The 59,642-nt window shown below is 39.4% G+C and overlaps 3 protein-coding genes and 1 pseudogene across 3 annotated transcripts; 2 read left to right on the forward strand and 2 right to left on the reverse strand.

The window, feature by feature from the left end:
* Positions 1-8,138: 8,138 nt before the first annotated feature.
* On the forward strand, positions 8,139-9,086 carry LOC144228505 (olfactory receptor 8B3-like; annotated as a pseudogene).
* Positions 9,087-23,030: 13,944 nt separating this feature from the next.
* Positions 23,031-24,035, reverse strand: OR10S1 (olfactory receptor family 10 subfamily S member 1). The gene has a single exon (XM_077760335.1). It carries the CDS (start codon positions 24,012-24,014, stop codon positions 23,031-23,033), a length of 984 nt encoding a protein of 327 aa, XP_077616461.1. The 5' UTR covers positions 24,015-24,035.
* Positions 24,036-32,590: 8,555 nt separating this feature from the next.
* OR10G6 (olfactory receptor family 10 subfamily G member 6) lies at positions 32,591-33,580 on the reverse strand. Its single transcript, XM_077760534.1, has one exon. The coding sequence runs from the start codon at positions 33,524-33,526 to the stop codon at positions 32,591-32,593; it is 936 nt and encodes a 311-aa protein (XP_077616660.1). The 5' UTR covers positions 33,527-33,580.
* Positions 33,581-46,621: 13,041 nt separating this feature from the next.
* On the forward strand, positions 46,622-47,542 carry LOC144228633 (olfactory receptor 10G9). The gene has a single exon (XM_077760544.1). The coding sequence runs from the start codon at positions 46,622-46,624 to the stop codon at positions 47,540-47,542; it is 921 nt and encodes a 306-aa protein (XP_077616670.1).
* Positions 47,543-59,642: the final 12,100 nt, after the last annotated feature.

Here is a 59,642-nt window from a genome sequence, read left to right on the forward strand (position 1 = left end):
TCTCTGACCCTCCCCTGCTCACGCTGTCTCTCTCTCTCCTAGAAATAAATAAAACATTTAAAAAAAATTAAATATATATATATATATATTCACAGCACTCATAAGAAAACAAATCATATTTTCAAAATCTACTGGATATTGAATTACATACTACTTATGACACAGCTTGTTGCATGAACCTGAATATATTACTTAAATTCTCTGAGCTTCAGTTTCCTCATCGGCAAAACGTGTTTCACAGGGCTTTTAAGAGAATGGGTTGTACATAGTTTGCACTAAGATAGTCAATAAAGATTAGAAAAAAATCATTTAAGAGGCGCCTGAGTGGCATCAGTTAAGCGTCCGACTCTTGATTTTGGCTCAGGTCATGATCTCATGAATTGTGGGATGGAGCCCCACCTATGGGGGGGGGAGAAGAATCCTGCTTGGGATTCTCTCTCTCTCTCTCTCTCCCCCTCCTCCCGCACATTCTCTCTGTCTCAAAATAAGCAAATAAACTTAAACTTAAAAAAAGAAAAAGTATTTAAATGTTGTCTTTATCGAGCAGAATAAGAATTCTCTTCTCACACACATGAATTCTATAAGCTCAGAGTATCCATTGTTCTCTGCTTGCTCCACGTCCCATCCCCTGAATAAATATTGAACTTACAGTCCTAGAAAGCAAAACTGTGAACTGTTAGGAGTCTGCACCTTTTTAGATGTCACTCTGCTGAAAAATTTTGCACATGCTGGAGCATGAAGTGAATCGTGAATGCTATTGGCTTAGCACAGATATAATAAAATCAAAAGACCAATTTAAAAAGTTCCATGATGATTGTCCAAACGTGGTTAGAATTAGGAAATATAGTCATGTCAGACTGTGTTTTGGTGATTTTTATTTGTAGCTAATTATGTCTTTTTTCCCCTCTCTCCTTGAAAATGAGAAGGTATTCTGTGGTACTCTTAGAGGCTTGTAGGCTAAATAAATTATGGTTTAAAATATACAATAGATAAAAGATAATTTTGCACTGATTAGAATTCTCGGTCTAGAGAAAAGTTACTGTGGGTGAGTTCTGCACACTTTGATTCTCACCTCTCCAGTGGGTCAGATCTGCAGAGCATGAGGAGTCAATCCTGGAGTTCCAGTCTAGACTCCATTTTCTAAGTGCAGCCGGTGATTTTCTAAGCACTTAACTCCCTATAATCCTCTTTGCTTAAAATTCTTAGAAGAGTTTGTTTCTTTCAGTGAAATCTAACTAATATAAATTCAATTAGAAGGAGACTTCTATAAAGTGTGCCAGATAATCACCTTACCCAGAGGATGTTTTGGTGCTATCCTTGACCCCAAAGCTTTCTCTCATAGGAACGGGCCAAGAAACAAAAAAATGAGTCCAAATGGGTTGTTCAATGATGCACCTGGTGATATCTACATTCATTCTTCCATCCAAGTACTAATCAGGCCTGACCCTGCTTGACCTCCGAGATCAGACAAGATTGGGTGCATTCAGTGTGGTATGGCCATAGACAATTCTGAGAAAATTTCATCTTAGACTAAAGCTGGAATATCAATATGAGGGAAGATTGGTATTATTGCTATCTTTTCCAAAACATTTCTTTCCCCCCTTCTCTTTTCTTTTCTTTTTCTTTCCTTATGCCTGTTTACTTTGGTTAATCAATGAAAATGATTAGGGAAAATTGAACTGTCTACTGGGTGAGGCAGCTCAGAAAATACTCTATAACGACATTAAATTATCATATGGGATATTGTCCAAGTTGAGAATATGTGTTGAAGTATGTGAAGGTTGTTTTCGATGCCTTCTAGACCCTTTTTTGGAATCTGAACATCTTCCTAAACAAGATCATTTATCAGCTATTTGAATACTCATAGGGAGTCCTTATTCTTTGTCCCTTGCCATCCAAATTTACCCTCACTTGCTATCTGAGTAGGGTATATACAAGAAAGAGGTGGATTATGGACAGTCCCATAACACTCCCAAAGGTACTAGCATAAAAAAATTTCAGAGTTTAGCCTAAAAGTGTATCAGATTGGTAAAACTTCAGGCAGGCCTCGCCAAAAATGAATTAAAAAAATATCTTACAGTGTGGGGACATCTGTGTGGTGTTAAGGTTCTGCCTCAACACCAATGACTCAGATAACATGTATTTTATCTGAAGTTATTAGCAAAACTTCAATCTGATTCTAAGTGGAAACTGGGAGAGACTGAATTTGAATTGAGAGACTGAAACCGGGAGAGACATGGTAGAATATGTCATCTAGAGATGAATTATTGAATTGTGCTTTTACATTTTGAGGAAAACATGAAAGTGGTGCATAGAATAATAATTTAGTAACAGCAATAATATTGGGAACATTGGTATTATTATCAATATGATAGTAATAACATTATTATTATACTGGTGCATATTTGACTAAGTTTCAGTAAATATGTTAAATCATTTACATTGATTAACATACCCAAATCTCACAACTGCTCAGTATGGCCATAATGACACTTGATAATGAGTACTTTCTTTATATACCAAGTACTTTGCCAGCAGAATCTTATTTAACCCTCAACAGTGCTATGAGGCAGGAACTATTTTGTCCCTATTCTATAGATTAGGAAATTGAGTTTTAGAGAAAGCAGCTTGCCTAAGGTCAGAAACTAATAAGATGACATAAAATTTGTATACAGTCATTTTAAAGATACACACACACACACACACACACACAAACTGAAATATTACTCATCCATCAACAAGAATGAAATCTTGCCATTTTCAACGATATGGATGCAGCTACAGTGGATTATGCTAAGCAAAATAAATCAGTCAGAAAAAAGACAACCACTATATGATTTCACTCATATGTGGAATTTAGGAAACAAAAGAGATGAATATATGGGAGGGGGGAAAGAGAGGGGGAAACAAACCATAAGAGACTCTTAACAACAGAGAACTAACTGAAGGTTGATGGAAAGAGGTGGGTGGGGGGATGGGCTAGGTGGGTGATGGGTATTAAGGAGGGTATTAGGTGCTATGATGAGCACTGAGTATTGTATGTAAGTGATGAAGCACTGAATTCTACTCCTGAGACCGATATTGCATGATATGATAACTAATTAGACTTTAAATAAAATACTGAAAAAAAATGGTCATTTGCCCTAGGAGCCAGGCTCTTACACACTTTATTACACTGTTTTCTTCACGTGTGTGATTATTTCAGAAATATCAGACAAATATAATCTGATGGCAGCACCTATCATTGACATTTATTGAACACCTGGTCCATGCCAGACCTTGTTTCCTAGAATTTCAGAAATATTTATTTTTTCCTCTCACATTTCCATGAGGAAGGACTTCCTTTCTTCTCCACATTCAGGAAATCTTGTATTTTTCCACCTTTTACCTGATTTCATAAGAGAAGAGAAATTAGCTGGTATGAAGGGTCTACAATTCTTTGGGCCATACCTTTACCACTAGGTGGAGCTATTGTGCTTCAAAAGCAAGAGGACAGCTTTTGGACCTTTTCTTTGGGCCAGTTCATTGATTAATAGAAAAATAACACTTTTTGGTGCTATCTCACCATGCTTACCCCTGCAACGTAATTGGTACATGGAATTCCTTTTATGTCTATAGGACATGTCTACAGTTTCTTTTTGTTTACAGTGGATCAGACAAGAAGGAATAAGCAAGAGGCCTCATTTGGCTTTAAGATTAAGGTGTACTTTTCCAATCAATATTTATTAGAGAGTTTTGTCTTCTGCAGCTAATGGTCCACTTGCCCATTGCTTCAGCTGATTCATTTATCTTATTTGACGACAGGCCTTTGTGTGTATTCTTTACTGATTAGAATTTAGAGAAGAATTCATCTTAAGATGAGCCAACTTAAAAAAATGCTTATGAATTATTCAGTCTTTAAAAAAGAAAGAAATTATGTATCCACCCATCAGTTGATGAACATTAGGGCTCTTTCCATAATTTGGCTGCTATAAACATTGGGGTGCATGTGCACCTTCAAATCAGCATTTTTGTATTCTTTGAATAAATACCTGAGTGCAATTGGTGGGTTGTAAGGTAGTTCTAATTTTAACTTTTTGAAAACCTCCATACTCTTTTCCCGAGTGGCTGCGTTTGGAACAATATAGATGGACCTGGGGGACATTATGCTCACCGAAGTAAGGCAGACATGAAAAGACAAATATTGCGGGGCACCTGGGTGGCTCAGTCGGTTAAGCATCCGACTTCAGCTCAGGTCGTGATCTCACAACCTGTGGGTTCAAGCCCCGCGTCAGGCTCTGTGCTGACAGCTCAGAGCCTGGAACCTGCTTCAGATTCTGTGTCTCCCTCTCTCTCTGCCTCTCCCCAGTTCGCTTTCTGACTCTGTCTCTCAAAATAACGACATAAAAAAAAAATAGAAAAGACAAATATTGCATGATTTCTCTTACATATGTAATCTAAACATGTCAAACTCATGAAAGCAGAGAATAGAATGATGGTTGTCAGGGACTGGCGAGTGGCCAAAAGGGGGCGCTACTCTCCAAAGGGGACAAAGTTTCAGTTATGCAAGATGCGTATGTTATGGAGATCTAATGTACAACCGTGCAACTAGAGTTAATAATACTGTATTATCTACTTGAAATTTGCTAACAGAGTTGACTTTAAGTGTTCTCACTACAGAAAATTTGTAATTACGTTAGGTAATGAATATGTTACATGGCTTGGTTGTGATTAGCATTTTACAATGTATACATATATATCAAAACATCATGAGATACATTGTTTAATTTTCTGCATCTTTAGAAGATATGGCATCACATAAAAGTTGAGTTAACTCTGACTTTGACAGTTAAAACATGTCAGGCTTAAGTTACTTCAAGAGGAGTCAAGTGTGAGCAAATGGTGCTGTGATATACCTCAGAGAAAAGATGACCATTGAACATTGTTATAACTGAATTAGGCTAAGGTGACCACTATGCAGGTAGAAGAAAGGAGGAAACGAGAGTTTTGCAACATAAGGCTAAGCCCAGAATCTCCCTATAGTCATTCCACAGTTGCCCATATTTACGTGATGTGTATTAAAGATGAAAGAATGCCCATCAGCTCTAGTTTAGAACGTTAGCCTCAGATTTTTCATGCAATGTGATTTGATATAAGTTTGGAGGGAGCATTTCCGGTTATTGTATCAGTTAAATAAGAGTTTGTCACTTTCCATAGAAGACGCGTTTTGCCAGGGCGCCTGGGTGATTCAGTCAATTAAGGGTCTGACTCTTGGTTTCAGCTCAGGTCATAATCTCTTGGTTCGTGATTTTGAGCCCTGGCAGCACGGGGCCTGCTCGACATTCTCTCTCTCTCTCTTCCACACCCTCCCTTCCCTTCCCCTTCCTTTCGCCTTAAAAAAAGAAAGAAAGAAAAAAATTGCCAAGGTTCTCATCACTGCTGAAACCAAAGGAATGCCTGTCCAGTGGGACACTCTTCAAGTTTGGCTGGAGGAATATTTAGTCCCCTACTAATTTTGAGGGGTCTGAGAATAATAGCTGGAATCCATTTCAGTCATTGTTTGGTGTAGAGTTACCCCAAGCCTGAAACTCACAATTGGAGGATTTCTCAAATTTTCTTCTTGTCCTTCTAGTCTTTTTCTCTTTATTTTCTCTCACTGAGTTTACCTAATCCCATGGTTTAGGCTCCAAGGAAACCATGCCCAAATCTTCTTTTCATGTACTAACCTTCCTCCTTACATTTATTTGGCCTTGTTTGGGAATTTTGGCAACCTGCACTTATGCTTGGATGTCCTGTTAGCAGGTGGCACTCATCACGTTCAACACTGAATGTATGAGTTTTAGAAATATCTTCGATATTTTTTAGTTATTCCTGTTTGTGGTAATAGCTTAGTTTATCCAAACAGCTCCACTGGTATCTCTTGGATACATATCTATATCTATCTATTTTTTTTTTATTTCTACCTTCTTTGTAAGAAGTCCTAGTGAATCTTCCTTTGCAACATCTCCAGAGTATGTTTGTTTCTTGGCACTACTCACATGGCATGATTAATTCAGGGCATTTAAAAATCATTCACCGACTATTGTGATGGCCTCTCAAAGCTGACCCTGACTTTTCTCTTCCTTACACCAGTCCATCTGGCTGGTGCACACTGTGTTAATCTTCCTGAGTCTGCATTTTCATTATTTCAGTCCTGTGCCAAAAAAGAAATAAAAATCCTAAAGCCCTCCCATCATGAGCTGACCTGGATTTTGGCATTTTAGAGCTTCCTAAACTGATCCAAATCTGTTTTTTGATCTGAGTCTATGTTGCAGTCCCTGGGGAGAGACATTGGGAACTCTCTGAGAGCTTCTGGAAGTCCTCTATGTGACATCAGGAGAGGAGGAAAATGATATTCTGTCTCTGAGTTCAATACCTTTGAAGTGCTCCTACATGGCCACCAGAGTTGGCAGTGACCTTCACTTACCATACTGCTGTTTTTCCTGTTCTACACTCAGGTGTGCAAAGAAAAGCAGTGACACCACATAAGCCCTTGCCTACGGGGCAAGAATTCTGTTGTAGTTATGGCAATGAGAAAGAATGAAATCTGGCCATTTGTAGCAACATGGATGGAACTTGAGGGTGTTATGCTGAGTAAAATAAGTCAGGCAGAGAAGGACAGATACCATATGTTTGCACGTATAGATGGATTAGGAGGAACTTAACAGAGGACCATGGGGGAGGAGAAGGGGAAAAATAGTTGTGGAGAGGGAGAGAGGCAAACCATGAGAGACTCTTGAATGCTGAGAACAAACTGAGGGCTGATGGGGGTGGGTGTGAGGAGAAGTGGGGTGATGGACATGGAGGAGGGAACTTGTTGGGATGAGCACTGGGTGTTATACGGAAACCAACTTGACAATAAACTATTTAAGAAATGGAAAAAAAAAAAGAATTCTGTTGTAGTTAGTATCCAGTATAGGTCCCACGAAGGATGGAAACAAGGGAGTCTCATTCATTCATTTAATTAAACAAATATTTATTCAGTACCTACTATATATGCTTGGTGTTACTCTAAGGTGCTTCAGAAAGAACACTAAAGAAAACAGACAGAATCATTCCCCTTTGAAACTTAAATTAAAATGTATGTGAGTGTATGAGTGAGTGTGTGTGTGTGTATGTGTGTGTGTGTGTGTTGCAGAAAAACACAACAAACAAACTAACAATGTATAGTATTTCATGTAATAATAGGTGCTCTGGATGCAGGGAAGATTATCTGCTTTGCTCCTTGGGGTTGTGTGCTATTTGGCAACCACCAAAATGTATGTAAAAGAGTATATTCCAATAAACATACAGCAGTGTTACTATAATGAACTAGGCTACAAATGCAAAGTAGGAATTTTGCTACAAAGCCTAATTTCTGAGGAAAACCCTGGGGGAACATGTCTTCCAATTTTTAATCAGGTCCCTAGGATTTCCTAACTTTCGAAAACCCTTGGGGTCATATTAGCAGGGGGCTCTTTTGGCACCAGCAGATGCTATTTACTACCCTCTAGGCTAGAGAAAAATACTCTGGCAAAGCCACCATTAGATATCATGATCTGTAACTCATGGCTTCTCAGAAGTCTGTGCTCTGGTTCCCTTCATCCACAGTTTGCTCAAACAAAAACAGTGACAAAGAAGAATCTTTGTTTTGGGCCACTCACCTGGAAAATTCATCAGAGCTGCTTGTGCCTCCTTGAATATAAGGGAGAAAGGTTAGCAAGGACCAACACCGAAATCCTGAATCAGAAGAGTGAGTGATGAATTTTATCCATCCTGTTATTCTTCCAAACCTCAGCTATGGAGGTGAAGATCTGAACTGCCATGATCTCCTGTCTGCTAAGACAGCCATTGATCATTAGGTGGGGCTGGGGGACTGTGAAAGCCGAAGTAGAACAGAGTTAATGTAGTCCTGATTGGTCACAGGGGTATGCAACCTTATCCTCACAGCACTCACCTGCTGGTGTTTTTGATAGTCTTTAAACAGTCTCTTCAGCCTTTATCCAAAGGAGACAAAGGCACACAGGAGGGTGGGTGTGAGTTGATTCTCTCATTCTGAGACTCTGTCTCATCACGGAGAGATTGGGGGAAGGGAGCTGGGTACTCATTTTAATGTCACCCTCTGTCCTGTTCTCACAGATATGCCCTAGGGAAGAATGGCAGCAGTAAATGATTCTTTAGTGACCGAGTTCATCCTGCTGGGTTTAACACAGGAGCCAGAACTCCAGCTGCCTCTCTTCTTCATTTTCTTAGGGATCTATGTAGTCACCATGATGGGGAACATGGGCTTGATTATTCTGATCGGTCTGAAGCCTCACCTGCACACTCCCATGTACTACTTTCTCTTCAACCTTTCCTTCATTGATCTCTGCTACTCATCTGTCATAACCCCTAGAATGCTGATAGGTTTTGTTAAACAGAACATCATCTCTTATGCAGAATGCATGACTCAGCTCTGTTTCTTCTCATTCTTTGTCATAGATGAGTGCTATATTTTGACATCAATGGCCTATGACCGGTACGTGGCCATCTGTAAGCCCCTGCTTTACAAGGCCATCATGTCCCACCAGGTCTGCCTCATACTGATGGTGGGAACGTATGCAATGGGGCTTGTGGGTGCCATGGCCCACACCGGGTGCATGCTGGGGCTCACGTTCTGTGATGGCAACATCATCAATCATTACATGTGTGACATACCTCCTCTCCTCCAGCTTTCCTGCACAAGCACCTATGTCAATGAGCTGGTGGTTTTCATTGTGGTGGGCATCAACGTAATAGTGCCTAGTCTCACCATCGCCATTTCTTACACCTTGATCGTCTCCAACATCCTCCGTATCCGTTCTACAGAGGGCAGGTCCAAAGCCTTCAGTACCTGCAGCTCCCACATAGTTACTGTTTCCCTCTTCTTTGGAGCATCAGCATTCATGTATCTAAGGCCTTCTTCTGCTGGATCTCTGGATCAAGATAAATTATCCACAGTGTTTTATACCATTGTGGGGCCAATGATGAATCCTTTTATCTATAGTCTGAGGAACAAAGATGTCAAAACTGCACTGAGTAAGACTTTTAAGAAAAGAGTGTTCTTTTGAGTAGAAACGGTGTTAGTTACAGATGCCAACTCCTAGTAAGGGTACATGGTGTATGAAGCTATGGAGAGAAGAGGTAAGAAATCAAAATAGAAATGCAAATGATTCAAATATAGGATAAATTAAGTATTTATAACTTATTTCACAAAGACAATATAAGGAAGAGGAGGATCAGTCCTTTATCTTTTCATAGGAAGTAAAAAAGAGTTCATTTGCCATTCTCCAGCTTATTTTTAGAAGTTATAAAGGTTTGGAGCACCTGGGCGGCTCAGCCGGTTGTGCATCCGACTTCAGCTCAGGTCATGATCTCACAGTTCGTGGGTTCGAGCCCCACGTGGGGCTCTGTGCTGACTGCCAGCTCAGAGCCTGGAGCCTGTTTCAGATCCTGTGTCTCCCTCTCTCTCTGCCCCTCCCCTGCTCATGCTGTCTCTCTCTCTCTCAGAAATAAATAAAACATTAAAAAAAAGAAGTTATAAAGTTTTAAGTACAAAAGGTTGAATGGTGGTAAATCCAAAAATGTTAACTTTTGAGATTTTTGACTGAGGCATGCCTGGAATTCCTGTGCAGCTTTGTCTTGTATATGTGGGCTTTGGTGGAATTTAGATTTGGCCACGTATTCATTCATTCATTCATTCATTCAATAAACCTGTATGGAAAGATTATGGTGGACATGAGAGTGATCTATTTGAGTGCTATAGGGCATTTTGTTCGGGGAAATTCCTTCATTTCCCAAATGAAGATAAAAATAGGAGGGTACTCTTCTGCCTCTGGTCCTTGGTCTCAAGGGACTGTGGTAAAGGGAGATTTCCTCCTGATACTGGATCCTAAGGACAAGAAACTGAGACAACCTTATAGAGCCATAGGAATAAAGGGGACATATACCGGGTTTTACCTCTTGGGACTTCAGGGTAGGAAACACAGGTAATAGGAGAGGCTATATTAATTTTACTAGAAATATTTACCAATTATTAGTAGAAGAATGTTTGTCCTTTTCTCAAGTAGACCTAATAATCTCTAATTCCATTAGCAATCAGCATTTTCCCTTTATTATTGTCACTCTGCCTTTTGGCTCAGAGGTTTAATGGCACAAACGATGTAGTTATTTAATGAATAAACAGAGGCTGAGCACATATCCTGTACCAGGCTCTGTTTTTTAAACATCACAGACATAGTAGTGAAAGACACACAATGTCTGTGCTCTCATAGGCCACATAGGGTTGTTTTCATAGTCTTGAGTTTTGGGATTTTTTTTGTCTTCTGAATGCAATTTGTATCAGACGTATGATTTATAAATATTTCCTACTAATTCATCTTCTCTTTTCAGTCTCTTAATAGTGTTTCTCAAGGAGCATAACATCTTAATTTTAATGAATTCCAATGTCTCAATTTTTTATAATGGATTGAGCTTTTGGTATCATATTTGCTTATGCCAAAGTCCCAAGGCTTTTTGCTTATGTTTTCTTCTATTGTGTTATGATGTTTAAATCCATGATCGTTTTTTTTTTAATGTTTTATTTATTTCTAGGAGAGAGAGAGAGAGAGAGAGACAGCATGAACAGGGGAAGGTCAGAGAGAGAGGGAGTCACAGACTGAAACAGGCTCCAGGCTCTGAGCTGGCAGTCAGCACAGAGCCCGACGCGGGGCTCGAACCCACGAACCGTGAGATCACGACCTAAGCGAAAGTCGGACGCTTAACCGACTAAGCCACCCAGGTGCCCCAAATCCATCATCGTTTTGAATTACTTTTTCTGTATGGTGTGTGGGCTGTCCATCTGAGCAAATGTTTTTGCATATGGATATCTAATCATTCCAGCACCCTTTGTTGAAAAGTAGTTCAGACTCAAGATAAGTCAGCAAAGATTGGATCTAGAGGTAGTGGTGGAGGAGGAGGGAGATGTGTGGGTCAGTGCTGGTCACTGATGAATGCCCTTGTGCTTCTGAGGAGTGTGAGGAGGAGAATTGCTGGGCGAAAGGGGAAATCTGTGGTTAACTTTTTAGGAAACTGACCTTCTGCTTTCAAAAGAGGCTCTACTGGGGCATCTGGGTAGATCGGTTGGTTAAGCGTCCGACTTCAGCTCAGGCCATGATCTCACGGTTCGTGAGTTCGAGTCCTGCTTTGGACTCTGTGCTGACAGCTCCGAGCCTGGAGCCTGCTTCAGATTCTGTGTCTCCCTCTTTCTCTGCTCCCCCCTTGCTCGCACTGTGTTTGTCTCTCTCTCTTGAAAATAAATAAACATTTAAAAAATTAAAAATAAAAACAAAAACAAAAGAGGCTTTACTATTATTATATTCCCACCAACAATACATGACATTTTTTTTTCCTCATGTTTTTGCCAACACTTTTAGTAATGTCTGTCTTAATCATAGCCATTCTGATGGGTGTACAGTGGTATCTCATTTTGATTTTAATTTGTACATAATGATACTGAACATTTTTTCATATGCTTATTAGCCAATTGTATATCTTCTTTGAAATATCTGTTTAAATAGTGTGCCTATTTTCTTTTTTCTAATTGAAGTATAGGGGACATACATTGTTATAATAGTCTTAGGTGTACATCATAGTGAATTGACAGTTCTATGCTTGATGCAATGATCATCATGGTAAATATAATTACCATCTGCAACCATATAATGTTACAATATTATTGACCGTATTTCTTATGCTATACTTTTCATGTCATGACTTTTTCTAATTTGGTTATTTCTCTACTCAATATTAAATTGTAAGATGCAATTAAGAAAATGAAAAATCATATACAAAGAAAAGATATATCTGATAATGGACTTATGTTAAGAAAATAGAAAAAACCCTTACAACTTCTTATGTTTGTATGGCTTATTATTTTCCATTCTTTTATTTCAAGCTGCCTATATTATTATATTTAAAGCAAGTTTCTTATAGGTGGCTTGTGGTTGGGTCATTTTTAAATGCTTTTGCTTCAAACATCAAAAAATAGTTTTAAAAAATCTTGAAGATAGTCTGTTATGTTTATCTCTTTTTTTATACAGCCATTAGGTCTTCTTTCCCAGAGTTCAAGCTTCCTCCTGTGATTATTTCTTTTCTGTTTGGTATACTTTTTTTTTTAATGCATATTTTTAGTTTTGAGAGAGACAGAGACAGAGTGCTAGCAGGGGAGGAGCAGAGAGAGATGGAAACACAGAATCTGAAGCAGGCTCCAGGCTCTGAACCATAAGCATAAAGCCTGATGTGGGGTTTGAGCTCATGAACCGTGAGATCATGTCCTGAGCCGAAGTCAGACGCTTAACTGACTAAGCCACCCAGGTGCCCCTGTTTGGTACACTTTTTAAAGCCATTCTGTAAGGGTCAGTATGTTGAGGACAAATAGTCTTAGGTTTCCTTCATCTGGGAATGTATTTATTTCCCCTTTAGTCTTGAACGGTATTGCCAGCGGATATAGAATTCAAAATTGGCAGTTCTTTTCTTTCAAGGAAAGCCCCTTTTCTTCATTATCTCATAGGGGGAATCCACTGTTCTGTCTGTTTTTTTTTAATGTTTTATTTATTTCTGAGAGAGAAAGAGAGAAAGAGAGAGAGAGAGCAGGGGAGGGTCAGAGAGAGAGGAAACACAGAATCTGAAACAGGCTCCATGCTCTAAGCTGGCAGTCAGCACAGAGCCCGACAAAGGGCTGGAACCCAGGAACCGCGAGATCATAACCTGAGACAAAGTCGGAGGCTTAACCTACTGACCCACCCAGGCGCCCCCGCTGTCCTCTTAATCATTATATCTCTGTGGGTTATTTGTCACTTCTCTCTACCTTCATGGAAGATTTTGTTTGGTTTTTGGTTTTCAGAGGTTTGACTATGATCAGCCACAACTTGGATTTCTTTGGATTTATACAGCTCTTGAATCTGTCTTCTCCTGATTTTGAGAATAGTTTAGCCACTGTGTCTTTGAATGTCGTTTTCAGGATTACTTTCCTTACCTTTGCCTTCTGTGACTCCAAAGATATAAATATTGTGTTTTGTACTGTTCCATACATCTCTGAGGCCCTGTTTACTTTTGTCTGGACTATTTCTATCTCTTATCACATTATGTAATTTTTCTTGATTTATCTCTGAGTCCACTGTTTCTTTCCTCTGTTGTCTTTAATCTACTCTGAAGTCCATTCTGTGAGGTATTCTTTTAAAATTTCATTTGTTGTAAATTTTAGTTATAAAATTTCTCTTTGGTTCTTTTTTTAAAAAATTAAAATGTAATTTGTTTTTAATTTTTAATTAAGTTTATTTACATATTTTGAGAGAGAGAGAATCCTAACCCAAGTAGGTTCCATACCGTCAGTACACAGCCAGATGTAGGCTTGAACTCATGAGCCATGACACCATGAATTGAGCCCAAGTCAAGAGCCGGACACTGAAATGACTGAGCCAACCCCACCCCCAAGGGCCCCTAATTTGTTTTTAAAGAAAAACTTAGATAGGTCAAGTTCAAAAGATAAGTGACACTAGCTGAAGTTTATTAGGTTAACATATTTAATCAACTGTTTTAAATATGATATTGGTACATTGCTGGAGTTATGTTGTCCTCTTATCTTTTTTTTTTCTCTTCTTATTCTCTTAGTCTTTTTTGATTAAGCTTTTTATTTTGACATAATTATAGATACATATGCAACTATAAGATGTAATAAAGAGTGGTTCTGTGTACCATCTACCCAATTTCCTCCCCATCGTAACTTCTTGCAAAACAGTAGTATCAACAACCAGGATCTTAACATTACCCTTTTATAGCCATACTCACTTCTCTCTCAATCCCACCTCCTCCTTGACACCTAGCAATCACTAGGTGTTTGTTCATTATTTCTACAATAATTTCCAGAATGTTCCATAAATGGAATCATATAGTATGTGACCTTTTGACATTTTTTCACTCTGCTTAATTTTCTGAATATTTATCCAGATTGTTGCGTGTATTAACAGTTGGCTTTTTATTACTGGGTGGTATTCCACAGTATGGAAGCATGATCATTTGACCACTCACACTTGGAAAGAAATCCCGGTTATTTCCAGTTTTTGGCTACTATGCATAAAGCTGCTAACATATTTATGCATAGGTTTTTGTGTAAACATTTCTAGGGTAAACTGCTGGGTTGAGAGGCAGTTGCATGTTTACATGTTTTGAGAAAGAAGAAAATTCTGCTATTTTGACAATATGGATGGACCTTCAGGGCATTATGTTAAGTGAAATAAAGCAGAAAGAGAAAGACAAATGCCATATGACATGATGTATATGTAGAATCTAAAAAAAACCCCTAATCTTCTAAAAACAGTAAAATGGTCGTTACCAGGGGCAGGGTGATGGAGGAACTGGGGAGACAGTGTTTAGGGTACAATCTTGCAGCTAGTAGATAAATCTTGGAGATCCAATGCACAGCACAGTGATTATAGTCAGCAGCACTGTCTATTATAAGCTTCAAATCTGTTGGGGCACCTGGGTGGCTTAGTCGGTTAAGCGTCTGAGTTTCGCTTAGGTCATGATCTCCCGTTTGTGAGTTCGAGCCCCGCGTCGGGCTCTGTGCTGACTGCTAGCTCGGAGCCTGGAGCCTGTTTCAGTCTGTGACTCCCTCTCTCTCTGACCCTCCCCTGCTCACTCTGTCTCTCTCTCTCTCCTAGAAATAAATAAAACATTTAAAAAAATACATTATAAAAAAATCTGCTAAGAGATTAGCTTTTCATTGTTTTGACCACAAAAAAGAATTATGTGCTGTGATAGAGGTATTATCTAATGCTATGGTGGTAATCATATTGCAGTATATAAATGTATCGAATTAAACCAGTATACAACTTACATTTTCACAATATTATATGTCAATGATATCTCATTTACTTTCTCAGAGAAAGAAAATGAATTCAGATTCTTTTTTTTTAGGGAAAAAAAAAAAAGACAGACAGAGAGAAAAAGAAACTGCCAAAATCATTCCAGAGTCGCTATGGTACAATTTTCCATCCCCTCCAGTTTCTCCACATCTATGCCATCAGTTAGTATGGTCATTATATTTCATTCTGGTCATTCTGATGGATGTGAAATGATATGTCATTGTGGTTTTACTCTTTATTACCCTATGGGGCACCTGGATGGCTCAGTTGGTTAAGCATCCGACTTCGGCTCAGGTCATGATCTCATGGTTCATGGGTTCAAGCCCCATGTCGGACTCTGTGCTGATAGCTAGCTCAGAGCCTGGAGCTTGCTTCAGATTCTGTGTCTCCCTCTCTCTCTGCCCCTCCCTTGCTCATGCTGTCTCTCTCTCAGAAATAAATAAAAAACATTAAAAAATTAAAAATTAAAAAAATTTTATTACCCTAAATCTCTGATGATATTGAACATATTTTCATGTGCTTATTTGGCAGGTATATGGCCTCTTCAGTGACTGGTCTCTTCATATCTTTTGCCCATTAAAAAAATGTTTTTTAATGTTTATTTATTTTTGAAAGAGAGACAGAGAATGAGAGGGATAGGGGCAGAGAGAGATAGACATGCACACAAAATCTGAAGCAGGCTCCAGGTTCTGAGCTGTCAGCACAGAGCCCAATGCAGGGTTCGAACCCACAAGCTGTGAGATCATGACCTGAGCTAAAGTTGGATGACTGACCAGTTGACCCACCCAGGTGCCCCTACCCATTTTCTAATAGACTGTTTTGTTGTTGTTGTTCTTGTTGTTTCTATTGAGTTTTGAGAGATTTTCATTTTTCTTTTTAAATTTATTCTAGATTCATTCCAGGAAGTCCTTTGTTGGATATGTGGATTACAAATATTGTCTATAGCTTATATTTTTTTGCTATTATCATTATTATATCATTTCTTCTATGTTCCTTAGGCTTCTGCAGTGGGAATTTGTCTGTGGTCCATATTTAATTAATTAACTAATTCATTCATTCATTCACTCGATCAACCATTCATTTATATTACAAAAGACTGATAGACATTTATTTTATTTTTAAATTTTAATTATTTTTTTGGTTCATTTATTTATTTTCAGAGAGAATGAGCACAAGTTGGGGAGGGGCAGAGACAGAAGGAGGGAAAGAGAGAATCCCAAGCAGTCTGTCAACACAAAGCCCAGTGTAGATCTTGAACTCAGGAACCCCAAGATCATGACCTGAGCCAAATCAAGAGTCAGAGGCTAAACCAACTGAGCTGCCCAGGAGCCCCTATTTTACATTTAAATTATAACCCATCACTGCTTTATTTATTCTGTTGTTCACATTATTCAAATTTTGGCCATTGAGAACCCTTTCAATTGGTTCTTGTGTCTCTTTGACATTCCCTATCTGTGTGTGTGTGTGTGTGTGTTTGTGTGTGTGTGTGTGTGTGTGTGTGTGTGTGTGTATAGTTTAGTACTACTTTGCTTTGTGGCACTACAAAATACTCCAGGCTGATCTTTTCTTCCCAAGTTCCTTTCCTGGTTTCTTTTTTTTGGGGGGAACATCATTAGAAACCAATATCTGGGCATTAGATGTACTTGCTGTTACTAGGGTATCGTTGCTTCCAGGCCCTCTAAGCCTACAGAACAAGGACATATACATACATATGTGTACATGACATATATGTACACACATACATATAACATATATGTTATACAAACATATGTATACATGTAGATATGTATACAGGTCTATAAATATGTCCATACGCAATCATGTGTAGCTATATTATGTTAAACATGAGTTTGTACTGATGACTCCAACTCTAATCCATTACCACCTGCTTTCTCTCCTTGCTTGTTTGTAAGCTGCCATACTCACAGTAAGACACTTGTCTCCCACCATCTGCCACTGATTTACCCAAAAGTTTAAGAAACATTGGTATTCTTCTTTATTATTTAAAACTTTTTAAATGTTTATTTATTTTGAGAGAGAAAGAGAGAGAGTCACATAAACAGAGGAAGAGAGAGAATCCCAAGCAGGCTCTTTAATGTCAGCACCCAATGTAGGGCTCTATCCTATGAACTGTGAGATCATGACCTGAGCTGAAACTGAGAGTGGGACATTTAACTGACTAAGCCACCCAAGTGCTCCTCAAGTCTTTAAATGTTTGGCCGAATTAATCTGTGAAGACTTCTGGGATTTTCTTTGTTGGGGGGGGTAAGTATATATTTATTTATTTATTTATTTTTTTTAATGTTTTATTTATTTCTGAGAGAGAGAGAAACAGCGTGAACAGGGGAGAGTCAGAGAGAGAGGGAGACACAGAATCCAAAACAGGCTCCAGGCTGTCAGCACAGAGCCTGACACAGAGCTCGAACCCACGAACCGCGAGGTCATGACCTGAGCCGAAGTTGGACCCTTAACCGACTGAGCCACCCAGGCGCCCCTTGAGTGCTTATTTAAACTGCATATTTGTTATAGATCTATTCAGACTTTCTATTTCTTCAAGATTCAGTCTTTGTAAGTTTTATGTTTCTTGGAATTTATCCGTTTATTCTACGTTGCAAAATTTGCTGGCTGATATTTGTTCATAATTGTCCCTCATGATCCTTTTTAAATTTCTGGCCATCAGTTGTAAAGTCTCTTATTTTATTTCTGATTTTATTTGTCTGAGTTTCTGCTCTTTTTTCCCCTTAGTCTAGCAAGAGTTTTGTCAATTTTGTTTATCTTTTCAAAAAAACCCAACTCTTGGTTTTGTAGATTTTTTTCTATTGCTTCCCTGTTTTCTATTTCATTTATTACTACTCTAATCTTTATTATATGCCTCCTCCTGCTAACTTTGGAATTAGTTTGTTCTATGATTATAAAATGTATGAGGGAACAGAATATAAAGAACAATAGGTAAATTATTTGGAAGGACAATCAATGTTTCCTGAGGGACACTTGGAGATGACAATATATGCATGTTTGTGTATAAACGCTGGTGGCAGTGACCACACACTCTAGAAAATTGTATTCTGTTAATATTTTTGCTGTGTAACAAAACTTAGTATCTTACAACAATAACAATCATTTATTTAGTCACAAATCTGGAATTTGTGCCAGGTTTGGTGCAGAAGGCTCATCTCTTCTTCACTTGGTATTCGCCGGGGTAGCCTGAGGTTGGATGGCTCAGTCACACAGCTGGTAAGGCTGTACTCACTGCTGTCTCTGAGAACTTAGCTGCTGAGGGCCCAGGACCTCAATACTTCTTCATGTGGGCTTCTCTCCATTTGTCTCTTTATGGAGTCCCTGGCTGTCTGTCCTTCCTCAGAGCATGGTGAATAGTTCCAAGAGTAAGTGCCTTAGAGAACCAGGGCGAGGCTGCATTGCCTTTAATGAAATTAGCCTGAGAGTCACATAGCATCTTCCAAATTCAGGATGGGAAGAAATGGACCCCCTACCTCTTGATGCACAAGAAGAACATTTGGGATGGATGATGCCAAGATTTTGCCATCTTTGGAAAATACAATCTGCACCAGTATCTTAGAATTTACTTAGCCTTTGTTGGGAGGTGGGGATGGGGGGAAGAGATTGAGAGACAGAGAAAGAGAGAGAGAGAGAGAGAGAGAAAGAGGGAGAGAGAGAGAATGATCTAAGTTCAAGGATTCTTTTTTAAACTTTGAGGAATCCTTATCTCAAAGTGAACCTCCCTTAATTAAAGAGTGATAAATCTGGGTCCTGAACATCGGACTCCTAAGCTTACGTTTCTACAACATTCTGGGCAAACCTTGTCATAGTCTCTCTAAGTCTGTGCTTCCCCGTTTTTAATGCTTTCAGATATTTACCCTAATTGACACAGCAGAACTGTTAGCAGTCATTAAAATGGCAGGTGTATATAAATTTGCCAGTAAAAACTACGTAACAAAGTATTTTCAGAGAAATGAAATTCTAGCAGTGCCGGTGAGGGGGACCCAACTACTATATGTTTTACAGATTTTCACATTATTGAAATAACAGCCTGAAATACTATATCCCTTGCATATATTTGAATACCATTGCTGCTGTGGAAACCCTTCACTCTCTGGGGACATTTAGTTCACCTAATTATGTGTCTCACCATTTCCTGTGCACACTCCACTTTCAGGAGTACTGGTGAACTTCTCTGGCAAAAACTCCATGCCATAGAGGACCAGTAATAAGAATGCTCAGTCACTCTGGTAGCCTGTCCGTCCCTTCAAATTATCCCTTCTAAGTAATACTTTTGTCTCTCACCCCTTTGCCATATTCATCAAAAAGAAAATATCAGTCTGTGTCCTATTTGCATGGTGGGGAGGCTGGGGAAATGATAGTCCTATGCAGTTCTCCTTTTGTTAAGTACTGTGTTTCTTTTAATTTAAATTAAATAAGTTTATATAATAAAATAAAATAACTAAGTAATTAAATTAAATCAATAAAATAAATTTAAATAAAATTATTTTAATATTTAAAATAGTTTTTTTAATTAATTTAATCTAATTTATTTTATTGATTTAATTTAATTTATTTTAACTTATTTAATTGTTTTTGTTTAAATTTTTATCTACATTATTTCATTTTATCTAATAATAATTTTATCTTGATTCTCTAATATGCCTCCCCTTAAATTTCAAGTGAATTTAAATACATCAAGTCTCTTAAATTTAAAAATCAAACCTGAAGATCAAAATATCTAAAAGGAGAAAGCAATTGGGATGAACAATTTATCTCTTTTCCCTACTGAAATGAAAAACCCAATTTTCTGACTTTATACCTTTCTTATGAAGAAAGGTCAATTTTCAGATCTTGAATATTGAGTTGAACAAATATTTTCAGTGTTAACCTTTGTTTGGGACATAAATGAGGTATAGCGGTCTGTGCTTTTAAAGTTCTTTTTGAATTTTTTTTATTGAAATTTTTTTAAAAATTTTGTTTTAGGTAGAGAGTGAGCAGGGGAGAAGGGCAGAGGGAGAGAGAGAGAGAGAGAGAGAGAGAGAGAGAAACTCAAGCAGACTCTATGCTCAGCACAGAACCCAACACAGGGCTCAATTTCACGATCCTGGGATCATGACCTGAGCTGAAATAAAGAGTCAGACACTCAATTGACTGAGCCACCCAGGTGCCCAAGATTATAACTATAATCTAGTTATGCACATGACACATTCAGTAACTATGTAAGACAGGATAGCTCTAGTGCCATTGTGAAGGCTGTAATAAATCCGTGTGATGAAGAATCCATGCTGCCAAGGTCAGATATGAAGATGGAGGAGCAGAGTTTGAGAGAGTAAAGGATTGTCACCGGGCAGACAGATATAGAAGTGTTAGGGCCAAAGTTGAGGAGAAAGTACTGAACGGCGTAGGCAGTTTTCTTCCAGGATGTATCCTATTATTTCAAGAAAACAGCCATTTGGGGCCCCTGTGTGGCTTAGTCGGTTAAGCTTCCGACTTTCGCTTAGGTCATGATCTCTCGGTTCGTGGGTTCGAGCCCCGCGTCGGGGGGCTCCGCAGTCGTGCTGACTGCCAGCTCAGAACCTGGAGCCTGTTTCAGTCTGTGACTCCCTCTCTCTCTGACTCTCCCCTGCTCATGCTGTCTCTCTCTCTCTCTCTCTCTCTCTCCTAGAAATAAAAAAAAGAAAAAACAAAAAACAAAACATTAAGAAAACAGCCATTTGACAAGATAGAGGGAAGCTTTAGGACAGGGCGGCATTTTGTTTTAGCACTATCTCCAATTCTGTGTTTACTTCTCCCTATACTCTACCTGTGCTTAAAACCTACTCTCTGGGAATAATGAATTTGCCTGGGTCCCGTCTGGTCTTCCTGCAGATATCTCAGTAACTAGGAGATTCTAGAACAAAAGAGATTAGCTCTGACTTTTGGCTGAATGAATGCTGCATCTTCACTCCATTTCCTTCTCTCTCTCTCTCTCGATGTACATTTTCCCTTCCAGAAGTGCCAGGTTCAGACCCAGCCTTTACAGAGGACGAGGCACTATTTAAAGGTCAAGGAATAATGATCTCAAAGAGGATTTCCCTTAGCAAAATGTCTAACAAGACATTGAGGCCTCTAAGGTAATGGGGAGTTTATAAACAGCAAAGGCTAGATTCACTCTTTAAGATATCATGGCATAATCAAAATGTGAGGGCTCTGAAGCCTTAGAGATGTGAGTTGAAATCCTGGCTCCAATTATTACTGGTTGCATGACCTTGGAAAGGTTATATCACCTCCCTCAGTCTCAATTTCCTTATCTGTATAATATGATCAATAACATTGTCTTAAAATAAAGTTCTAAGGAGGAATACCATAAATAGGTAAACACGTATGTGCTCAGAATGGAATGTTCCAGTTCTGAAACTCTTTCAATTTGTTCCCTTTAAAACACCATTATCTTACATAATTCTGTAAAATGCCTCCCCATCTCCAATGTTGTCACCCAAGTCAGACAATGTTTTCTCTCATGTCTAGGATGCTTTAATAGCTTATTAACTGGTCATTCTACCATTTGCCTTTTTTTCCTCTCTCTTCTCATGTATCCCATGCTTTAGCATTTATGAATGTGGCTTCTTCTTCCCAAGGAACAGGAGCAATAAAGAGGCAGATTGTCTGGTGCATAAGCTAAACTCTTTAGTCTGACATTCAAAGCCCTTTTTCAGTCCACAGAGTAGTTCAGGGTCATTCACACCCTTTTTTGAATATGGCAATCTGCTCTAACTAGAGCCTTGAGTTATTATTTGTCACCTCGAAGTTTAGAAATATATATACTTTTGTAGTTGCTTCCTCCATGTTCAATGAAGATATCAAAAACCCTGCCAGTTCTTCAGAGATACTTTGAACCTTAGCTAGTATAATAAGCTCTCTTTGACATCTGTAGCCTGCTTGGTAAGAAATAGCAACATTTATTTTGCACCAGGCACTTAACATAGTTATATGATTTAGTTGTTATAAAAGCCTACAAAGTAGTTATTTTTAACATTACTATTTTTTACATCTTTTTAAACTTTTTAAAATTCATTTTTGAGAGACAGAACACTAACAGGGTAAGGGCAGAGAGAAAGGGTGACACAGAATTCAAAGCAGGCTCCAGGCCCTGAGCTGTCAGCACAGAGCCCGAAGTGGGGCTCAAACCCACAAACCGTGAAATCATGACTTGAGCTGAAGGTGGATGTTTAACTGACTGAGCCACCCAGGAGCCCCAACATTCACTATTATTATAAAGTTTGCACAAGATTCTAACTCTACTATTGGTGGGATCAGGATTAGAATACTAGTAGGTCTAAACGACTTCAAAATCCACGTTATTATCCACTTCATTATATACCAATTTGAGTGTGAAATAAAGATGATGACCCTTTCTAGGTGACCTTGAGCAAGTCATTTTTCTCTTTGTAATTGTATTTTCTTATCTTAAAAATGTAGTTTGATCTCTTAAACTAGGTGATACATTTCATTTATTGTTGATTACATCTTCATTATCAGGATTCTTAAACAATTTTTTTTCAATGTTTATTTATTTTTTAGAGACAGAGACACAGAGCACAAGCAGGAGAGGCAGCGCAGAGAGAGATGGAGACACAGAATCTGAAGCAGGCTCCAGGCTCTGAGCTGTCAGCACAGAGCCTGAGGGGCTGAAACTCACAAACCATGAGATCATGACCTCAGCCAAAGTCAGATGCTTAACAGATTGAGCCACCCAGGCGCCCCAGTTATCAGTATTCTTTAATATATAATTTTAATATTCTTTAAAATTAATTAAATTAATTTTAATTTAATCACACCATTGCATATGAAATAAAAAAGAATCATTTACTAAAACAAATGAGGATATGTACACCATTTCACATACCTCTGAGCCATGGAACCCAGGTCTTGAAGGTCACACAACACCTAAGCAATCTTTCCATTTATAGATGAAGAGTTTGTGAGGAGACATTGATAGATGTTGCTTGGCCGAGGGGAGGGGGCAAAGTTCATGGCTGAGCTGAAACTCAGTTGCACTGTTTTCCACTTGAATGATTTCGCTTCCTCATTTTGCTGTGGGGATAGTCGTTTTCTTGGCAGCCAAATAAGGAGTCACGACACCGGTCGGTCGGGGGGTGGACTCCCTGTTGGAGACTCTCGGCTGCCTCTGCCCAGAAGTCTTTGCAGAGCCTGCTTGACCTCCTTGTTCCGCAGAGTGTAAATGAAAGGGTTGAGCATGGGAGTGACGATTGTGTAGAAGACAGCAGGGGCCCCAGCTCCTGCCCCCGCGGAGCGAGGCTGCAGGTAGATGCATACAGGGGGCATGTAGTAGAGGAGCACCACGGTGAGGTGGGAGGTGCAGGTGGAGAAGGCACGCTGCCTGCCCCGGGCAGTGCGGATCCGCAGCACCGCCGCGACAATAAAGACGTACGATATGACGATGAGGATCAGGCAACCTGCCGCCACAATGCCGATGTTGGCAAGCATGACAAGCTCATTGATGGTGGTGTCTGCGCAGGCCAGCTTCAGCACGGGGGGTATGTCACAGAAGAAGTAGGCAATGTGGTGAGGACCACAGTAGAGCAGGTGAAAGGTGAGGGAGGTGTGGATTGCAGAGTGCACGGCACCTATGGCCCAAGTGATCCCAGCCAGCCCAGCACACATCCGTCTGTTCATGATCACTGGGTAGTGCAGGGGTTGGCAGATAGCTAGGTAGCGGTCGTAGGCCATGACGGTATATAGAAAGCACTCAGTGCTGGCCAGGAAATGGAAGCAGTAAAGCTGTGTTGCACAGCCCTCAAAGGAGATCACCTTCCCATCCGCAGTCAGGAGGCCTGCCATGACCTTGGGCACTGTCACTGTGGACAAACAGGCATCCAGGAAGGAGAGATGCCCCAGGAAGTGGTACATAGGGGAGCGGAGGTGAGGGTCGGAGCCCACAGTTATGAGAATGAGGAGATTCCCAGTCAACGTGATGCTGTAGATGAGGAAGAAGAGGAGAAAGAAGAGGCTAGGATGCTCAGCTGTATACATGAGACCTTCTAGGAAGAAGTGGCTCACCGCAGTCTGGTTGGGGTCCCCTGTCTCCATGACCATCTCCTCACACTCGGAGTGCTTACTTATCCCCTTTGCTACAAAAGTGTCCCCAACAGACATAATGAACAGCCATTCCTCCTTCTTGAAAATGTCATTAGCCATTGGGCTATGTCAGCCTGGTCTTGCCCCATAAATGAGAGATAGACAGGCTCATTTCGTCCTTTGGACCTGTTCTAGTGTCTTCTTGCTGCTGCATATTTCAATATGAGATTCCCAATCTTTTTGAGGCACATAAAGGACTGTAACAATTATTTAGAGAAGTACGTTCCCTAAATAACACCAATGTTAAGTATGGATTCGCAAATCTTACTCTCGCGGACTGTATCTTTTTCGCAAATATTCCAGAACTGAGATGCCCTCACTCTCCTCATTTTCTCCATCACAGCAGAAGTAGATAAGCAGGATCTTGCTGCCATGTGCCATCAGAGAGTTGTATCCCATCTCTGGGAAGACTTGCCCAGAGTTTAGGTGCTGTTACATCAGCCAGGGGCTCAGTGGTTCCATCCATTCCTCACCCAAAGGGAGTTCTTTGAATTATAGCTACCCACAGCAGTTCTCCAGTGTGTGACAAAGAAGCCTTAGAGAATTGGCTGAATAATTATAAAGACAAATTGTTAAGTACATTTCTTGTTATTCCTGTAAGTCATTTCAGCCTTTTGGGAAATGTTTTCCTGAGCCTTTATTGTTGAGTCTGAATTGAAATCTAAGAGTTTTCTTTGAGTCTTTCCATCCTTTAGCCTCCTAAACCAAATTAGATGTTACTTTACATTAAAATTTTCTTTATTTTTCTTTATTTTTTAAAACATTTTGTTTATTTTTCAGAGAGAAAGAGAGAGAACAAGTGGGGGAGGAACAGGGGGGAGGTGCAGAGGATCCAAAGTGGGCTCTGTGCTGACAGCAGTGAGCCCGATGAGGGGCTTGAATTCATGAACCATGAGATCATGGCCTGAGCTGAAGTCAGACACTCAACTGATCAAACCACTCATGCACCCCCGAGGATTTTCTTTAAACTCCTGATTTCTATTGTATCTTCAATTTCCATGGACCTAACCCTGCCTGTGCATATTTTACATCTAGATTTCCACAATTATTTTCTGTCCCATGTTCTCAGGTCTGGAATGTAGCAAATGATCTGTATTCGGCTCCTTGGTCAGTCTTCTTACAGCAACATTGTTTAATTTATCTCTCCTCCTCACTGCCTAAGGCGTAAAATATATCTGTCTGATATTCAAAATTATCTATACATTGTTTCCACTAGTATCACAAAATCTTTATCCCCTGAATCCCCTGAAGAAACCTCTCTTATCTAGGGATGCTGTTTGCCTCGTCTTCTCTGCAATTTGCCCTAATCTCTCCTTAATCTCCTCACTGAATTCCATTTTTGAACATGTATGAAATTCCTTTAATCTCTCACAAATGTACTCTCTGTGGTGACGTTGGAACATTAATTCCTCTACAAGCCTTTTATGAATATTTTATCTGTCACTGATTTATTCATACCTGAAACCTCGAGTGTTCATGATAATTATGAATAAATACCCACACACATGGCGCCTCAGACTCCTTTGGTGTTCCATGAGCATATGTTATGTCATTCTAAGAGCAACACCCCTTCTCTAGTTTCGCATGAACATTTTGGGGATTAAGCAGTGGAAATAGGAAGAAGCCAAGTTTAGTCTGATTTTTATAAACTGAAGTTTAAAACCCTGGTCAGGCAGTTATTAGTTGAAAGAGAGGGATGATGGTAGGTACCTAATTTCTCTCTTATTCCAGTTGTCAAATTAAAAATGGAGATATCATTATTTGTGATAATTATTATTTTACTTAGAATGCAGCAGAACACATAACATACGACCTTATATTTCTTCATACTCACTAGTTTATTCAAGGGAGTAATATTTCCCATTATGCTCCTGACAAAAAAAATATTATATAATTTCTGTTTCAATGAATTCAGTAATGAAGTAATTCCTATTTCACAAGACAGCCCATTCCAATGTTGGGTAGATCAATATATCATAATGTCCTTTATATCAGTGGTAGATAGACATCCCTGATATTTCAACCAACTTAGTTTAGATTTTCTCTCTTCATACTCGCTGAAATAGATATGATTTTTAAGAAAAGATAAACGATAACAAGTGTTACCGAAGGTAGAGAAACTGAAACCTCTATATATTGCTAGTGAAAATGCAAAATGGTATAGCCACATTGGAAAACAGTTTGGCAGTTTCTTAAAAAGTTAAACATGAATTTACCTAATCTAGCATTTCCATTTTTAGGAATCTGCACAAGAGAGAGGAAAACTTATGTCCACACAACCGTGAATGTTTATGGCAGAAATACTCATAATAGCCAAAGCCTGGAAACAATCATGTTTATTGTTCATTGGTGAATGTATTTAAGAAAAAAAGTATAGTCACACAATGAAATATCACTTAGCAATCAAAAGGAACAAAATACTAATGCAGTTCATAAAATTGGATAGAACTCAAAAACAGTGTGCTAAGTGAGAGAAGCCAGACACAAAGGTATTGTCTGCATCCATTCTGATGAAATGTCCCGTAAAGACAAGTCTATGAAGAAAGAAAGAATATCAGTGGTTGCCTAGGACCAGGCTGAGACAGGGAATGACTACAAATAGTTAGACGGATCTTTATGAAGTGATGGAAATGTTCTAATATTGGATTATGGTAATAATTTTGTAAATTTACTAACCATCATCGAATTGAATTGAATCAACCAGGTTAATTTCATGGTTGGCAATGTATACTTTAATGAGCTATTACAAAGAAAGAAATCTGAAGAAAGAAAATGTGCTGAATGACACAAAACATGACTTAAATGGAAAGATACTATTTGGTCAAGAATGAGTACAAAAAATATTTAAATTCTTTCTAAAATTTTATTACAGTTCCTTTTGAAATATCACATTTACAGAAAAGTTAAAAAAAATGAACAAGTCAAGGAAATAAAAGGCATAGCACAGGGAATATAGTCAATGGTATTATAATGGTGTTGTGTGGTGACAGGTAAGTGGTAGCTATACTTGGGAGCATAGCATGATGGATAAACTTGTTGAATCACTATGCTGTACACCTAAAACTAATGTAACTATACTCAAATAAAAAATAGAATAAAGTTAACATATACTTTGAGCCAACTTCCCCTAATGTTAACATTTTATAAGTTGTAGTAAATTATAAAAGTCAGGCAACTGACACTATCATACTATAAACTCAACTACAGACTATATTAAAATGCCACCAGTGTTTCATCAATTTCCTTTTCCCACTCAGCACCTAGCACAGGATCCTAGTCTTCTCCAATCTGTTAGTCCTTATTCTTTTTTTTAAAGTTTATTTCTTTATTTTCAGAGGTGGGGGGGCAGAAAGAGAGGAAGAGAGAGAGGCTCAAGCAGGCTCCATACAGTAAGGGCAGAGCCCCACATGGGGCTCGATCTCATGAACACTGAGATCATGACCTGAGCTGAAATCAAGAATTGGATACTTAACTGCCATCTAGCTGCCCCAGTGGCATTTCATTGTGGTTAATGACCTTTACCCTTTGGGTGAGTACTGGTCAATTATCTCAATTATCTCATACAATGTCTCTCAATTTGAGTAGGTATGATGTTTTCTCCTGAGTAGAGAGAACTTATGCATTTTGACAATAATATCACAGAAACGATGTTATATCCTTTGCAGGGTATCATTTCAGGGTATACATGGTGCCAGTATATCTTATTATTGGTTACGTTAAATGGAGAGTAGATACTTTGATACTCAGCTTAAATTCTATATGTTGTCAAACTTTCACTCACTGATTTTAGCATACATTTGTGTATTTTGCCTGAAAGTATTGTTACTTTGTTGTTTGCCTATGGTGTCTTTTTTTTAGTGTTTATTTTTGAGAGACAGAGAGATAGAGCATAAATGGGGGAGAGGCAGAGAGAGAGGAAGACACAGAATCTGAAGCAGGCTCCAGGCTCTGTGCTGACAGCTCAGCCAAAGTCCTGAGCTGAGTCCTCATGACCTGAGCCAAAGTCCGAAGCTGAACTGACTGAGCCACCCAGGCAACCCGCCTAATGGTGATTTTTTTTAAAAATTCTCCTCTATGTTCTACATTATTTATCGGAATATCTATAAGGAAGAGCTGTTTCTTCTTCTCCCCTTATTTATTTACTCAATTGTTTACATCAATAGGGACTCATGGATAAATTTTTATATATATAAAAAGAGAGATTAAATATAATCCAATATATTCAAATTGTACTAGCTTTGGCCATTTCGAGCTCCTTCAGTTTGTCACCTGTGACTTATTGACATGCTCCATCTATTTCATACACTTCCTTATTTCCCACCACAAGATATCCTAGGCTCCTCTTGTATTAAGAAAGAAAGAAAGAAAGAAAGAAAGAAAGAAAGAAAGAAAGAAAGAAAGAAAGAAAGAAAGGAAGGAAGGAAGGAAGGAAGGAAGGAAGGAAGGAAGGAAGGAAGGAAGGAAGAAGGAAAACAAGCACAGATATTGGCAAGAATGGTAGAGAAATTGGAACAATCTGGTGGGAATGTAAAATGGTGCAGCCATGATGGAAAAGAGTTTGGAATTTCTTTAAATACTTATACAGAGTTACCATATGGCACACTAATTCCACTCCTACTTATATACATGAGAAAATTGAAGGCATGTTCTCATGAAAACTTACATACAAATATTACTGTTCATAATAGCTGAAACATAGGCACAATACAAATGTCCAACTGGTGAATAAACAAACATGATATATGCATATTATGCAATACTTTTCAGCTGTAGAAAAGAATTAAGTACTGAAATGCTATATACGTGAATTGTGACTATGATTAAAATAATGAACTTCCAAAAAGAGCATGACTGTGACTATGAATGAACCTCAAAAGCATGCTAAATGAAAGAAATCAGACACAAAATGAAATGGACAGAGGCAGAAAAGAGATTAGTGAATACCTGAGGCTATGGGTGGGGACAGCGACTCACTGCAAATAGGCATAAAGTGATAGAAATGCTGTAAAATTAGAATGCACACACCTTGTGTAAACTTAAAAAAATGCTTAAAATGGGTGAATTTTCCTTCAATAAATCTGGTTTTAAAAAAGCAAAACACAACTAGAAATCTTCTGAATGAGGTGGTATCTTGTGTAACCAAGGGATTGTAGGCCATGATCTCCAAGGCACTAAGATACAGTGAAATGAGTAAATGAGTATGTGTTCTTTTTTTTTTTAAGTTTATTCATTTATTTTTTGATAGAGAGAGGGAGAGAGCAAGAACAAGTGATGGAGGGGCAGAGAAGGAAGAGAGAGAGAATCTCAAGCAGGCTCCATGCTGTCAACACAGAGCCCAATGCAGGGCTTCAACCCACAAACAATGAGATCATAAGGCAAAGTCAGATGCTTAACCAACTGAGCCACCCGGGTGCCCCAGTATGGGTTCTGGAAAGAGGTAGACTCCTATATAAATCCAGGATCCATGAAAGTGGAGTAACCTGTCATGAAGTCCCCTGAAATTTCTGGGACATAGTTTCTTCATATGTAAATGGATTTAAAAAATACTTAAGCCGTAAGGTTTTAGGAGAATTCTAGGTGTGTTATAGCAACTGCTGAATAAGCTGCTCACTAACTGGTCACTTTTTATAATTCTACATCTCATATTCTATGACTTCACACCCATCTTTGAAATAGCTCTACCATACACCTTTCTATTTTCTCTGTGATGCTATAGTTAATAACCTAAACATTCACACTTCATACAGTTTGATTTCTATGAGTTGGTCACACTAATATCTGTCACACACCTCTCAATTTTTCCATATGGTGCTTTTGCCTTGACTGTTCTTCGTTCTCCACTTAAAAAATAGAGATTCTACCATCTGAAGCACAATTCAAACTTTTCAAAGAAGGTTAGTTTCCTCTCTGTTATCTGAACATTTTCCTTCTGTTTAAACAGCCAATTCCTCTTATTAGTGCTCGATACTTCATTGGGTTATATATGTATCTCCTGAAGGGCCTTGATATGTCTTTTATATTTTAGATACTCAATAATAATAGGTTGGCAAAGACCAACAGATGCTGTCCCTATAGCAGTGATACGAGGAGATTCAGAGGGAAAAAGTGAGCTTTGGAGCCCACAGTCATTAGAACGAGAGATTCTCAAAGTGATTCTGGATGTGGTACTCAGGACGAAGTGATTTAACCTCTCACTTAGCATAGCTGGTTAATTGCCCACCCCACCCCACCTTTTTTCTTTTATCTGAGTCCAATTTTTGCATTTTAATGGTATCTTTTTCTAAGAGGTCATCTCCAAGTGCAATTCGCGTCATAAACATTTAAAGGCATATAATATTACTCTGAAGATCCTCAGAAGTCACTGATTTTGTTATTGCCTACTTTCTTTCTCTGAGTCTTTCAGTAGGGAAATTGCTCACTGCATTAGGCATGTGGGGTATATGTAATGTCCTGTCTGAGTAAACACATTATCTTCAAGAGAGCTGGGAAAATCCTACTGAAGGTTTGCAAAACTTGATTTCTCCCAGACTTTCCCTATCCTGCTTTTTAAAAGGTTTTCAGAGCTGCAGAAGTTGATGGGCGAGGCCTTATTTTGAGGAGGTGTGGAAAAGTTTATTATCCTTGCATAAACTATTGCCTGGAGTCCACATTTTATTACATTGGTAGGAACACAATAGTCCCATCTTCCACACATCCAGAGGCAGCTTTTTGTAGTCCGAGCTCTATTCCAAAGCTTCGGATTGTGTGTTCACTGAATAATCAGAAAGACCAATTCCTGTGGTTTATGGCATGCTTTTCCATGGATTTTGTCTCCTTAAGTTTTTAGGAATTATCTTCCGGCATACACCCTTTCCAGCCTTTTCAAGGGATCAAGCTCAACATCAAAGTTCTGTTTGAATTTTTCTATCTTTTTCATTTCAATCTAACTAGCCTTCAATTCTGAAATGTAGCTCCATTTGTATCTGTATCATTTTATTAATTAAAAAAAATTTTTAACTGAAAGAAAGAGAGAGGGACAGAGTGTGAGCATCGATATTGTGAAATAAGATCAAGTACATGTAAGATTTTAATCTATTTAAAGGGTAACAGGGGCACCAGTGTGGCTCAGTCGGTTAAGTGTTAGATTTTAGCTCAGGTCATGATCCCGTGGTCTGTGAGTTCGAGTCCTGTATTATGCTCTGGGCTGTTATAACAGCCAGAGCCTGATGGCGATTCTGTGTCTTCCTCTCTCTCTCTGCCCTTCCCCTGCTTGCACTCTCTTTCTCTCTTTCAAAAATTAAATAAACATTAAAAAAAAATTTTAAGATAGCATATTTTTTTAAAGATTTTTTAAATGTTTATTCATTTTGAGAGAGAGACAGAGACAGAGAGACAGAGAGAGAGAGAGAACAAGCAGGGTAGGGCAGAGAGAGGGGGACACAAAATCTGAAGCAAGCTCCAGGCTCCCAGCTGTCAGCAAAGAGCCTGATGCAGGGTTTAAACCTGCAAACCGTGAGATCATCACCTGAGCTGAAGTTGGTTGCTTAACCAGCTGAGTCATCCAGGAGCCCCTAAAATGTAGCATATTAAGCATGCATGTGTTACAAATATTTAATAAGGCTAATGTGACAATAATAGTCATTTGGGAAATGAAAGTTAACAAAATTTTACAATTTGCTTCTTTCCCTAATATAAAATTCTAGTTGGATCAATTATTTAAGTTTCAAAATATGAAGCCAGTGGGGTGCTTGGCTAGCTCAGTCGGTACAGCATGTGACTCTTGATCTCAGGGTCACGAGTTTAAGCCCCACGTTGGGCATGGAGCCTACTTAAAAAAAAGCCAGAGTGCTGTTTCAATTTTAAAATATGAACCCAAATTTAGAAGGAAGACAAAACATACTCAATATTCAAACTCTAAACAGTAGTATGTTCTTAAGTAGGTTGCTATTTTAAAAAAATTAGTGTTTATTTCTGAGAGACAGACACAGAGTGCAAGTGGGAAAGTGGCAGAGAGAGAGGGAGACAGAGAATCTGAAGCAAGTTCCATGATCTGAGTTGTCAGCACAGAGCCCAACATGGGGCTTGAACCCATACACTATGAGACCATGACCTGAGCTAAAGTTGGAAGCTGAACCGACTGAACCACCCAGGCACCCCCTTTGTTACCATTTTCAACATTGGAGAAACATTCACATTTTGCATGATGGTTATTTGTAACATGTCAAAAGAAATATGGGTATCCGCCCAAGGATTAGAAGCAATAATAAACATGTGGGTTGATGCCACAGAGAAACAGAATTTCTTGATGGATATTTTACTTATCTTGGATCTTTTCTGCAAGCTGCCATCCTTGCTGAGTTGCTTTGCCTGATCCCCATTGGAATTGAAAGAAGAAATATAGAACGATCATGTCTGAAAGCAGGAAATTTCCAGAGTTTCCACCTCTGCACCTAGGAGTTTCTACTCTGTGCCTGGGTCCTTCTTTCCCCTCTACCTTAAAATCTTCCCATGTATGGGTGTCCCAATGGGTGCCCTAAATGTCTGCAATGCCTAAGTCAATGAGGCTGTGCATCCTTGCGACCTCCCAGCCTCCACAATGCTGCCTTCATCTCTTTGTTGCGGAGTGTGTAAATGATGGGGTTAAGCAAGGGGGTGATGACGGTGTAGAACACAGCAACCACTCCATCCAGGGGTTCCTGAGAGCCAGGACGAAGGTAAATGAAGGTGCAGGGCACATAGTAAACAATGACAACAGTGAGGTGGGCCGCACAGGTGGAGAAGGCGTTGCGGCGTCCATTGACGGACTGGATTCGCAAGATGGCAGTCACTATATAACCATAGGAAGTGAGGATAAGCACGAAGCAGGTAAGGGCCAAGAACCCAATGTCCACAAAGGTGACCAGCTCATTGATGGTGGTGTCAGCACAGGCTAGATGCAGCATGGCAGGAATGTCACAGAAGAAGTAGTCTACCTGGTTGGGGCCACAGAAGGGCAGCCGGAATATGAAGCTTGTTTGGAAAAGTGAGTGGAGGGTGCCTCCCAGCCAGGTGCCCAAAGCCAGGTAGTTGCAGACGTTATGGGTCATGATGGTGGCATAATGTAAAGGCTTACAAATGGCCAAGAAGCGGTCATAAGCCATGAGCGTGTAAAGGAAGCATTCAGTACAGCCCAGGAAATGGAAAGAAAAAAGTTGGATTACACAGCCTCCAAAGGAGATAACCCTGCTATCCAAGACAAAGCCAGCTAGCATCTTGGGGACAATGGCAGAGGAGATGGTCATATCCAAGAAGGAGAGATGACACAGGAACCAGTACATAGGGCGGTGGACCTGGGGGTCCACCAAGACGGTGAGGATGATGAGCCCATTGCCAGAGACAGTGAGGGCATAGATGACCAGGAAAGCCAGGAAGAGTGGCACCCCCAGCTGTGGTGGGTGGTGCAGGCCCACCAAAATGAAGTAAGACACAGAGGTCTGGTTTCCACTGTGCATTTCCTTGCTGTTCACATCTGCTGGAAGAAGTAGCAGAAAGGAGAGCTCAAGGCCCTTTAGATTCTCTAGGTATGGAACATATATCCTGTGTTGTTCCCGGACATGGACAGAAAGAGGTCTCAGAGAGATCGTGCCCTAGTTCTTGTTCCTAATCATTCCACTGCCCCACACCCAACCACCCCTCATGCCCACCTACCTGGCCAACCCTTGATTTTGGGATTCTGCTTGATTCCATGGTGTAACTCTTTTGTCCAAGTTTAAAGCCTATGTAACAGATTATATATATGCAATTCAGGAGAGTGAAGGAAGGAAAGACCATACATAGAGCTTTTCATGCAAGGAAGCAATACAGTCATATAAAACCTAGATCAATCCGTAAGAAATGGCTATTCCATTGTTTCCTTTCACTTTGATCTCTGCTTTGTATACCAGAGAGGTCAATAACAGCTTATTTATTTTTTAACAACAGTTGCTAACGTAGGTGTGCACAATAAAAATCAGCATAGATTTTTAAACATGCATTATATGGGCTATACATCGAATGGCGTTATAGCTGGAAATAACTACTTTTAATAAACTGTGCCTCAAAAATACACATGCTATTTTCAAATCTTTCAGGATAGTGAAGAAATATAAAATCTCAACCAAAGGGCACCTGTTGTTATCTGGATAAGTGCAGCCCATCTGTCAATCCACCCACCCATCCATCCATCCATTTGTCCATTCACTAAAGAAGCATGAATTGTATCATAAGAGCATGGCCTCAGAGGTCAGAGCAGAGTTAAAAATCCTAGCTCTTCCATGTATCCTCCTTGGTAAACTTGGAAAAGCCATTTCCCCTTTCCATGCCTAATTGTACAGTAGGGACAATCATAGCGTCCACTTCACGGGATTATTGTAAGGATTAAATAAATTCACATAATCCGCAGCAGCACTTAGTCAGCATTAGCTGTTATTTTCCATCAACTATGTGGTGTGATTATCCTGATGAGGCAAATTCAGTCATTACCTTTGTGCCTCACGTCTGCAGTGAATCTGTCATTTCCTGTGAGTTGTCCCATAGCACATCTGAGTCCCCAGATTTGAAGCAGCATTACAAAGAGCCTCTTGTCCCAGGACTATTGATAACTGGCACCAGCCACATGAAAGGGAGAGATCAGGGACATGGCCAGAGCTCTCCCAGACACTGAGGGCTCATGTGAGGAGATTTTTCCTAATGCCACCTTCCTTCCACCCAGTTTTGCTTTTACAGTCTGTTTACCCAGTGGAGACAAGCATCCAAAATGGCGCGTGGCCTTCCTGAGGACTCAGGGCCCTCCCAGAATCACTCAGAAGGCTTCAGGGGAAGTGGCATGAAATTTTATTTCTAGCTGGACAGGGCAAAAGATGAAACATTATAGCTATGGCTGCCATCTGGCTATTCCTTTTGTGGTGTATCCATAAACTTATTCCTCCCGATCTTCCTCAGTACCACAGAGACTGCTCTTATCAGTGAAAACAGGCCTTCTGGAGACTAAACAGTGTCCTGGTCATGAAACTTTTCCTTGTGAAACCTAGAAGAGTCCAGGGAAAACTGAGGCAGGTGGTCACTCTAAGGAAGGGTCTAACCACATAGAAACTAAATTATCACGGGGTGCCTGGGTGGCTCAGTTGGTTGAGTGTCCAACCAGGGCTCAGGTCATGATCTCATGGGCTGTGAGTTCTAGCCCCACGTTGGGCTCTGTGCTGACTGCTAGCTCAGAGCCTGGAGCCTGGAGACTGTCTTCAGATTCTGTGTCTCCCTCTTTCTCTGCCCCTCACTTGCTTGTGCTCTGTCTCTCTCTGCTTCTCAAAAATAAATAAACATTAAAAACAAATTTTTAAGAAACTAAATAATTGTTCACCATAGAGGTACAGAATCTATTCTGAAAGAATTTCAGAGAAAATTCGGAGAGATTTCCTAGACGGAAAAGAATTGCTTTCTTGATTCCAGCCTTAATTAACACCACAGTCGTCAAGGGGAAAGTGCAAAATTACTGGCATGCCTATAGAACAAGGAACTAGGAACTTTATAATACGAGTTTACTTATCTCTCTCCCTAGCCTCCTCTCTGTGCTCCATCCTACAAATGTGTGCTCTCACCAGACATTCTTTCCTGTTTCCTTATACAACAGCCCCTTTAATCTAGGATGGTCTTGTTCTCCTGATGTCTAAAAATTTTCCACTAACCTTTCAAGATCTCATTCATTTGTGATCGACTAAATAAAGCCTTTTCTCCCTTTCCCCCAAACGGTCACCCATTCTTTGCATCCTCCTCATTCCTTCACGTGTCTATAGGCTCATGTAGCATGCTACAATTCACCCTCTGGGTGCCCGATTTCCCCCATTAGACTGTGAGCTCCAAAAGAACTTAGTCTCATTTGCTTTTCATCCTGTATTTGTGTCATATCTAGCGCTGGAAGACTCTTAAATATTATCAAATAAATGCATCGCCTTCTGTCTGGATGTCCCTGTTACCTCGGCACTGAATGCAGGATAGTATCAGTTACGTCTTACATCTAGCTCCTGGAATCATAAGAATTCCAATACTGAGACTGTCACTGCTTACAAGTTACATCGCTTCGAACAAAATCTTTTAATATTTAAGTTTTAATTTTTCCTTAAAAGAGAGAGAGCAAGAGAGATCGAGAGCGAGAGTGACAGCGAGAGAGATAAGAGTTAGTTTAGATTCCCACCCCAAACAAGGAACTGTAATCTCTCCTGCATCCATATCAACTCACCTTTTAAATTTAGTTTTTAAATTTGGTTCTTACACAGAGAAGATCAACTCTCCTGCTAGCCTCAATTCTCTTCTGTACTGTACTTTAAAAAAAATTATTGTCTCTCTGTTTCCCTGGCATTTCCATCTTCATTCATTTTTATAATTTCTTGTTCTCTTAACACAGAAATAATTTCTCCCCTGGGAAAACCAAAAAGTACCCTCCTTTACCTATTAGAAACTAAAAGTGTAGCAGTTATGTTGTATATACAATTTAGTCAGGATCACATGATTTATCAACATATTATATATTCATCTATGTGACCAGGGAGAAAAGTAGTCTACACAAGCAGGGTTGGGGAAAGGGACATCAGTACCCATATTCCAGCTTTCTCTGGCCATTTGAAACCCGGTATGAGTTGAACTAGGCTTTAGGTAGACCCTGAAACTCATCTGGGTCAGAAAACTGAGAGGTGAACTGGTCTTTGGTGAGCAGAGTATAAAGGTCTTTCCCTCCCCAGCGTGTATTTGCAAAGTACATGCTGTTAGGAGATCTTGGCTGTCTTCTGTTTTCCCCAAACCTCTCACATACTTTTAATAAATGTGTATGTCAGAAAAATTTCCATTACTATACCGCTGCCTCCCTTCTGGAGTCTTCTCTGCTGATGGCCACCTCTTGGCTGTGAATCTGCTATGAGGCCATGGCCAGTCGATTGCTTCAGCTTCTTCTTGCTCTTTGCTGTTTCCTGGGAAGCACCTTTTTGAGCTGGACAGATTCCCTGGGCTCTTCTGACATACCCTGCTTGATCTTGTCACTGTGTTTTTCTGTATAGTTCTCTGGGCTCATCCCTCCTCTTTGTAACCTTTTTTAAAGTGTTGGCAGCAATGTCCCTGGGCTCTGATCTCTGGAGTCTAGACTTTCTGTCAAGCAGCTTCTTCCTTCCTTCTTGTAGTCCCCATGGGGTAGGAGCTAGGGCTGACATCACTTCTGCTTCAGCCTTCAGGGGCAATTAACTTGCATGAAAATAAGTTGCAGTGGGCTTTGTTAAGAGCAAAATGTTTGCTAAGTCTCTTCCAGGAAGTTTACCTAGTAGTGTCTCTGTAGCTTGCTTGGGATTCTGCTAAGAGCATATACTTGATCCAGAGTCAGGAAGGATCACTCCTATTTCTCACCTGTAAATTGGAGATAACGTTGCCTAATCTGTTTATCCCATAAAGATGTGGGGATGGAATTTGAAAGAACTTTAAAGCCAAAGATGTTACATGAATGTCATATGTTAATTACTTACAAGTGCCCTTTGAATTTCACTCAACTTGAAAGAGTACATTCCTAGGACAGGCAACACTGTTTCAGGCAGAAATGTCTTGATCATCCAATATGCAAATAACCTAGATGGAGTATAAAACTTTGAAAATCTCTTAAAAGTCAAACACACTTAGATTAGACCAGGAAGGCCTTTTAGAGAAATGATCTAGAGGACATCACCATTTACACTTGAAAAAACTGAATTCCAAAGAGAATAAGGACTTTTTCCATTTTTAAATCTTTATTTATTTTTGAGACAGAGAAAGAGAGAGTGCAAACGGGGGAAAGAACAGAGAGAGAAAGGGAGACACAGAATCCAAAGCAGGTTCCAGGCTCTGAGCTGTCATCACAGAGCCTAACACGGGGCTCAAACTCATGAACCCGTGAGATCATGACCTGAGCCAAAGTCAGATGCTTAACTGACTGGGCCACCCAGGTGCCCTGAATAAGGACTTTTTTTAAAGGTGAGGTTGTACTGTGTAGGTAGTAGATAAAATCCCCTACAAGTCTAGGTAGATCTATGATAAAGAATTCCCCATGGATGAGAATATTCCAGAACTTGTAGTTCTGGAATAGTGCTAGGCAAACTGTAGATCAATAAATATCTGTTGAAAAGGATTTTTGTTTTTTAGTGCGCTTTAACTATTTACTTTGAACCATGGTTGGTGTGCAAGTTTTAAGTACCATGTTGTGAGACACCGCTTTGCAGTTGGTCTATTTTTGCCTGGGGCATTATCCATTTTAAAAATTACATAAAATCAGGGCACCTGGGTGGCTCAGTCGGTTAAGCGTCCGACCTCGGCTCAGGTCATGATCTCACAGTTCATGGGTTTGAGCCCCGCATCGGGCTCTGTGCTGACTGCCAGCTCAGAGCCTGGAGCCTGTTTCAGATTCTGTGTTTCCCTCTCTCTCTGACCCTCCCCTGCTCACACTGTCTCTCTCTCTCTCTCTCTCAGAAATAAATAAAACATTAAAAAATAAAAAGGGAATACTTTATTGTGAATTGCGGCATATGTTCCAAATTCTAATGTGGTTTCTTGGCCTTAGAATGTCAGGAAAGATCTTTTATCTATATTAGGGAGCCTAAGTGTTTCCATTCCACAGCTCCCTTTGTTTCACAACTGATTTTCTTTAGTGATGGGTCCATGGAAGTTCTTTGAGGGGGGAGGGGTGTAAATAACAACTTATCGGGACAGTCTAAGATGTTGGAATCTGCATATTTTCTTTTCTTTTTTTAATAATTGTCTTAAAGTTTATTTTTATTTATTTTGAGCAAGAGAGAGAGAGCAACTTATGGGGACAGTCTAAGACGTTGGAATCTGCATATTTTCTTTCTTTTTTAAAAATAATTGTTTTAAAGTTTATTTTTATTTATTTTGAGAAAGAGATAGAGAGCCAGCAGGGGAGGGGCACAGTGAGAGGGAGACAGAATCCCAAACAGGCTCCATACCATCAGCACACAGACCGATGTGGGGCTTGAACTCAGGCACCATGAGATCATGACCTAAGCCGAAATCAAGAGTTGGATGCTTAAAGGACTGAGCCACCCAGGCACCTCTGTCCTGAAATTTCTGTTATTCCTTTCCTTCATCTTCTTTTGTAAGCTTGTCAAATATGTGTTCATTCCTATTTTGAACTTCGTTTAAATGGAATCACCCAGCAGTATTCTTACCTAAAAATTATGTTTTTGAGACTCACTGATTTTCATGACTGTACTTTATTTACCTTTTTTTCATACTTCTGTGGTATTTCTTTTATGAACAAAGCACATTTTTCTTCTCTCTCTCCATTCACACTGTTCTCTTTCCAAATAGCACTTGAGTTGTGAATATATATATATATTTGCTACATGTAAGCAGAGTTGTATATATAATAGGAAACACTTATGTGCAAATCTATGTCCCTGGAGAGGGACTCCTGGGCCACCCAGTATACAGATCTGTAACTATATCGAAGATCTAGTGTTCATACCTACATTCATGTTAACTAGGAGAGGAAGAGAGCTCTTATGGTCCACAGCCTTGCTAGTACTTGGTATATACACAGGTGACACATTTTTTTAAATGTTTTTTTATTTTTGAGAGGCGGGGAGGGGTAGAGAGAGGGGAGACAGGGCGTCGGAAGCAGGCTTTGTGCTGACATCAGTGAGCCCAATGTGGTGCTTGAACTCATGAACCATGAGATCATGACCTGAGTGGAAGCCAGAGGCTTAACTGACTGAGCCACCCAGGTGCCCCGACAGTTGACACATTTTAAAATCTAACCTTGAAAGTATGAAATTATATGTTATTGTAGTTTTAATATGCATTTCCGTGATTACTAAAGAGGTCGAGCATGCTTTCTTGTTTTTTTCCAACCTTTCTTATTTTCCTTTTTTTAGTAGCTCAGAGGCTACTATGTCGGTTAACTGTATTTCTAACATTATGCTAATAGGAGCTGGCAAGTGGGAAAAGAAGATAAAACCTAAATGCCCTGCAAATTTTCTGTAAAGTCTATGTGGCTTTTGTCTATTATATTTATTTGCATTTATTTTTACTTCTTGATGCATATATTTTTCTATATTACAACTACTAATACTTTTTATTTTCTCTTTAGTTTATGTGTAGTATTTTCTCTTCATACGTAACTTACCCTTTCTCTGTCTTTAGGATGCTTTTGATAATTCAACCATATCAAAATTAAGAATTTTTACTTGATTCTTTTTGTGTCTTTTTTTAAGTGTTTATCTAAATTTCAGTTAGTTAGCATACAGTATAATATTGGTTTCAGATGTACAATTTAGTGATTCAGCACTTATATACAACACATTGTGCTTATGACAAGCACACTTCTTAATCGCTATCATGTTATAATCCAGCAGTTTCATTGCTAGGTGTTTATCCAAGCAATACAAAAAATACTAATTTGAGGGGAAACATCCACACTGATGTTTATAGCAGCATTATCTACAACAGCCAAATTACAGAAAGAGTCCAAATGTCCATCAACTGATGTATGGATAAAGAAGAGGTAGTCTCTCTCTCTCTCTCTCTCTCTCTCTCTCTCTCTGTATATACATGTGTATATGTACATATACACATATGTACATATGTACATATACACATATATACATACTCTCTCTCTGTATATATGTGTATATGTATACACTTTACCAAAGTGGCACAATGCTAATCGTAATTCTATGCATCATGCTCTCCCTCCTCATTGAAAATGTCCCATGCAAAAAAAAAAAAAAAAAGTCCCATGCAAGTCCCTCAGAGTTAACTGGTGGGGTTGTATTCCATCTTTTAGTAGCTGCTTAAAGTTTCATGATGTAGCACTCTCATGATTTATCCCCTTTAAGGAAATTCTCTTGATTTTCAATTGTGTCACCATTACAAACCATGTACCAACACACATATTTGAATACAGACCCTTATATACTGGTGCTTTTATAATCACAATAGATTCCTGGAGTGGAATTACTGGAATTAACAGTGTATATACTCTTAAATTCAATAACTACTGTCGTATCACTTTCCTAACGAAGGTGCTGTAATTATACAGATTTGTGCCAACTTTATGTGTGATGAAGCTATTTCCTCCATCCAAGCCAGCAGTAGATGTTGACATTAGTAACTTGAATTTGTTCTCTTAATTTGTAAAAGTTAAGACAAGCCAGTAAGAAAAAGACTGTTACCTTAAAATGGATAAATAAAGTTCAAGAAAAGCTAATTTACAAAAGAAGATACACTTCACTATACTCTGTTTCCATGTGCTTAGAGTGACAATAAAAGTTATGACAGCAATGGTATCTATTAGTTATACAACTGGGAAACAGTCATGTATCCTTAGGGTATTTCCCTGGCAAAGTCACTCTAAAACTCAAAACAATAAAAAAAAAGTTTAGAAATTGATATGTTTTAAACGCACGCCAGAAAGATGGTGGAAGAGAGAGCTGCATTGAGATGGAGAGCGTAGGGACAGGTGGTGACCATTTATGGATTCTGGATAGTTTCAAGTTGAGAGTCAGCAACTGTGTGTTTATCTGTATCACTGTTGAGAGAAAAAGTAACTGGGTGCTCCTTCTTTCCTCTTAGGTATAAATACTAGTTTTAGAAAGATATGAACTCAGGGCACCTGGGAGGCTCAGCCGGTTGGATGTCAGCCTTTGGCTCCGGTCATGATCTTGCATTTTGTGAATTCAAGCCCCGCATTGCTGACAGCTCAGAGCCTGGAGCCCACTTCAGATTCTGTGTCTCCCTCTCTGCCCCTCTCCTGCTCATGCTCTGTCTGTCTCTCTCTCTCAAAAATAAATAAAAACATTAAAAAAATAAAAGAAAGACATGAACTCATCTCAGGAGGTTTCAAAAAGCAAACACAGTGGTAAATATATGCACAATTATTAAAAAACCTTTAATTAGTTTTTTGTTGTTGTTGTATTCTGCTCATCAAGGGAACCTGAAGACCCAAGAGGAGTCCCCTCCCCTGAGACACCAAATCTAGTTATGTCCCTACCCTTCTAGTCCCTACCCTTGTTAGTTTCCATCCCTGTGCTTGAACCAGTTGGGTCCTTGGATAGAAATGAGCCACTCTTTCTCACCAAGGAATCACAGGTATTGTCTGTTCTTTAAGTAATACTTACAAACCACTCTCTCGACATAGATAGTGAAAAACTTGAAGAAAAAACACAGATGAGTTTTGTACTAAAATGAATCATGTACTGCAGGTGAGGTTTTTAAAAAAAATTTTAATGTTTATTTATTCAGACAGAAACACAGCACGAGTGGGGGAGGGGCAGAGAGAGAGGGCTACACAGAATCTGAAGCAGTCTCCAGGCTCTGAGCTGTCAGCACAGAGCCCGACACGGGGCTTGAAACCATGAACCGTGAGATCACAACCTGAGCCAACGTCAGACGCTCAACCGACTGAGCCACCCAGGCACCCCAGTAAGTTCTTAAAAAGGTAAATTTCTCTTAGACTCCCTGCTTTCCGTTGTGAATTTCCACTGAGAAATAGATGCTTGAGGATTGTTAGACATCCTTCTACATTGGGTTATCAAGTCTCACTTTGTCACAGTTTCTGTCTATGTCTCTCTGTCTCTCTGTTTCCCCTTTCCCTGTTTGTCTCTATAAATACACACACACACACACACACACACACACACACAATTATTAATTAGAGGCTTACAAGTAGGAGCCAAGTTGCTGCAGCATGGACAAACAAGTCAATATTGACACCTTTAATCGACAGTCACACCTTAAATCGCAGGCTACTGATGCAGGTCACCTGATGAAAAGGTTCATATTTCATCGAATCTCAATGTGGAGTTCCCCAGGTTACGGGATCCCACTGGTAAAGTAGAGGTTTCAGATATATCAGTACCATTTTTTGAATTCTGATATACGTGTAGATAACCATGGTAATTCTGTCCCTGTTATTTATTCTCTTATTTGAAAAATATATTTCCAAATTTGTTTTGTGTGTATAGTTGACACACGCTGTTACACTGTTTTCAGGTGTACAACATCATGATTCAGCTTCTCTATATTTTGTGCTACGTTCACAAGTGCAGCTACCACCTGTCACCAAACAACGGTATTACAATACCATCAACCGTGTTTCCTGTGCTGTGCCTTTTCTTCCCGAGACGTATTCATTCCATACCTGGAAGACTGAACCTCCTTTCCACTTCCTGTCATCCATGAAAATTATAGCTTTGATGTAGCTTAAGCCACATTGTCTAGACACAGGATACATTTCGTCTAAGCTTTGCTGAGAACAGAGATCCTGGCTTCTTCCTTATGGTAGGGCCAGCCTCACAGTCTTTTAAACAATGTTTATTTATTTATTTTTAATTTTTTTAATGTTTATTTTTGAGAGAGAAAGAGAGACAGAGTGTGAGAGGAAGAGGGGCAGGGAGAGAGGGAGACGTAGAATTTGAAACAGCCTTCAGAACTTTGATCTGTCAGCACAAAGCCCAACGCGGGGCTTGAACCCACAACTGTGAGATCACGATCACCGACAAAGTTGGACAGTTAATTGACTGAGCCACCCAGGCACCCCCTGTTTATTTATTTTTGAGAGAAGGAGAGAGAGAGAGCAGGGAAGGGGCAGAGAGAGAGGGAGACAGAGAATCTAAAGCAGGCTCCAAGCTGGCAGCACAGAGTCTCACGGGAGGCTTAAACTCACCAACCATGAGACCATGACATGAGCTTAACTGACTGAGCCACCTAGGTGTCCCTCATAGTCTTTTCTGAAGAATGATTGATAACAATCCTAAACTCAACACTAGTTTGGATTAAATAAAAAATATCATTTATGTCTCACAGAGGCAGAATCCCAACTTTTCTTGACATCAAGCTGACATAGGTTGAACCCACAACCATAAGTTCGAGTTCATCTTTTCCTCTGGTTTGGTTCTGTTCTTCCTGTCTCCGGTAGTAATTCTTAAATAAGAATCACACACCTGATGGAGATGTCTTCTTTTATAAGGGTATTGCCTGAATTTATGGGTTTGAGAAGTGAAAGATGGAGGGATACTATCTCTAACAAAGCTGAATTAGAAACTATCTGGATATTTAGGATAGAAGGATATATGTTAGAAAACTGCCGGGGGCAAAAGACATGAAGAGACACTTTTCCAAAGAACACGTCCAGATGGCTAATGAAAAGATGCTCAGCATCATTCGTCATCAGAGAAATACAAAGCAAAACCACAGTGAGCTACCACCTCACACCTGTCAGAGTGGCTAAGCTGAACAACTCAGGGAACAACAGACGTTGACGAGAATGCGGAGAAAGGGAAACATTTTTGCACTGTTCATGTGGGGATGCAAACTAGCGCAGCCACTCTGGAGCACAGTATGGAGGTCCTCAAAAAGTTAAAACTACCCAATGACCCAGCAGTTTATCCAAAGGATACAAAAATGCTGATTTGAAGGAGGATGTGTATCCCAAAGTTTAAAGCAGCACCATCAACAATAACTAAATTATGGAAAAAGTCTAAATGTCCATCGACTGATGAATGAATTAAGAAGATGTGGTGCATATATACAATAGAATATTACTAGGCGATCAAAAACAATGAAATGTTGCCCCTTGCAACAATGTGGATGGAACCAGAGTGTATTATGCTAAGAGAAATAAGTCAGAGAAAGACAAATATCATATGATTTAACTCATATGTGGAATTTAAGAAACAAAATAGATGAACATAGGAGAAGGGAAGGAAAAATAAGATAAAAATAGAGAGGGAGGCAAACCATAAGAAACTTTTAAATAGAAAGAACAAACTAAAGAATGGAGAGAAGTGGGTGGGGATTGGCTAAATGGATGATGGACATTAAGGAGGCCACTTGCTGGGATGAGCACTGGGTGTTATATGGAAGTGATGAATCACTAAATTCTACTCTTGAAACCATTGTTGCACTATATGTTAACTAACTTGGACTTAAATTTAAAAAAAAAGAAAAAGAAAAAAGAAAACTGACAGTGGATTGTGTGTGGGAGAACACATATGAATTTTATGTTCTAGAGACTCATAAAGGATAGCCCAGTGTAAGAGACGTGTGGAGCTGACAGTGTACAAGGCTTGGTATTTTCTGGATCATCTGGAAGATTGCAGGGACGTCCACATCATGGACTTGAGTGTCTCAACCTCCTCTGAGGAAAGTCGCTTTATAAGCAGGTGGTGATAGTAGTGACACACTCGCCCCAATACCAGTGATGAAATCTTCCTCAAAGATCTAGTTTGGAAGTTGAGAAATGTCTACAGTAGAAAGAGAATTTATTCTCCCTCTTATTCCCCCCTCTCAATAGATAGATAGATAGATAGATAGATAGATAGATAGATAGGTAGGTAGGTAGATAGGTAGATAGATAGGTAGATAGGTAGGTAGATAGGTAGGTAGGTAGGTAGATAGGTAGATAGATAGATAGATAGATAGATAGATAGATAGATAGATAGATAGATAGATGATAGATAGATAGATAGATAGATAGATAGATAGATAGATAGATAGATGATAGATTAGATAGATAGAGATAGGTAATTCTGCATTGCAAGGCAACAATTGCATATGATTCATTATCATTTTTTGAGCAGGTATTAAGTGCCAGACACTTTACTAATGACTTCACATCTATCATCTTATTTTATACTTATAATTTCTCAGATGGGATTACTACTGCCAGATTACATATAAGGATCCCAGAGATTTATTCAGGTTGTACCAAATGTAGACTTTCGAAGTGTGTACTGCTATCAACATTAAATTCTTGGTTCTTTAAGTTTCCCCATGAGCTCCGGAGAGGAAATAGAATTCTAAAAGCCTCCCCAGGTTTCTGTCCCTTGTGTACACTCCCTGCTAAATCACCTCCCCTTGAGTGTAGGTGAGACCCAAGGCCGTGATGGTATATAATTCTTGATGCATTCTGTTACCTCACACTTTGGTCATGGCAAACTCGAGAGAAATTCTCCTACTGGCTTTGAAGAGGTAAGCTGTCAGGTGGCTATCAGATGGCCAGGTGGTTAGGACTTGAGGTGGGGCTCGAAGGCTGGGAGTGACGATCCCTGCTAACAGCCAGCAAGAAAGACAGAGACCTCAGTCATTAAGCTGCAAGGAACAGAATTCTGCCAACAACTCCATTAAGCTTGGAGCCTCACATGAGATTCCAGACTCAACTGACATCTTGATTTCAACCTTGAGCAGAACACCCCCCTCACCTGACTGAAACACTGTAAGAAGGGACATTTGCATTGTTTTGTGTTGCTAAGTATGTGGTCATTTAAGATACATAAATAGAGATGCATACAATGAGTTTCTCTGACTTTCTACTGCATATTGTATCTGTGTGCACCTGCTTTTGTGTGTGTGGGGGGAAGAGGATGATGATGGATCATTCTATCATTTTTATTGAATAAGTTTTGTAACAAGCAAAGTTGAGGTTAACTTTAGAATTATCTACTATGGATGTTGCAGCTGCCACATGAAAATGGGTTTTCAGTTTTCAATTAAATGCTGGGTGCTCTCTCTGTATTCCTTAGGGAGAGACATCAAAGGCGTGGAAAATGAGAAACATGAGTGTAGTGACAATGTTCATCCTCACGGGCCTTCCCCATGCACCAGCCCTGGACATCCCCCTTTTCGGAATCTTCTTGGTGATTTATGTACTCACGGTGGTGGGGAACCTCCTCATTCTGCTGGTGATCACGGTGGACTCCCACCTCCACACCCCCATGTACTACTTCCTGACCAACCTGTCCTTCCTTGACATGTGGTTCTCCACGGTCACTGTGCCCAAAATGCTGATGACCTTGGCCTCCCCAGGAGGTGGAGCCATCTCCTTTCACAGCTGCGTGGCCCAGCTCTACTCCTTCCACTTCCTGGGGAGCACCGAGTGTTTCCTCTACACGGTCATGTCCTATGACCGCTACCTGGCCATCAGTCGGCCGCTGAGGTACGCCAGCATGATGGGTGGGAGAACGTGTGCCCTCCTGGCCACGAGCACGTGGCTTAGTGGCTCTCTGCACTCTGCTCTCCAGACCACACTGACATTCCGCTTGCCCTACTGTGGGCCAAGCCAGATCCAGCATTATTTCTGTGATGGACCTCCCATCCTCAGACTGGCCTGTGCGGACACGTCCGTGAACGAGAGGGTGATCTTTGTCAACATCGGGGTAGTGGCCTCGGGCTGCTTTCTCCTGATAGTGCTGTCCTATGTGTCCATAGTCTGCTCCATCCTGAAGATACGCACCTCAGAAGGGAGATGCAGGGCCTTTCAGACGTGTACCTCCCACTGCATTGTGGTCCTTTGTTTCTTTGTTCCCTGTGTTTTTGTTTACTTGAGGCCAGGCTCTAAGGATGCTGTGGACAGGATTGTGGCCGTTTTCTACACTGTGCTGACTCCCCTTCTAAACCCTGTCGTGTACACCCTGAGGAACAAGGAAGTGAAGAAAGCTCTGCTGAAGCTTAAAGACAAAGTAACATAGTCTCAGAGCAAATAAACACTGGGAAGTAGATTTGCCTGTTTAAAAAAGTAGTAGTATGACCTAGTCATTAACTAGTAGTGACTAGTCATGACTAGTAGTCATGACCTAGTCATGAAATTTATTACACATGTCTTTCTCAATGTTAAATGTTGTCCATAACCATCTACTCAGGAATATTTTTTTCACGGATTTGTCTGAGGAATTTTTAAAAATTACAATTACACTTCTATTTATGATGAACTTGCTTAAATTTTCATCTATCAATGCATTTGTCTGTAAAAGGTTTATCTTTTTTTTTTTCTGTTTTATTGAGATCCAATTGACATATACCTTCTTAAAAAAGTTAAGTATTCTGGTTGGATGTTGGACACACAGAGTTGCATCAGCCACATACCTAAGGTTACAATACACTTTTTTTTTTTTTTTTTTTTGCTTAAGGCTTATGTGCACAACAATTTATGACCCTGGGCATACCATTCAAGGACAGCAACAAATATCAGCGTCACTGACTCCTGGTTGCAAGGGTGCAACTAACTGCCTTTTCAGTCTGTTAACAGCTGTGTGTGTGTGTGTGTGTGTGTGTGTGTGTGTGTGTGTGGTGTGTGAGGGTGTCCCAAGGTGACCTCCCCTCTTCCTGGCCCATCAAGACCGTGCTAAGCGCTCCCACACTGCAAGAGTTCTAAGCTCAGAGCAGCTCGTTATCCCTTTGGGCGGGTCTGCCAGGACCAGCTATGGTGCTGACACGCTCCTCTCAGTGACCGTCAACAGTCTTCACCTTACCGGAGCCCTGCAGTTTCCAAGTTGGGTGAGGTGGATGAGGATGAAGTTATGGGCAGAAACCACTAGCCTATGTCACACACTATGACCTTGAATTCTGGTGCTACCTGACCAGACGTCCACAGTTAGCACCAAACCATGTGATGCCGGGTTCTTTTACTACAGTTGGTGGTGGCTGGTCATCTGCACAGGTAGCTCCTTCTCCTGCCATCCTAGCGTCTTGGAAAATCACCTGCACCAAACAACACACTGCTTTAGGACAGGAACACCTCCCACTGTAGCCTGGGGCCAATGATGTTTTCTGCATACAGGACAGAAAAATGAAAATATATTTAAAGAACCTGTCATCATGGGATTTCAACATATTTCTTTTCCAAATCAGGGAAACACCCTATTGAGGACAAAACACCCTAAAAATACCGAATGCATAGCTACGTAGCCCATACTTGTGGGCTTCCACATATAATGGATGAAATGCTATACTTGCATCCAAACAGAAACAAATATTGTCTCAAATAAGTTTAGAAATAATTTTATGCACTGTACCCCAATTTTCCATCTCAAAAAAAGACTCTCTCGTAGGGTACCTGGGTGGCTCAGTTGGTTAAGCGTCTGACTCTTCATTTTGGCTCAGGTCGTGATCTTATGGTTCATGGGATTATCCAGCCTAGAGTCGGGCTCTGTGCTGACAACATGGAGCCTGTGTGGAACTTTTTCTCTCCCTCTCTCTCTGAGCCTTCCCATGGGTGCTCTTTTTCTCTCTCAAAATAAAATAAACTTTAAACAAAAAATAATAAGGACTCTTAAAATAGTGTTATGAGGATTAAATGAGATTAAATAGAAGTGGTTGAGTGACACTGATTCATAATAAATTCTATTTTAAATGTTTAATTATTTATTTTGAAAGAGAGAGCAGGAGGGTAGGCGGGAGAGAGAGAGAGAGAGAGAGGGAGAGTCTAGACAGAGAGGGAATCCCAAGGAGGCTCCAAGTTGTAAGCACAGAACCTGACGTGGGGCTCGATCTCACAAACCGTGAGATATCATGATCTGAGCCAATATCAAGAGTGGGACACTTAACTGACTGAGCCACCCAAGTACCCTAAGAGAGAGTCTTATTTTGAGATTCATTTTTGAGAGATTTTCATTCATTTTGAGAGATTTTGGGATTCATTACAAATTCTTAACTGAAGTTCTCAAATTCAATCCTGGGGACACCAGCCAGATAGCCTGATTCTCAGAATCATTCTCTTCAAAAATTATTTCCATCATTCCCAGCCACTGGAATAGTATTTTTGAAGATGCATGAATCTTGCTTTCTTTAAATCACCTTAAATTATACATAATAAATTACTCTAGCTAATTACGGAGAATTTAATCATTCTGAGTAACTATTTTGATAAATGTGGTACTCCTATATTTATTGTTTTCAAGAAATTTAACTATAAGAAAATACTTGAAATGTTAAAAGTATAATAAGTTAAATTATTCTTGAAGAATTCAAAGGTAGAAACAGTAAACATTATACTTGGGATATACTAGATACTTCATAAACTACTTATTACCAGAAATCTATTGATGTGGGAAACAAAGGCAGAAGGAAATGGCAGATACAATTAAATTTCCTTATAACCTGCAGCTCATTGACAAATACTTGAGGCAGACAGAGCAAAACTTTCTCCAGGAACTCCCTGCTGTCTTAATGCTAATGTTTTGCTAGAGGGGAAAACAACCTTAGCTTGACAATAGCTAGGCCTCTGGGATCCTGTGAGTATTTAGCATATGAAAATCTCATTGGAAACTTCCCCTGGACTTTACCTTCCCTAACTCCATAGTATATAACGGGTCTCTCCTCATGGTCCCTGAGCAGCTCTTTCTGACCACAGGTCCTGTCCCCATGCTTTAATAAAATCACCTTTTTGGACCAATGACATCTTCAAGAATTCTTTCTTGGCCATTGGCTCCAGATCCCATGAATCCCATTATCACCCCAAAATATCCTCATGATCTCTGAGATAGGTTCAGTTATTATATAAGTTGAGAAAACAAAGAAGATTAAATTACTTGATAAAATTCACACACTAGTAAGGAATATGGTCAAGGAATATGGCTTAATTTCAGGCTATCTGGCACCAAAGCCCAGTGGTGTTAGACTCTACTATATGTTATGATCACTAATTTCAGGAACTTTCCATTTTGGGGGAGCAGAGCAATATCAATGTAAGTCTGTAATTAATGGGATAACAAAATGCAGATTTTTGAATAGTTATGTACATTTTCTATATCCAGTGTAAGATTAAAAAAAATTTTTTTAATGTTTTTATTTATTTCTGAGAGAGACAGCATGAGCATGGGAGAGTCAGAGAGAGAGGGAGACCCAGAACCTGAAACAGGATCCAGGCTCTGAGCTAGCTGTCAGCACAGAGCCTGATGCGGGGTTTGAACCCACACACCATGAGATCATGACCTGAGCCAGAGTCGGACGCTTAACTGACTGAGCCACCCAGGTCCCTCTATCCAATGTAAGATTTTTAAAAGAACTACATCTTCCCTCGTAGACTATGAAAAGTGCATTATCTCCCCTACCTCCACCTGAGGTTGTATGTGCTTTATCACTTGGTATCATTCCATCTGTTTATTTACGTATTCCAGATTAAGCTGTGGATTCCTCTAGGAAAAATACTGTCACAACTCTGTAGTAATCCACTGACATAAATCTTGGTCTGATTTCTTTAGAATGTTCTTCCTGCTACAGACCTGTTCTATTTCCAACTATTTACTTTTTGAGGGACCCAGCTTCCGATCCACACTCATAATATTAGATATCATTCCTAAACAGATGGGTCCTCTTTCTCTCCGTGTAGTTCTAACTCCTTTGTTCAAGTCCCTGATAACTTTCAGTTCATTTGATATTTCCCTTTGGAGATAAAGCTATTATATCAAACTTCAAATGTCCAAACCAAAACTTTTTCCCCCCTCTTCTTCAACATTTATCTTTCTGTGGTATGATTGGCAAAATAAAAGTCACCCTGAAACTCAAAGGTCTTCCCATAGTCTCTGCTCATCCATTTCTTCATGAAATTGAAAAAGGGGTAAGAGAAGAAATAGAGAAAGATGATGGAGGAAAGATGGCATGAGAAAGTTCTGGAAAATAAAGAAAAATGTTGGATAATTTTAATATTCAATAATGAATCCTTTACATTATCCAATAATAATTGGGACAAACTTATTTTATAAATATTTCATTGTTTTGTTATTATGCTCCAAGAGCTATTAGGACTATTTTTAAAAGGGAGGAAATGAAAGAAGAATAAATTACTGGAAAATCGGTGTTTGTGTTCCACATAGGGAAAGATGAAATCTGAGCAAATTTCTCATCACATTGAGCCACATTCTGATGTAACCTCTTGGGTTTTTCCTCAAAATGGCAGCTCTGGAGTATTGAACTTGTGTATTGAAGCTCGTTATTAGTGGTGTCATTGCACTGCTAACCTGAATTTTTAAAATATTGTTTGGTAATAGCATGGTGTGTCTGATTGATTCCTTGAAGCTATATTTTCTGAGTTCACTGGTAGTTGAACATGGTCTCTACTATAGAAGTAATAGCTCAATTGGAAGAAGTAAATAACTAATAGAGAAAGAATCTTGCTCAAATCCGGAATGAACAGTGTGATTTTTTAATTTGCTAATTAATTTTGAGAGAGAGAGCAAAAGCATGAGTGGGGGAGGGGCAGAAAGAGAGAGAGGCTCCACACTGTCAGTGCAGAACCCGATGTGGGGCTCAGACTCATGAAAAGCAAGATTTTGACCTGAGCTGAAGGCAGACACTTAACCAACTGAACCAGCCAGGTGCCGCAGATGACTTTTTAAATTATTCCAATGCTGGTATTGTTCATTCAGTCATGTTTTCTCAAATAATTAGTCAATGCAATAATTCCTTTGACAATTTAAATGAAGTGACTTCTATATTTGAGGCACAGGGAATACAGTTCAAGACAGTATCTGTGCTCCAGAACTCCAGAGTCCAATGGGAAACACAGAGGTAAACAGATGAATCTTACAGTCTCCTAAAGTTATATGAGGTGCTGTAGTAAACTACATGACATCTAACACAGATTAGGTACTAGATTGAAATACCAGGTGAAAATAAAGAAAATTACTTATACAGATAACAAAAACTTGCTTCAATCACATAACTCATAATAATTACTACATATAGTATATGAATAATACAAGCTCTCTGTTCCTTCCTATATCTCAAATATTCCTTTCAGGATAAGTTATTATTGCGTTGTATATTTTTAAGTTACTTATGGTTGTAGTAGTGGTAAAAGCTTTCCATTTTTTAATGTCTCCAAATATTGTTATTTCACACTCATTCTTGATAACTCCTTAGCATTCAATTATATTTATTTTTTATTGAAATATAGTTGACACAATGTTCTATTGGTTTCAGGTGTACAACATAGTGATTCCATATGTTTATACATTATGCTCTGCCCATCACAAGTGTAGCTACCCTCTGTCACCATAGAGGCTATTACAATATCACACTGACTATATTTCCTGTGCTGTACCTTTCATCCCCCTGACTTACTCATTCCATCCCTGGAAGCCCGCACCTCCCCTTCTCCTTCATCAATTTCGCCCATCCCCCAGCCCCTCTGGCAATTTGTTCTCTGTATTTCTTAGCGTATATTTCTTGATTGTTACTTCCTCACACTCTTTACAGTCACTTTCTCAGTCTTGGCACTTTATTTCAGTATTTGTTGATTGCTGGGAGCCACACCGGCCTCGCTGGATGACACAGTCACAGCAAGGAAATGGCAACGTTTGTACAGCTCCTGCCATGAGAAGCGAAAACTGATATCTCCTGCGACTACTGGCTCATGTTGGAAATGAGCCTGCTGGTACTGACCAGGCCTCACAATATTCCAAATCAGACTGATATTCCCCATACAGATACCTCATAAGAAAAAGCGTATTCCTGCCCCTACAAAAGAGATTTTAGATGAAAGCACTGTGGATGATTGTCAAAAGGCTCTCCCTATGGGCCTTGCAGATCCAAGACTTAGATAATAAAGGGGGTTAAAAACACAAGAGTTACATTTGAGCCTGGCCCTGAGTCAAAGAGCCTAATTTAGAGTTAAGGAACAGATAAGGGCAGACTTAAGTTAATACTTATACCTTTGCTAATTGGTGATGTATAGTGGTCCTTTCCCCAAGACCTACATCCTCCAAGCACCTTCTCTTACCCTGGTGGCTGGGATGAGGATGGATAAGAGTAGCTAAAACGTAAACCCAAATACAAAGGCTGACACATTTAGGGCCCCATGGTATTTACACATTCAGCATCAAATAAAAAGCCTGCATAAGCAATTTATTAACCAGCTCACAATACATTCGTCCTCTTGTGAGCCAGACAGCCTATCTATATACAACTTAACCTATGACTTAAAACCTGATTTTGTACACTTTCCAAAGCATCTTATCACAGAAAATTATCCATTGTAAAAATTCCATTTTCTGATGTCATGTTATCCTTTGACCTATAAATAAAGACACCCAAACCGACAGGACAGAAATGGCTGCCTGGTGATTAGAAAGCATCTCAGGCTCTCTCATCATTTTCGCCGACCCCGTCCATCCTTCAGGGGCCCCTGGACCGGCTGGAGCTGGACTCCGGCACTTGATTTGTATCATTGCTGGGTGTCAGTCAGCTGTTAAAATATTTCATTGAAGAATAGCTTACTAATAGCAATTTTCACAAGTCATCATTTTGAAGCTCTTTTGCCAAGTTCATAAGAATTTGGGATTTTAATATTTTCCTGTTGTTGACTCTTTTATCTTCATAAAATGCCCTTTATACTCAGCCACAAAACGAATGAAATCTGATGTTCGTGACTACATGGATGGACCTAGAGGATATTATGCCAAGTGATACAAGTCAGACAGATAACATGCGATTTCATTTACATGTGAAATCTAAAAAACAAACAAACAGCACAAACCAACAAGCAAACAGTAAAACAGAAACAGGCTCTACAAATAGCAAACTGGCTCAGAGAAGTGGGGTGCCAGNAAGAAGTAAAAACTTCCAATTAGAAACTAATAAGTCGTGGGGATTAAAAGTACACCATATGCATAATTTTGTATAGTGACACATGGTGACTCAACTTACCCTGGTGAGCATTTCCTAATGCAGATCACTATGAAATCATTATAACTAAAATTGTATGTCAACTACACTCAACAAAATACTTAAAAAATATCCATTATGTTTTTTTTCTACTCTGTTACTTTCCATTTTTAAATTTCCATAGTTTGTATTTAATGCTGTTTCTTATGAACTAGGTATGATTATGAATTTTTAAGGCTGTCTGTAATATTTTTATTTTATTTGCAGTGGTTACTGTACCTGTTAACAGGTTTATTTTTAATTTTTTAATGATTCCTAAGATATTTTATTTTTCTAAATATAATTTATTGTCAACTTGGCTTACATGCAACCTCCAGTGCTCATTCCACACTGTCTCATCCCCCCTCAGTCTGTTCTTTGTATTTAACAGTTTCTTGTGGTTTGCCTCCCTCTCTCTCTGTTTGTAACTATTTTCCCCTTCCCTTTCCCCATGGTCTTCTTTTAAGTTTCTCAAGATCCTCATATGAGTGAAAACATATGCTATATGCCCTTCTCTGACTGACTTAGCATAATGCCCTCCAGTTCCATCCATGTTGCTGCAAATAGCAGGATTTCATTCTTTCTCATTGCCAAGTAGTATTCCATTGTGTATATAAACCACATCTTCTTTATCCACTCATCAGTTAATGGACATTTAGGCTCTTTCCATAATTTGGCTATTGTTGAAACCACTGCTATAAACATTGGGGTACATGTGCCCCTATGCATTAGCATGATATAGTTAGGTTTAAATTGAACATTTTGCTACTTGTTTTCAGTTTGTACCTGAAATTCTTTTTTCTTTATTCCTGTACTTTTTCTGTCTTCCTTTGTATAAATCAAAGTATTTAATGTATTAATCAACTTTTTTTCATTATTTTATTTACTTTTTGATTATTTAACTATTTTCTTTTTCTATTATTTTTTATGATATTCAGTATGTTTAATTTCATAATTTACTTGAATTAGCTCTTTCACCACATCCTAAATAATCCAGGACCCTTACAGTCATTTGACTTCATGTAACATCTTACATACTTTTATATTTTGTCCTATATTTTATTTCTAAATATGTTATAGATCTCACAGGACATTATTATTGGTGCTTTATTAATTAATTGATTTGTATTATTATGGTGCTTTAAATAGTCAGCAGTGATTTATATTTACTTATACTTTCCTTTTCCAGTGTTATTTATTCCTTCTTTTACTTCGATCTGGGATCATTTTATTCAATTTTGGGATTTCCTTTAGTAATTTTTGTAGTGCAGGGCTGTATTTTATGCGGTTCATACTTCCTATAGAGGGAGCTTGGGTCTGACAGCTCCTTTGTCATGGCTGTGTAGAAATAATGGTTTCTCTTTTTTGTTTTTAATTTGTAATTTAACTTTTCTCTTTGCCTGCTTTGAAAAAAAAAGATTTAAAGGTATAATTTGCATATGCTAACTGTATCCATTTTAGGGGCCCGGTTTGATGTTTTAACAAATGTTGGTTACTTCCACAATCAAGATCAAACACCTTCCCTTCACCACAGTGGAATCCCTGGGTCTTTTCTGTTATTCTTCATCAGCCTGAGACCCAGACCGATCTGCTTTCTCTCACTGTAGGTTAGATCTGTTTTTTTTTTGTTTTTTTTTTTTTAGTTTCCTACAATGTAATCATACAGTACATACACTTTTGTGACTGGCTTCTTTCACTCATCCTTCTTTTCCTCACTCACGTGTGTTTGTGCCTATTAATAATTCATTCTTTGCTGAATGGTAGTCTATTGTGTAAGTATGTCACAACTTATCACTTATTGTTTAACATTTGTATTGCTTCCATGCTAGGAGCCACACTGGCCTCTCTGGATGGCAGTCACAGCAAGGAAATGGCAGTGTTTGCACAGATCCTGCCATGAGAAAGAAAACTGGTATCTCTTTCTGCTACTACTGGCTCATGTTGGAAATGAGCCTGCTGGTATTGACCAGGCCTCACAATATTCCATATCAGACCAATATTCTGGACACAGATACCTCATAAGGAAAAGCATATTCCTGCCTTTACAGAAGAGATTTTATTTTATTTTTTAATGTTTTATTTATTTCTAGGAGAGAGAGAGAGAGCGTGAGCAGGGAAGGGTCAGAGAGAGAGGGAGTCACAGACTGAAACAGGCTCCAGGCTCTGAGCTGGCAGTCAGCACAGAGCCCCACGCAGGGCTCGAACCCACAAACCGCGAGATCATGACCTAAGCGAAAGTCGGACACTTAACCGACTAAGCCACCCAGGCGCCCCAAGCAAAAGAGATTTTAGATAAAAGCTCTGTGGATGATTGTAAAAAGCCTTTTCCTATGGGCCTTGCATATCAAAGACAATTGAGCCTGGCCCCAAGACAAAGAGCCTAATTTAGAGTTAAGGAACAAATGGGGGCAGAACTTAAGTTAACACTTACACTTTCTTCTAACTGGTGATGTATGGCAGTCCCTTCCCCAAGGCATGCTTTCCTTGCAAACACCCTCCTCTACTGGCAGCTGGGATGAAGATAGATAAGAGTAGTTAACACATAACCCAAAAGCAAGACTGACACATTTAGGGCCCCCATGGTGGTTTCTAGAAACAAACCAGTTCAGAAACATTCATCCTCTTGAGAGCCAGACAGAATGACTCCTAGCTTATCTATATACAACTTAACCTATATATTATCTTGTTTTTCACTAAGAGCATCCTGTTTTTTCCTTGGTTGTAAATTCACTCAACCTCACTATGACTGGGATACTTCTGCAGAATATAAAAAACTTGTTATCGCAAAAGGCTTCCCATTGTAAAAATTCCTTTCTCTGACCTCATGTTGTTGTTGAACCTTTGAATAAAGACACCAAAACCGACAGGGCAGAGATACCTGCCTGGTGATCAGAAAGAATCTCGGGGGCTCTCTCACTCTCTCGCCGACACCGTCCATCCTTCAGGGAGCCCTAGACCTGCCGGAGCCAGCCTCCGACACTTCCAGTTTGGGCATATTATTTATAAAATTGTTATATAGATTCATTTGCAAATATTTGTGTGGACATACGTTTTCAATTCTCTTGAGTAAATGTCAGATCGTAGAAGTGCTAAGTGAAATGATTAAGTCAAATTACAAGTGTGGATGTTTAACACCTTAAGAAACTGATTGTTCTGCAAACTGATTATAGCATTTTATGTATCCACTAGCAATATATGAGTTCCAATTGCTTTGCATCCTTACTGATATTTGATATTGTCAGTTTTTTAAAAAATTTTATTTCTGAGAGACAGAGTGAGCAGGAAAGGGTCAGAGAGAGAGGGAGACACAGATTCCGAAACAGGCTCCAGGCTCTGAGCTAGCTGTCAGCACAGAGCCTGATGTGGGGCTTGAACCCACAAACTGTGAGATCATGACCTGAGCCGAAGTCAGACGCTCAACCGACTGAGCCATCCTGGCGCCCCAAATATTGTCAGTTTTTTAAATTTAGTCATTTGATTATGTGTGGTAGTATCTTATCATGGTTTAATTTAGATATCACTGCTGATTAAATAGCATTTAGTACTTTTTAATCTTTCTATTGGCCACTCACATATTTCTTTTGCAAAGTGTGTGGCTGAATCTTATGCCTGTTTCTCATTGAGTTATTTGTTTTTGCCAATTGATTTGTGAGATATCTTTACACATTTTGGATATAAATTTTTTCTTTGCCATATGCACCACTAATTTGCATATCAGTGTGTGTCTTGCCTACTCATGTCCTTTTAATATCATTTGGAGAACATGGTTTTTATTTAATTTTAATACATCTAATTTTTTATTTACTTTTATGGTGCATGCTTTTCTGTCTTTTCTAAGAAATCTATAAGTACTTCATGTTTACAAAGGTTTTCTCATGATTTTTCCCCTACAAATGTAATAGTTTTAGTTTTTGCATTTAAGCCATTTTACATTTAAGATAATTGTTGTATATACAGGGAAATAATAGTCACAGATCAGTATTTTTTGATAGGTAGATAGCATCATTCGTTGAAAGCACTATATTATCCCCTTTTAAGTGGTTTGGCAGATTTGATTTAAAATCAACTGAGTGATATTGATTTAGCCATTCTGACAGATGTGAGGTGGTATCTCATCGTGGTTTTGATTTGTATTTCCCTTATGGTGAGTGATGCTGAGCATCACAAGAAACAACAGGTGTTGGGGAGGATGCAGAGAAAGGGAATCCTCTTGCATTGCTGGTGGGAATGCAAACTGGTGCAGCCGCTCTAAAGAACAGTATAGAGTTTCCTCAAAAAAACTAAAAATGGAACTACCCTATGATCCAGCAATTGCACTACTAGGAATCTATCCATAGGATACAAAAATACAGATTCGAAGGAGTACATGCACCCCAATGTTTTTTTTTTTTTAAATAGTTTATTGTCAAATTAGTTTCCACATAACACCCAGTGCTCATCCCCACAAGTGTCCTCCTCCATGCCCATCCCCCCTCCCCCCCACATCCATCAGTCCTCAGTTTTTGTCAGCATTCAAGAGTCTCTCATGGTTTGCCTCTCTCCCTTTCCCCCACCATTTCCGCCCTTCTTCTCCCCCTTGTTCCTCCGTCAAGTTCCTCCTAATCCTCCTATACGTGCAAACATATGATATTTGTCCTTCTCTGCCTGACTTATTTCGCTCAGCATAACACCCTCAAGGTCCATCCATGTTGCTACACATGGCCAGATTTCATTGTTTCTCATTGCCATGTAGTATTCCATGGTATAGATAAACCACATCTTCTTGATCCATTCATCTGTTGATGGACACTTAGGCTCTTTCCATGTTTTAGCTATTGTGGAGAGTGCTGCTATGAACATTGGGGTACATGTGCTCCTATGCATCAGCATTTCTGTATCCCTTGGGTAAATTCCTAGCAGTGCTATTGCTGGGTCATAGGGGAGTTCTATTGTTAGTTTCCTGAGGAACCTCCACACTGTTTTCCAGAAGGGCTGTACCAGTTTACGTTCCTACCAACAGTGTAGGAGGCATGCACCCCAATGTTTATAGCAACATTATCAACAATAGCCAACTATAGAAGAGCCCAAATGTCCATCAGCTGATGAATGGATAAAGAAGATGTGGTATATATATATATATATATATATATAAATATATATATATATATG

This window comes from Crocuta crocuta, unplaced genomic scaffold (assembly GCF_008692635.1).
Source record: "Crocuta crocuta isolate KB4526 unplaced genomic scaffold, BGI_CrCroc_1.0 scaffold335, whole genome shotgun sequence".
Classification (NCBI taxonomy): Eukaryota; Metazoa; Chordata; class Mammalia; order Carnivora; family Hyaenidae; genus Crocuta; species Crocuta crocuta.

Bases quoted from the DNA above. Each gene is read 5' to 3' on its own strand.
- OR10S1 (XM_077760335.1), bottom strand. From the start codon at position 24,014: ATGGTCATGGAGACAGGGGACCCCAACCAGACTGCGGTGAGCCACTTC.
- LOC144228633 (XM_077760544.1), top strand. From the start codon at position 46,622: ATGAGAAACATGAGTGTAGTGACAATGTTCATCCTCACGGGCCTTCCC.
- OR10G6 (XM_077760534.1), bottom strand. From the start codon at position 33,526: ATGCACAGTGGAAACCAGACCTCTGTGTCTTACTTCATTTTGGTGGGC.